We start from the raw sequence: 72,089 nt of genomic DNA, 5'->3' as shown, positions 1-72,089 counted from the left end.
TATGTCGGTTAATACACTTTGGTTGTAACTTTGGTTAACTATAATTGTCATTGGCTTATATGTCTTGAGGTTGGTGTAAGTGTATTATGTCGGTGACTTGAAGAGAAGAAATCATTTTGCCAAAGTCAAGTCAAAGAGATCGAGATATAGACAAGTCAAAGTCAAGGGGTCAAACCCGGGCCATGGTCAACCAATGTGAAGGAGGAGAGCGAGCCAAAGGTAAGACAAGGGAATAAGTGCAAAGTCAAGAGAAACAAGTAAAAGGAAGAATTGAAGCCTTGACATGCACAAACAAGAGCCAAAATGAAGAATTGAGAACTCGGTTTCACAAGGGTAAACTTCAAATGAGTATATCTCGAGTTATAGAGCTTGATGGTTTCAAATTTAACCTCGCAAGTGCATGGTTGTCGTCGCACAAGATTGAGGGTCGAATCCACAAGGAGCTAGGAAGATTACTAATCGCTTATAGTCTCGGGTTTAACTAAGTCCGTAAACAAGGTTGGATATGATTTTAACTAAGCAACTATACAAGATTTAATGAGATTAAATTAACTTAAGAAGAGGAGAAAAACAATTAGACTAATTAAATCAATTTCAAGTAAACTAATTATGAAAATTAAGCAAGCGAGAAATTAAGATGTAATTCAATACAATAAAAAGGCCTAGGACCCGGTTTCCCACCAACAAAATGTAATTCATCGTCATAATTCCCTTAGCTAGTTATTGAGGTGATATGTAAAGGGGAGATGATTCTAATTCGCCTAGAACCCCCCTCTCGGGTTCGCACTAGGAAACTAGACCACTCATCTTCCCTCCCTCTCGGGTTTGGAGTTGGAACCCTTAAAATTAGAGCCCGAATCTCCTAGAAGTGCGCGCTCTCCCAAGACCACCTAACGCCATTTAAGGTCATTAAGCTCTCACCAAGTTCCAAGTCATCCAACTCCTCATCTCGGAGGTCAAATTCAAACTCAAGCTTAGAGGTGCCCTCCCATGGTTCTCCCTTTCGATCTCAACCTACGTTAGCGATAGGACAACATTCCGGGTACCCGATTCCCGACCTAACCAACTTTCGTTGGTGGACAAGGGTTACAAACCAACATTACCCAAAATTAACCAATTCTCAAAATCAATCCTCTAGTCTACCCTTAGTAATCTTCCCCAACAACAAGCCTTTATGGGAATCAATCAAGCAAATTATTCATGTTGGGTGAAACCGAGTCCTAGTGAAGGGACTACTCACTAATCATGATTCTTAAGACAAAATAATTACTAAAGATGAATTCTTTAAGCATGAACATGATGTGAAATTGGATTCTACAATTAATCATGCAATAATTCAACAAAACAATTATGAAAGACAAATTAAACTAAAATGAAAAAGGATTAAGGCAAAAGATACAAACTTTGACACACAAAACCCAAAGACTCAATCTTTGAAGGAGAACAACAATGGTGAACAAGGAAAAGATGAACAAGAGAGAGAAAATAACAATCAAACAACCAAGGAAGAAATTAAGCATGAAGAACTAAATAAAACTTAAGGAAAAAGCATATGTAAACAAATGAAATTAAGAGAGGAAATTGTACCAATTCAATAGCAAGAAGGAAACTTGAATTGAAAATAAGGATGGAGAAATCTTCAACCTTGTTACAACCCAATTTATAGAACTAATAATCTAATAATTATTGGAGGATTTAATCTAATTAAGGAGAGATTAGCAAGGTAATTAGCAAAGTTCAAACTTGGGAATGGAAAATGTTGTAGATCTAGGGTTGTGTGTACAATTGAATAAGGGAGGGGTATTTATACTATCCCCTTGAATTAAACATAAAGAGAGAAGACAAAGCCCAATTTCTCGTCCTGCGTCCTGTGTCGGCACACCGGCTGCCGGCCTCCCTGCCAGCAGCGTCTTCTTCCAAATCTGGGAAAACTTGGACTGGGGTTTCTCTCTGCCGGTGGACCGGCTGCCGGCAGAGATTACTCCTTCATTGATTTTATTCTTCATTTCTTCAATATGCGTTGCGTGTGCTGGCTGACCAGCTGCCTGCTCCCCTGCCGGCAGCGAGTCCTTTTTTCTTTTGCTCCAAAATCTTCTTCAAAATTGGCTAAGTGTTGGCATGTGTTCCTTGCCGGTGGACCGGCTGCCGACCTGCCGACAGAGAACACTTCTTCACTAACTCCGTCATTCTCAGGGGTTGGGAGGGGTGTCCTTGCCGGTGGACCGGCTGCCGGCCTGCCGGCAGAGACAACTTTCTCAGCATTTCCCCATCCTTCTTCTCAATCTAGCACGATCTTTTAGCTCGTGCTTGCTCCTTCTTCCGTCTTGCTCCCTCTTAGTCCTATTCCCTGCAAATTGAGACGGGAATTCATAGTATACGACCAATGGAATAAAAGGGCAAAATGCAAGCGATTTGGGGTCAAAACCGCGCCAAATGGGGTCAAAAATCATGAGAATAAGGAGGGGAAATGGTCAAAAATAATCAATCATCAAACCTCCCCACACTTAAGCATTACTCGTCCCCGATTAAGTAAGTGAGCAAAGACACGACCCTTAATCAACTAAAAGCTAATCTAGACTAATAATTTACGATGTTAGGCAATTAACGGGCCTCCTCCGTCCCTTCAACTCACACTAAAACACCATGAGGTATGCATTTCGATGTAAGGCAAGTGGGGGCTTGCGGGAAAAATGCGATGCATCCAACATGAAAGCACAAAATCAAGTAATAGAACGCATCTAACAAAAATTAGTCCACTTTCCTCATCTAAGTGGCCGAGTTTTCAGCTCAAAAATACGGTCTTGGCCGGGAAATACCGTCTCAGAATCCCAACGGAGGTGTCAACCCCCTAAGCGTGGCCCAAGCAACCCTCACGTGACTACAAAAGCTCAAGAAACAAATACAAGAGCGGGGAAAGGAGAAGTGAAAGTAGTCCTACGAGATTTACAAGACCGACGCAAGATTCAACCTAAGACCCATGACTAAAAGGACCTAAGTCACGACATCCTCACGGTTTTCACTCGTCACTCATTGAAGAACGGGTGTTTTCATGTGACAAAAAGTAACCAAAAGCACTCACCTACTACGACTCGTGAGAACGTGCCCACAATCTAATGTGTAAGACCGTCTTATGACCAAGTGAGATGCAAAAATGGGGGCAATACACATAGTATGAAACAAGGGTTGTAACGGGGATAGGGAGTAGGGCGAAACGGGATTGTTGCAAGCAACGTTTGGATATGTGAGGTTCAAATCAAGAATGGTCAACACATCACTTCCCATTTCTTATTGCAACCCATAAGACACGTCTATGCCGTAACATAGAATTGATTACCAATGCTATGCAAAAATTGAAAACCCAACTTAAATTGGAAAAACTTGAAAATACTCCTCTTATTTCAACAAATGGTAACGTCTACACCCTAACAAGAGCCCGGTTTCCCGAGTTCAAGCAAAAATTGTGTAAACCCGACTCATTTTGGAAAAACATCAAATAGCCCTTTATTTTAGCAACGGCTTTTTCTACCCCTTTAAATGATGAGGAGTGGTGTTGCTTGCTCTTTTTCTTTTCTTGACACAAATTTATACAATCACAACTAGTTCTTTTTTGGATTTTTCAAAACTTTTTCACTTTTATATTTTGTTTCCATTTCAATATCAAGACCTTTTATTTATGTACATCACCAGATAAATTCCAAACTTCGACCCAAATGGACATGTATACTATCCACCACTATACCCCAAATCACCTCTTAACACACTACTACACAACCGACCAATTCTTGATCAAGGAAAGGTGTATATGGAATGTAGCCATTTTAGTGGGTTTGCCAAATGGAAAAGCTAAGGCTCAAAAGGGGTGCATCAAAAAGGGAAACAATGCAAGGGTCAAAAAAAGGCTATATTAGGCAATGTGAGGTTTAATTATGTGCAAACATGTTTGTTTCATAAAATGTGCATGAAAGGAAAGCAACTTCGTGATCTAAGAACGGAATGACACACTTATGCGTCTAGACATAGCACGTCTCGCAAGGAGGCCTACTCACAATCCTAAAAGGGGGTCGGGTATGAATGCATCGACCCTAGGAGGCTCTAATCCTCACGTATGAGTAGCTAAGCCGAGACCTAGGTCTAGCCTACGGTCAAAGGTCTCATCAGGTGGTCTAGACTTGTTGGTCAAACTTCCCTTCCCACGAATAACAACGTAGCCACGGGTGCGAGCCACGGGGAGGGGGAAGGCACAATCGGGACAAGTTCATCCTTGGGGTATTCAATTCCCTCCCTTGACCATATTTCGGGCAAAACATTATTGTAATACTACGGTTTTATGAGTCTATGGGTACTCTATCAAGTGAGGCTTACTTTGTCGAGTAAGTAGTTTTTGACGCAAAATAGTAGTCTGCCTGTAGGGTACTCGATCGAGTAAGTTGGGTACTCGATTGAGTAGGGGGCACTCGATCGAGTAAGTGTCTTACTCAATCGAGTAAGTGAGTTTTACGGGCTGAGTTTGACGGGTTTTGTTAATGATGCGAGATAAGTATAAAAGGTTGTCCGTCACTTTTCTTAATTTCTTTTATCTATTCTAAAACCTAAGTGAAGAGAAAAGGAGTTACGTAGTTTTTTTGTCATCGCATCATTAGCAAATCCCGGAGCTAGAGGTGTCAGTTTCCTTTGTTCTTTATACCGTTGTGATCCTTGCGTCAAGGGTAAGTTCTACATATCATTTTTATAGCAGTTGGTTAATGTTGGTTAAACCCTAATTTGGGGATTTGGGGGTTTTTATGTTTTGTGTTGTTAAGGTGGCAATTGTATGAATGTGTGTATAGGAGGAGGGTTCGTAGAAGAGAGGTTTTGAGATAGCTGCTAGATCGTCTGATTTTGTGATTGCTTTCCAGGTAGGGTTTCCCTACTCAGTATTAATTACATGATGTGTTTGGTGGTTTCATTGTGATTATTGTTAAAGTATATCGTTGGTGGTTGTGACAGTTGTTGGTTATATTGTTGATTATATTGTCGATCAATATCGTTGATTGTTGTTGTATCTGTCCGTGGTCTTCGGGGTGCGTCCCTAGTTGAGTGGAGTCACTTGCGGGAGTGGCTTCACGCACTTAATTCTCTTTTTGTGGAATTCGCCACAGGAGGGATGTGCACATTAATGAACATGGGTTTATCGCTCGATGGAGATGAGCGGGCTTAGATGGGAACGCCTGCGGTCCCCCACTGGCGGTGTGGAGTATCTGTTGCGATGGGTACTCTGGCAGGACTACACACTTTAGTGTGTAGTCAGTTGTGTGGAGATTGATGATGGAGACTGGGGTTTGATGTGTTGGTTGAGTTGTTTGGCATTTGTTTTGTATTGGTTTGTATTGTGTAATTAGTACTGACCCCGTTTAAATGTTTTAAAAACTGTGGTGATCTATTCGGGGGTGGTGAGCAGTTATTGAGCAGGTATGATATGACACATATGGGATAGCTGGGATGAGTCATCACGTGGCTGTTAGAAGAGTCTTCCGCTGTGTCAGACGATGTTTTATAGTTGTGACAATTTTGGCTAGTAGACATTTTTGAGTACTTTGTATTTCAGTTTAATAGTTTTGGTTTGGACATGTAATCACTTAAACCGTATTTACTTTTAAAGTATGTTTCTTTATTGTTTTTTGATTATCATTGCCTCGAAAAACCGAGATGGTGATGTTCTCATACCTTAAGTGGTCCTGGTAAGGCACTTGGAGTATGGGGGTTTCACAAAGTGGTATCAGAGAGACAATCTTGAAACCTGTAATCAATGAACCTAATGAATATAGGGAGTCAAACTAAAATGAACCCGGGTAGGAATTGTAGGAGCTACTGCAAAGACTTGGGAGACGTCCTAAAGTCGCGAATTCGCCCTACAATTTTGAACCTGTCACCATGGGATGTGAGTCGGGATCGCTATGTGTTTACCTTGTGTGCTATGTATTCATATAGTAGTGAGTTGTATGAATCGGTGGATGCATGTATGTGGAGGATAGGCGATGTGTAGTGAAGGAAGATGATGATATGATTATATATGTTATTGGTTGGATATATGAACGGCATAATGGATGATCTATGATCTGGCATAATAAGGACGATGTGAATAGGAATGTTGTGTCGTATACGTATATTGTGTTTGCGTAAAGTCATATAATGAAGTCATATATTTGTTTACTGTTGTTTCATATGCACTTGTTAGATGAAGAATGTGATTGAACTAGATGAATTGATTGGAAAGATGAGGTGGCAATTGCATGAGAATATGAATTTCGTGATTGTGAATATGTTTAGGTGATGAAGTGGATTTGTAATATTATTGTATAGTAACATGGAAATAGGATTTGTAATGTATGAGTATATTTTGTGTTACGAAAAGTTATAAAATTAAAGCATGCGGGTAGTACATGATTTAAGTTGAATGTTATATGAACATGATAGATGTTATTGTTTGGCTTTTGGTAGGTAGTAAAATGTGATTATGAGTACTGGTTTTATGAGTATGGAGTTGTTTCTGTTTACCTTGCTGTCGTTTAAGTTGTTTGGAAGTAGAAATCAAGTAGTTGTGTTTTTCCGATTATAGAGAGGTTGTCTTTAATCTGTTATAACTTGAGATGTATATATGATTTTAATTTGATTCTAATTGGAGGTGATAGCTTGTTCTTTTACGATTCTAACGATAGGTCACACGCCCAAAACGACCAAGAAACGAATGAGTTATGACCGTTTTACGAAAATTGGACAGTGTTAAGAAATGCGTAGGGTACTCGATCGAGTGGCCCTCACTTGATCGAGTGCACCTCTTGTTACTCGATCGAGTAACCTTTACTCGATCGAGTAGTCCTGGTAATTTGTTTTACGTGTCTCTGACCTTCACCTACTCGATCGAGTAAGTCACTCACTCGATCGAGTGACCTGTACTCGATCTAGTGACCCCTGTTTTGGGTCATGTGTTTATCTTTTGACTTCGTTGCCTATTATGTTTAATTCAAAGGTGTTCTTTTCCTTCCTTATGCATTGCTTTACATGTGTGTCGGTCTTGATGCGTAAGTTACTCAATCTTATGACGTAAGGAGTGACACGTGTGGTAAGTATGAGTTCGGTGGGGAGGACATGAGTTATATGCGGTTGTGATAGGTAGTGGAAAATAAAAGGAAGATTGGTAAGGCTTATTAAGGCATGGAGCATGTTTTGTGAGATAAGATGAGTGATATGATTGTTTGTTGAGTAATGAAAAAGTAAGTGAATGTGGGCAAGGGATTGTGTAAGGCTAAGGTACGTGAGAATGAATAGATTGAAAGGAAGGATGTGGATAGTAGCAACTTGAGATGCGTAAGGAAATATGGAGGTATTTGGTTAGGAATTGTGTTGGTTAAGAACATATGTAATTGATCCGAAAATAAATATCTCAAGTAAGGATGATGAAGTTGTGTTTAAGTCCAGCTCAGAAATAATTAAAGTCATCGTCTTAGGTTTATGTTATATTATTATTTAGAAATATTTCTATTTCCAAATAATTAGTTAGTTTATTTCAGCACTTTTATTTCCTAATTAGTAGAATAAGGTAAGTCGGGTTTAGGAAAGTGTGTTAGTTTAAGCGTGTGTTTTAGCTGGTTGTTTAGGGCTTTCTTAGTCGGTTTTATACTCCTATATAATGAGGTCTCCTATTTTATTTTTACATACGTTGAATATTGATATTAAAATTGAAGATTATTGCTGCGTGCAATTGTGCCTCCGGTTCGACGCGTTCGTTCCAAACCCGGTTTCTGTCTGACGCGTTTTCAGGCTTAAACTAGATCGACTAGTAATAGGTCTTGCAACATCGATCACCATTGGTTGGATTATAGGTCTAATCCAAGCAAATATCCGGTTACCTAATTTCTGGTTCGTGTTCTACTATTCTTGTTTAATTGTTCTCGTTTATCTCGTTATTGTGCTGTTCGTTATTGTTGCTGTTTTGGAGGTTGTGATTACTGGTTGTGCGGGTTTGAGGGTTGTCGTGTTGTCTCTGTTTTCATAAAGGTTCAAGCTTTACTTGTTATTCTGGAATTCGTGTTCATCTTAAGGCTTGTAAATTCCAATTGCTTCCGCTTCAACGAAAGTTCTTAACTTTCGTATCATTAGTGGTAATTAGAGCATCAGGTTACAGATTCTAATTAATTAAATGGCCGAGTTCGACGATGAAACCATACTCGCTCAAGTACGACATTACCTACGTACTAGGCCAACGAGACTGAGAACTGGTCCTAGACAGAGACCCGTGGATGAATTCAAAATCACGGAGTTGCCGTAATTTGTTGGTGGAACTGAGCCTGAAGACTATTTGGATTGGGAGCGTAAAATTGATCGTATGTTTGATTTCAAGGATCTTGACGATGAGAAACGCTGTAAGTATGCAATCTTGAGGTTGAATAAGAGTGCTTCCTTATGGTTCGAAAGTTTGAAGGTAAAGAGGACTAGGGCTGGAAAAAGAAAAATCACTTCCTGGGAGTCTTTGAAAGGCAAATTGCGAAAGAGGTATGTGCCTTCGACATATAAACTGTCTTTGTATCAGAAAATTTCTGATTTGATGCAAGGAAAACTGAATGTTAGCGAGTACATTGACGAATTTGAGAAATTATCGTTAATAGGTGAAGTAGAAGAGCCCGAGGAGCAGAAGATGGCTCGATTTTTGCGTGGCCTTAAGCGGGGTATTGCTGATATAGTTGAGCTACAACAATATTCTGATTTCGACACACTTTGTAGCTTATGTCTGAAAGTTGAAGCTCAGGGCAGGTCTAGATACGGGTCTACTGATTCGAATAAAGCCTCCACTTGGACTAAAACTGACGTGTGGGAAGCAGGTAGTTCGAGTGCTAATGCCAACACGATTTCTACTCCTATTTTAACGCCTAATGTAGCTCCTATGATGTCTAAAACCGCTGCAAGTTCTAAGGAGCAGAATGTGATGAAGCTTCGTTGTTTTAAATGCCAAGGGTTCGAGCATTATCAGAGTGCGTGCCCAAATAAACGAAATATTTCTTTAAGGACAGCAGTGGCTGTTCGTGATGAGCTGCTTGCCGAGGAAGACGAGACTTTGGGTGGTGTATTTACCATCAATGAAGACGTGGAGGAGAAGGGTGAGGCCGAAGTGGTTTTTGAGGCGCCAGTCTATGATACTTTGGTTATTCGGTCTTTACATGCTAGCCCAGTTCCAATCGATTTGGAACAACGAGATCAACTCTTTCACACTAAGTGTCAAGTGCAAGATAAATGGTGTAGCGTGATAATTGACAGTGGGAGTTGTACTAATGCAGCTTTAAAGGAGATGGTTTCCAAATTAGCCTTACCAACAATTGATCATCCAGGTCCATATGATTTGCATTGGTTGGGAGATGATAAGAAGGTTCAAGTCACGAAGCAAGTCCGAATCTGCTTTGCTATGGGTTATTATGAAGACGAGGTTGTATGTGACGTGGTTCCAATGGATGCTTGTCACATTCTCTTGGGTCTTCCTTGGCAATATGATAGGGAGGTGATACATAGAGGTCGTAGCAATGAATATGAGCTAGTTTCTAATGGTAAGAAGGTCATTCTTAAGCGCATGACTTCCAAGGCGGTTCAAGCTATGCGTTCTGGCTATAAGAAGAGATCGACTCTAACAATGGTAGGAAGGGATGACACGCTCAAATCCGAGGTAAGTAGGTCGACACATGAGTCCAGCCACATTGATTCCTTGGTGTTTGAAGGCGAGGTACTTGCTGTAATCGACTTTAATGCTTCAATAGACTTAAATCGACCTCCAATTTTTGATAAATATGATGAAATTGAAGTATATGAGGTTGTCCAGCAATCGTATTGTTCACTTGGCTATGCTACTGATTTCGAATTGCTTGCTAAGGCCAAGGAGAGTTACATTGATCCTAGTTTGTTCCAAGAGCAGCCCGGTGGTTACGTGATTGATTTTTGCAAGGAAAAGGATGCTGCAACTATGGATTCGACTTGGTTATCTTAGTTGTTCGATAATGGAGTTCGTGGTAATGAGTTATCTATGTTTGTGCACGGAGGGTGGAGGAGAGGAAAGCACAAGCAGCTGTGGAACAGTCAGAAATTGTGTGCAGCACACAAACTGCAGCTATGTGTCGAAGGTGGTTCGAGCTTTTTGGTTGGAATCATCATTATATTCGCTCTCTTGTTTGCGTTGTTCATTTTTGATCCAGGTGGGTTGAAGCTACAAGAATTGAGGTCAATTCTCTTCTAAGAGGGAGGGGATGATCCGAAATTAAATAGCTCAAGTAAGGATGATGAAGTTGTGTTTAAGTCCAGCTCGGAAATAATTAAAGTCATCGTCTTAGATTTATGTTATATTATTATTTATAAATATTTCTATTTCCAAATAATTAGTTAGTTTATTTCAGCACTTTTATTTCCTAATTAGTAGAATAAGGTAAGTCGGGTTTAGGAAAGTGTGTTAGTTTAAGCGTGTGTTTTAGCTGGTTGTTTAGGGCTTTCTTTGTCGGTTTTATACTCCTATATAAGGAGGTCTTCTATTTTATTTTTACATACGTTGAATATTGATATTAAAATTGAAGCTTATTGTTGTGTGCAATTGTGCCTCCGGTTCGACGCGTTCGTTCCAAACCCGGTTTCTGTCTTGACGCGTTTTCAGGCTTAAACTAGATCGACTAGCAATAGGTCTTGCAACATCGATCACCATTGGTTGGATTATAGGTCTAATCCAAGCAAATATCCGGTTACCTAATTTCTGGTTCGTGTTCTACTATTCTTGTTTAATTGTTCTCGTTTATCTCGTTATTATGCTGTTCGTTATTGTTGCTGTTTTGGAGGTTGTGATTACTGATTGTGCGGGTTTGAGGGTTGTTGTGTTGTCTCTGTTTTCATAAAGGTTCAAGATTTACTTGTTATTCTGGAATTCGTGTTCATCTTAGGCTTGTAAATTCCAATTGCTTCCGCTTCAACGAAAGTTCTTAACTTTCGTATCAGTAATGAAAGTTCGTTGTAGAGGGATGGAGAAGAGTGGTATATGGTACACTTAGTGGAGACATGTCGCAATGTGGATTTGCAGATAGTGAGTGAGTTTGGGAATTTGCGTTATCAACAGGTGAAACTAATGTGTGATTTCCTTGGGGCAAGTAACGGTATGAAATGAGTTTTGGGATTCAAAAAAAAAAAGAAAATAAAAAATACATAATGGGATTTGATAGCATGAGATGGTCTAGACTGATCGGTGATAAGTGTGAGTGATAGCATGAGATGGTCTGGACTGATTGGTGATAAGTGTGAGTGATAACATGATAAGAGAAGATCCATGGTAAGAAAGAGTGAGATGGTACTGATATGAAATAATGGGATTTGAGTTTTCGAGCAATAAAAAGGTAATTGGATTACTAGAAGGTTAGGTACAAGGAGTAAGGAGATGAATTGTTAATTGATTTTGTCGAGTGTAAAAAGAAAAGAATAAGGGGAGTAAAGTAGGAGATTGTTCACCGGAGTTATATGAAATAAAAGTAAGAAATCGTCGAGATGTGTGATATTATCATGAGGATGTTAGTTAATGGTTATATAGGAGCTTCAGGACAACATGATTAATCATGAGTTTCGAGGAATTAAGGGAGTAAGAAGTTGGTGGAGTATTTGCACGATACGAGATAATTGGTGGAGAGTTGGATGACAATACAAGTAAGATAGTATTGGGAAGAAGGTTGAGTTAAATTTTGTTGGTAGATTTGATGTCGTGATTTTGGATGTTAACCAAAGATAGGAAAGAAACCGTGATGTTTAGGGATGAGTGTAAGAGGTTTGTTATACGAGCATTGGTGGTATTGTGGCATTGTCACTAGTGGTTAAGGGTGATGATAGATAAGAAAGACGACAATTCTAAAGAGGTTGATTTTGTAGAGGCCGGATTGATATGTACGTTTGTGAGGAATTATAAGATGTGGTCTTAGGAGGCGGTTGCTAGTAGTTGAGTATTAGTTGTATGGTTACATTTGGCAGGGGGTGATGGTTATGCGAATGGGAAAATGTGTTATGAGGGGAATACGAGTTAAACTCGGGCGAGAGTAACCTTTACCAGGTGGTAACTTACGTGATCAGGATTGACTAGTTGGATGTGATTACGGGTCTATGATGTGTATAAATGTTTGTGTGAGGTTCTAATCTCGCGAGGAGTGGCATGGTGTGATAGTTATAAAGTTGTTATCTGAATGCTCTATATGTTGAGTATGGTAACCTAATTGAATGATATTCAAAAAGGTAATAATTTGATTGATTTGGCATGGCTAGTTATAATTGTATGTATATTGATAATACATATGTATTCCGTGAAATGGTAGGGATGATGTTCTTGAGATGCTTATCTGTTTATTCCATACAGTATGTTGTGTTGTGATCTAGTAAAGCGGTTTTGAGTAAGTTTTCTTGTCTGGGAAGTTGTCATGAGTCAGTGTGTATGAGAATAGTGTAAGTGGTGATATCTATCGATGTGGTTGTTGTGCCTCAGGTGGTGGTCCGGGCATGGTACTTCGTGTTGTGATGCGGGTATTTTCGCGCTGCGGTGCGACTGTTGGTGGCGGTGTTGCGATGCCGTCACCGGTTGTGGTGGAGTAAGCGGGATGAATACGATTCGAGTTTCGAAAGTACATACCAGTTATACATAGATTGTTGTTTTGTTTGATGTTGCTTCCTGTGAGTTTCGGGTTATACATATAGATGGTTGTTTTGTTTATTGATGTTTCTTACCAGTTTTAGTTTGGGAGTAAGGGTAGAGTGTGATATGGAAGAGAGTTGGGTATGTTTTCGTTGTTGTCATGGTATAGTGACATCCTGCTGATGGGACACAGTTGTGAGAGGTTGTTGGAGTACTTGTGATGTTCTTTTAGAGGAAGCATTGGTTGACTTAGTAATGGCAAGTGATTCGTGGAATATGTGTTGTATAGATCTGAAAGCTGCAGGTGGTCCATAATCTTTTGTTGAGACAATGAGTATAGGGTGTTGGACATTAGTATCATGGTAAGTTGTGGATGAGTTTGTGGAAAAATAAGGGAGAACTTAAGGACCTAATGTGAGTGTGTGTAATTGATGGGGCATATTCTGCACCGCTGACCAAGTCAACATATTGAGCAAGGTCAAAGATGTCCACAGCAAGTCAACGACTTAGACAGCCTAGCCGATGCGGCCCATCGGCCTGCCAACCTGGGTCCCGGCATGACAACCTGCCAGCCGGGATACATATCCGCGTACTCATATCCAAGACCCCTCGGCGCGCGTCACCAGGGCCCGCCGGCCAGCCACAGGTCCCTCGGCCGAGGGGTAGATCAGTCTTTCCACCTGCTAGCCACTTGGCCACTTGGCCACTACGTGACAAAAGGTGAAGTCTATAAATACTCCTCAACCTTCATTGAGGAAAGGATCCCATCCAATCCAGAAATACACAACTTGACCTAAGTACACTATTCATCTGGTATAATCTTCCTTATCTCTCTACAATATATTCCTAGCCAATTAGCATACAACTTATACATCTAAGTTTACTGACTTGGGCGTCGGAGTGGGTACGCTTGGCTCAAAGCCAAGCCCTCAGTTCGTTCATTGTTGCAGGAGAGGCCGAGAGGAACGATTAAGACCAAGGGAGAATCCAACTCAAGACATCATTCAACAAGCCACGGGTGGTAACTATACTTGCTCTGGAATTCCACCCGGAACAATTGGCGCCGTCTGTGGGGAACATACTAAAAGCTAATAAAATCCCTTAAAAACACAAAACAAAAACCCACCCAAAAAGCTGAGAAGATGTCGAAACAACAAGACGCAGTCGTGACCGACGAAACCGCGTTCCACCAAGATGATACCTTCAACAATTCTGGAGTCGTGCAGCCCTCCACGGGCGGGGTAATCCAACCGGAGTTCGGGATGCCGATAATACCAGGCACGCCGCTGCCAGCCAACCAGGTCACCATCATGGGGCATGTGGTTGACATAGCAAAGCTGAAAATGGTCCTGGACCTAATTAGTAATACGTCTGCTCACACGCCACGCCGACAAGAGCGGCGGAAACTGTCCCGAGAGACCGGGGCCCAAAATGTGACTCCGAGAAATTTGAGCGGAGCACTAGGAGAAGCCGACCCAAAAAGTCGCCGGGGAGCCCAAAGTGGGCGTGGTAGACCTAAGTCCTTCCCGTACTCGTGGGAGGACGGCGTCCCCGCAACACGAACGAGGCATACCCCAAAGGAGCCGAGGAGTCCGACTCGGCGAGTTGGAGAAGAAGTCCAAGTCGAAGAAGGAGCCCCTCCCGCTACGAGGAGAGGAGCCGGGTTAGGAATGCGAGGAGCCGATCGCCACGTGCCATCCGGCATGTGATCAGACAGCCCCTCAGCGCCTACGTCCTAGAAGTCCAGGTGCCAACTAAGCTCAAGTTGCCGCCCATATCATACAAAGGGGAAGGCGATCCGGCCACCACGCCGAGGCTTTCGAGTCTCACATGTCAGTATGGGAGCTGCCCGATGAAGTGTGGTGCCGAGTTTTCCCAACAACGTTGCATGGGATGGCTCAAAGTTGGTACAAGGGGCTTCCCGACGGCTCGGTGTACTACTACGCCGACCTAAGGGACGCCTTTCTAGCCCAGTACTCTTGCAACAAGAGAAGGGCCGTGGAGACATCGGACCTCCTAACTATCAAACAGGAGGGGGGCGAGTCTCTACGAAGCTACATGAAGAGGTTCGACGGAAAGGTCCAACAGATTCGAGAGATTAATCCCGAACTGGCGGCCTTCGCGCTGATGAAGGGCCTCCCAAGGGGAGATTTGAAAAATGAGCTCATCAAGTGCGGAGGCCTGGGCTTGGATGCCGCCAGGAAAATGGCCGACCAGGCCATCAAAGTAGAAGACTATCACAAGACGTGGTTAGGCCCCAACGAGGCCGAGCACTCGAAAAGAAGAGCGCCGGGAGGGCAACCCCGATGAAAGACGCCGTGACAATAATAGGTCACGGTCGACAAATCCGCCAGAGACGGGACTCGACGGGCGCCCGGGGGAGTTCGGGAGCGTACTACAAAAAACGGTACAACGATCACACCCCCTAGTCGTGTCGGCCGCCGAGGTATTCGCTCGAGAAGCAAGAGCGAAGGCCAGAAGTGGGAAAGGCCCCTAGGCCGAGGAGTGACGGTGACACGAGCCAATACGTGAGTACCACGGCCACACCGGACACTTAACCAACGACTGCCGACATCTGAAGGACGCCATTGAAGAGCTGATCCGGAAGGGGAGCCTCGGCAAGTATGTCGCCAAAGGCCAGAAACCGAATGCCGGCGGGTCAAACAGCAAATCCGTCTTTGAACGGATAGGAGTAATCCATGTTGTCGTCAGAGGCAACGGGAACGATGGGTCCGCTCATGGACACAAACGGAATCGAATGAGCCATGTCGGGCCGTCAACTTTGTGCCCAACACAGCCACCCCCGCTCCCAAAATCCCCGATATGACTATCGGACAGGCGGACTACGAGGGAGTCATTGCTCCTCACAGCGACCCACTCGCAGTCAAAGTTTTGAAAGGGAATAAAGACTTCAGCTGGGGGGAGGAGCAGAGCACGGCCTTCAAGCAGTTGAAAGCTCATCTTCAGACTCTCCCAACTCTGTCCCGTGCCGATCTTTGGGGAGACGCTATACCTATACATAGCGATTACCTCGGCCACGGTCGGTCGGTGATCATCGGGAAGAAGACAAACAAAGAACACCCAATCTACTTTGTCAGCCATACACTGTTGCCCGCCGAGAAAAATTACCCACTAATCGAAAAAGCAGCCTTCGCCGTCATCGTTGCCACGAGGAAGTTGAAACCCTATTTCGACGCGCACCCCGTGACGGTCCTAACCGACCAGCCGTTAGAGAAAGCTTTGGAAAAATTCGAGCAATCCGGCAGGCTCATCAAGTGGGCAGTGGAACTCTCTGGCTTCGGCATTCAGTACAAACCAAGACCTTAGATAAAGGGGCAAGCACTTGCAGATTTCCTGGCCGAATGCACGTATCAAGAAGAGCCAAACCCAGGCGTATGGGAGGTTTACACCGACGGCTCCTCCACGACGAACGGCTCGGGAGCCGGCATCCTCATCATCAGCCCAAACGGGGACGAGTTCGAGTACGCTTTGAAATTCACCTTCTCGGCCTCGAACAACGAATCCGAATACGAGGCGGTGATAACCGGGTCGAGCTAGCTAGGGCTGCGGAGCGAGAGCACATTGTGTTGAAGACAGACTCACTGTTGGTTACTAACCAAATCAGAGGGGAGTTTGAGGCTCGGGACGACGGAATGGTAAGGTACCTAGAAAGGGTAAAGGCCGACATAGCGAAATTGAAGTCTTTCCGAATCCAATGCGTTCCCAGATCCGAGAACAACCGGGCCGACGCTCTCTCCAAACTTGCCAGCTCAACCATCAAGAACGTCAGCCGAACCGTGCTGGTAGATATCCGGAATGCGAAGAGCATCACTGAGACCGACGACATGGTGGGCAACGTAGAGGCCGAGACAACGTGGATGACTCCGATAATGAAATACAAACTTACAGGTGAATTACCGGAGGGCCGCAATCCCTCGGCCAAAATGAAACGGATCGCCGCCAGGTACTTAGTGTTCGAAGGAGAACTGTACAGAAGGTCCGTAATAAGACCACTTTTGAAGTGTGTCGGTCCGTAAACGACGCAGAGCTAATCGACAGAGATTCACGAAGGCATCTCATGGACACCACATGGGGGCAAGAACGCTAGCCCACAAAGCTCTGCGAGCCGGCTACTTCTGGCCCACCATGCTTCAAGATTCCAGAACAAAGACCAAGAAGTGCACGAACTGTCAGATGCATGCCCCGGTAATACACGCTCCCTCCAGGGACCTACAACCGGTGCTCAGCCCTCTTCCCTTCGCACAGTGGGGGATGGACATGCTAGGACCATTCCCAACAGCCTCCGGAGGAAGGAAGTTCTTGATCGTCGCTGTTGATTACTTCACCAAATGGGTTGAAGCTGTAGCAAGATGCGGCGAAGACCACAATGCGGCCGTCGAAAGGTAATGCTGGGAAAATGTTATAACTCGTTTCGGATTACCCCAAGTTATAGTATTTGACCACGGCCGAGAGTTCGGGTGACCGATTATGAATTGGTTAGAAGAGCTTGGTATCAAGTTTGCATACTCCTCCGTCTGCCACCCACAGAGCAACGGACAGGCGGAGGCGGCCAACAAAACGATCCTCAACGGTTTGAAGAAGACAGTCGAAGACCTTAAGGGAAGGTGGGCCGATGAACTACCCGGCGTCCTATGGTCCCTTCGAACCACGGAGAAAGAAGCAACGGGGTACACCCCTTTCCACCTAGTCTACGGTTCCGAAGCAGTCCTACCGATTGAAGCAACGGTGCCAACATTCAGAACGGCTACCTTCAGCCCAGTTGAAAACGAGGATGGCCTGAAAGCTTCCTTAGACCTGGTCGAAGAAAGCCGAGATACAAAGACGCCTCAACTTGGCGATATCAAAGCCGGATGAAAAGAGCCTACAACAGAAGAGTCCACAAGAGGGATTTAAAAGTGGGAGACCTAGTCCTAAGGAAGTCGGCTGCCACCAACAAAGGAAATATTCATGGTAAACTGACGGCCAACTGGGAGGGTCCCTACAAGGTGATTGAAGAGATGAGACCGGCACATACCGGGCCGGTGACAGACATGGGAGGTGTGCCTTTGATGAGCCATTGGAACACCGACAACTTGAGGAAATACTTTGTATAGCGGCGGAGGTGTCCAAACCCATTGTGGACACCCCAACGCATGATCATAGCAAACGAATGAAACACCCAACTTTTCCGTCGAAGTGTTTGTCACTCAAAGAGAAGAATCGCTACCGAGCCATTAACCCCGATTACCTCGGCCTCAGCCGAGAGCGACGGGGACACAATGACCGGTACACTAGAAGAATCGCTATCGAGCCATAACCCCGATTACCTCGGCCCTAGCCGAGAGCGACGGGGACACAATGACCGATAAGCGCTATCGAGCCGTAACCCCGATTACCTCGGCCAAAGCCGAGAGCGACGGGGACACAACGACCGATATGCTAGAAGAAACGTATACTCAGTGCGGTTGAGACGCAAGTCCGGCGGTCAATATGCCTACGATTCACGAATGCTATCGAGCCATAACCCCGATTACCTCGGCCCTAGCCGAGAGCGACGGGGACACAATGATCGATAAGCGCTATCGAGCCGTAACCCCGATTACCTCGGCCAAAGCCGAGAGCGACGGGACACAACGACCGATATGCTAGAAGAAACGTATACTCGGTGCGGTTGAGACGCGAGTCCGCGGTCAATATGCCTACGATTCACGAATGCTATCGAGCCATAACCCCGGTTACCTCGGCCCTAGCCGAGAGCGACGGGGACACAATGACCGTACGCTAACAAGAAATGCTAAAGACGTTAACACGGTTGTGATACGCGTACTAACCCTCGCCATGCCGACGGTAAAAACAAAGGCACTCAATTAAAAAACGCAAAGAGACAAATGAAGGATGATGATCAAAGTCCCGGCCAAAGCCAAGGACCAAAAGATAAAATTGTTAAAAATGATTGCAAGGAGAGTACAGACGACGGCCGTCCCCATGAGGATAGCTTAAACTCTACCTACCAAAGCTTTACAAAAAGCAAGGAAACAAAGGAAAACAAAAGGTTACAGACTTAGGATTTGAAGCGCCAAAAGATGGCAGGGAGAGAAGGCTCAATAATTGGCCCCGAACAGCTAAAGCTATCCGAGACGCCGGGTGAGTCTGGTGACGACCGCCCGTCTCCCTATGCCTGCTGCTGTCCTCCATCAGCAGCAGCAGCTTCTCCGGTGGCCGGCTCGGAAGAGGGCTCTACATTTTCAAGTGCCTTTAGCACGTCACCCTCCCTCACCTCTGCATCACAGACGGCCTCCGTCTTCCCCGCCGCCGCTTCGTCCGCAGCCTCAGCCATCTCGTCCAAAAGCTTCTCAAATTTATCCCACGGGAAAGAGCCCTCGGGGACGAGCTTCCTTATTGCCTCCCTGGTCGCCTCCTCGGCCTGGTCCCGGAATTGGGCACACATTTTTGGGAGAAGTTCATCTTGGAGCATGGCAATATCCTTCTCCTTTTGAGCAATGACAGCCTGCGCGTCCCTAAGCGCCTCCGCCTGGTTGTGGAACTGATTCTTCCACTTTTCCCCCTCGGCAACCGCGACGTTATGAGCGTCCTTGTACCTATCCCGCTCCTCCATCATCTTGGCAGTAGCGCCATCAGCTTCCTCAACTTTGGCCCCCTCATCCTCATCAGCATCCTCACCCTCGTCCTCCCGTCCCTCCAGAATTGGTGGATCGACTACGGGAGAAGGAGACCTAGGGCCCCCAAACCTTATCGGAATGGCGTCTAGTATCTCCTCCCCATCAAGACGCAACGGGGAATCCTCCGGCGCAGAAGTACTAGTCCCGGCGCCGATGCGGACATAATAGCAACAATTATTTAACAAAATAAGAAGAAGAAGTTTGTTTGTTTACCTTGAAGAAAAACACTCGCCGGAATAACAACTCTGAATGTTAGAAGACAGAAGCCCTTGAAAGTTTAGAGAAGAAAAATTTTGGAGAATGAAATTGGTCACCAATTTCACGGAGCAACCGCCCTATTTATAGGGAAAAGCCCATGAAGCGGACCAATCGGAGAACAGACCCATGAAGCGTCAACCAATCAGCGTGTAGACACGTGTCGGACATGCAACCACGGATGTCAATCGTTGCAACGCCAGTTGTGTCAATCAATGCAACAAAGGACCAAACGTCTTCAACACGCCTATTCAAATCTCTCCGCCTATTCACCTTCCTCAACAAATTCCCATGCATCCGCTCTCCCGGCCACATGATCGACTAAGCCGTACACCGCCGGCGGGGGCAATCAAAAATAACCTAGCCTCAACCCCGGTCTCGGCCAGCGTCCCTTTCTTATCCACATCGGATGCCCAATACACATCCATGTGGAGGGGGATATGGTACGGCCTAAGAAAGACTAGGCGAGAAGCGAAAGAAGCCGCCGCAGAAGAAGCCGATGCAGGAAAATTTTCTACAAACTACTTGCGCAGAATATACGCTCAGACGTACATCGAAGCCCATACCACGGCATAGACTACGCTGGGGGCAAATTGATGGGGCATATTCTGCACCGTTGACCAAGTCAACATATTGAGCAAGGTCAAAGATGTCCACAGCAAGTCAACGACTTAAACAGCCTAGCCGATGCGGCCCATCGGCCTGCCAACCTGGGTCCCGGCATGACAACCTGCCAGCCGGGATACATATCCGCGTACTCATATCCAAGACCCCTCGGCGGCGGGTCACCAGGGCCCGCCGGCCAGCCACAGGTCCCTCGGCCGAGGGTAGATCGATCTTTCCACCGCTAGCCACTTGGCCACTTGGCCACTACGTGACAAAAGGTGAAGTCTATAAATACTCCTCAACCTTCATTGAGGAAAGGATCCCATCCAATCCAGAAATACACAACTTGACCTAAGTACACTATTCATCTGGTATAATCTTCCTTATCTCTCTACAATATATTCCTAGCCAATTAGCATACAACTTATACATCTAAGTTTACTGACTTGGGCGTCGGAGTGGGTACGCTTGGCTCAAAGCCAAGCCCTCAGTTCGTTCATTGTTGCAGGAGAGGCCGAGAGGAACGATTAAGACCAAGGGAGAATCCAACTCAAGACATCATTCAACAAGCCACGGGTGGTAACTATACTTGCTCTGGAATTCCACCCGGAACAGTAATAATTGTGGATCGTGAGTTCTGAGTATGGAGATAGGTGCATGTATAAAGGACTATGTCGTTTTGGCGGTAATAGGGAACAATTGAAGTTTTGGTTAAGCTAAAGATTTTGTGGTATAGGTTAGGTGGTGTGCCGAATGAATTGAGGTATGGAAAATGTTAGAGGAAGAGAGCCCTGGTTATGGGAATGGTTGTAGGTGTTGAGGTTATAGTCAGTTATCGTTGACATGCAGTGGTAATGAGGATTTTGGGATGTATAGCAAAGGATTTAGTATTAGTGAGTTACGAGGACGTAAGATTGTTCTTAAGAGGAGTAGGATGTGATAAAAGAGAGTTTCATGGTTGTGCATGTTGTAGTATAATTGGAAGTAGAGTGTTGGTGTAGCATAATGGATGGATATTTGTTGTGATTGATTTTATTAAAGGTCATGGCCGTGCTTGTAGTAGTGTGAAGTTTAGGAGTGTGAGAATATTTTGATAGGGTTAACACTTGGATGATGATGTTTATGAGTTTGATAGTGTTGACAGGTGTATGATGATGTTTATGAGTGTGATTAAACTTCGAGGACGAAGTTCCTTTTAAGGGTGGTAGAATGTAACATTCTGTTTGATGTTTATGAGTGTCTTGATATTGGATTTTCTAGTGGATAATATGTTAGTGAAACGGAGCTAGCAGCGTTTGTGGATGGTAGTTGGTAGTGTATGGAGTTAATGTCGAGAGAGACTATGATGTAGTTAATACGATATCGTGAGCCATGTTGTGGAAGTAGGAATAGTTGGTGGAGTTGGTGTTAAGAGTTCATGTTTTATAGGTTGGGGTTTTGTTTTGAGTTCTTAGTTGCGTTGTTGTGTCTTGATCGAGTAGTATGTTTGTTTTTATGTATGGGTTGAATTTTGGGGACGAAGTTCTTTTTAAGGAGGGAAGACTGTAATACTGCGGTTTTATGAGTCTATGGGTACTCTATCGAGTGGGGCTTACTCTGTCGAGTAAGTAGTTTTTGACGCAAAACAGTAGTCTGCCTGTAGGGTACTCGATCGAGTAAGTGTAATACCCAGGATATTTAAGGACTCTGATGACCGCCTCTCTAACCAAGAAAGACCTTAGGGAGGAATGAGTGAGAGATTAAGATGGGAACATGTACTATATAAGATTGGATACTCGACCTAGCAGAGGCTACTCGGCCGAGTATCATCTATACTCAACCGAGTAGAGCCTACTCGGCCGAGTACTCCAGTACTCGACCGAGTATGGCTGCTGTTGACGCGTTAATATAAAATGCAAGTTCGCGAGATTCATTTCATTTCTCGTTTCTCGACAGTTCCTCTTTCTCAAACCCTAACCTATATCTATCCCCTATCATCCCTACCTCCATACACTCTCATGTTCTAGCCTACACTCCACCATGGGAAGGATGGGATTGCTTAGGAAGGATGCGTGTGAGGTCGTCGTCCGTGTCATCGTCGATACGCATTATTAGGTAAGTTTATGCCTTGTGCCTCTTTTGGTAGGTTAATGAGGATAGTTGTATAATAGGGGATGGTTATCGTTGTACGATGCATGCCGGAGTCGTGCCTGGCTATATGTGGATGCTTGTTATGGTTGGCCATGAGGTAGGGTTTTCCCTACTCAGTTACTGTTGATTGATTAAGATTGTGTTTGTTTTGTAATTGTTGTTATCTGCTGATCATCGGAGTATGGGTGTTGTGGTGACGCTGGTGATGTGGTTGTGTTTTGAAGGTTGTGGTGTTGTGACAGCTGTGATGCTGGGGTGTGTGTGATTATGGTGGAGTCACTTGCGGGAGTGGTTTCACACCCTAGTTCGCCCTCCATTCCACCCGTCACGGGAGGGGATGTGCACATTAAGGGACAGGGATTGATAGTCGCTCGTTGATGAGCTGGACTTGGTGGGGATGGGCTGCGGTACCCCACCGGCGGAGTGGATTACCTGTTGCGATGGGTAATCCAGCAGGGCTACACACTTCGGTGTGTAGTCAGTTATTGTGGAGGATGATCAGCCGGTTATATTGTTTGTTTGACTTTATTGATTAGACAAGATCGACCCGTGTTCTTTGTTTTGTGGTATCTCTTTGTGATCCATTCGGGGATGGTGAGCGATTGGCTTAGCAGTCTTTGTTGGTTTGTGGCTGCTGGGCTTGGAGGGATCCAGTCATCACGCTACCGGTTTAGAAGTGCAGAATCACGAGTTATAGTAGTCTCTATCAGTACATGTAATTAGTTTTGTACCGAGTTGTAAAGAGTACGGTAATGTATTATAAATGTTCTTTCATTGTCTATTTGATCTACTACCTCGGGTAACCTAGATGGTAACACCTTCATATACTGGGACGGTCCTTGGTAAGGCATCCTGGTGTACGGGGGTGTTACAAAGTGGTATCAGAGCCGACAATTTTAGAACCTGAACCAATGAATTCAATGAATATAGGGTGTCAACTAAAATGAACCTGGTGTATGCACGTTGGGAGCCCCAGCCGATGCTTGATTTTGGGTGAGTAGGCGCCCTCACTTCAAAATCATGGCCCCATCGTACTTAAGCCAGTCATTGGAAAAGGGTAGCTAGTAAGAGTCGTTGCTTAACGGTGGTTGTTGCGTGCATCTGTGGATAGAATAATGTGTATCAATGTTCGTGGAAAAGCCTATAATTGGTGAATGAGTTTGCCGAAATGTGTGACAAGGTTAAGTCAAATGATTGTTTGATAATGGCTGCGTTATATGATGATTGCTGCCTTGCAAACGTTTTGTCTAAGGTGAGTATAACATGAACCGTGGAATGTGTAATGATGTGGTATATAGATTAAACTTTGCTGGTGAAGTATTTAATTGTTATACATGTCTACGGGTTGCGTTTAAGTTGTTCTAATGACAAAGTAAGGAATGTAGGTAGAAATGTTCATTGAATTGGTAATGGATATGCATAATTTGTGTTGATACGTGTTTATGTGGTAGTAGTAAGCTCTAACAGTGATGAGCCGATTGCACGGAACCCCGAACTATGCTACCTGTTTTGCAGGTGCATTAAAATTCGAGATTTCATCTCAGCTTTTTGAACACTCGACCGAGTAGAAACGCATACTCGACCGAGTAGGACACACTCGGCGAAGTATGATTGTGCTCGACCGAGTGCTCATTTTGTTAGAATTAAAATCGCTACTGTACCTGAAAACTCGACCGAGTATACAAAATACTCGACCGAGTATTCGACACTCGGCCGAGTAAACCTAATACTCGACCGAGTACTACTTTATCGGGATATATCTGGGTTATACAAAAACCCTATTTTGGCTCATTCTTTTCTTATTTCCGCCTCCCACCTCTTCTTCTCCCTCCCTCTAAAACTCCATACTTCTTATCTCTCAAGCTCCTGGGCAATTTCTTGGTGGTTAATTGTTCTTACTTGCCAAAAACTTCATCAAGGTAAGGTTTTAACTCAATTTCCTCCTTTATTATCAAAGTTATGGTATGATTTTACCTATATTTCGAATCCCCATTATGTGTAACTGAAATCGAACCTTCTTCTTGCGATTCTTTAGATTTAATTGCATATAAACATCGTTTATACCGTTACTAGAACAATTTCATGGTTTAAATTGGATTTTTTAAGTTTTAGGGTTTGCTAAAATCGAAATACTTCTTGGTGTTGGTAATGATGTTTGAGTAAAATACCTGGTGTTTTGATGAGAAAATTTGTCTTAAAAGTTCGTCTTAAAATGGTATACAATCGAAAAACATTCCATCTTTCGCAAAGTTGTTGGTGTGTCAAGTACCCTTGTTAAAACTTATCTTTTTGCAGTATGGTGAAAACCAGAGGTTTAACAAACAAGAGGACCCGTCGTAGTGCCCAATTCGAGACGGGTCAGTCTAGCCAAGAGCCCATGGTCCCACCGGTGGAGGCATATCCATCGGTAATCTTCTCTGATTTTAAGCAGCGCAAAGCATTCGTAGCCTTAATGAGTCGCCCTTTTAGACCCACCCGTTGTATAAACCCCGATATTTTAGAGACCTTGGGGATTAAGGGAGACATAACCCATATCTTTGAGATTTTGGGAATGGAGGGGTTGTACCATTTGAGGAAGAAGTCTTACCCTCATCTGACCTTGAAGTTTTTGAGCTCTTACGTTTATGAAGCAAAGGAGAAGACTGTCTCCTTTCACATCATGAATGAGGATCACGAGCTGACATTGGATGAGTTTGCGGGTCATCTGGGTTTAGAGGCTGAGGGGACGGGATACCTTAGTGACGTGGCTAAGAACAGTGGTGCACCTCTCTACCCTCCTTTCTTGACTGGTCGACCTGCCCCTAGTGCCAGTGCTATGCTGATCAATGATGTGCAGCATGTTTCCATTCGTATGTTCCTGAGGATGATGACCTGTTTGTTGTATGCGAGAGATGACGTGAGCAAGCTTAATTCTCATGTGGTCATGTTGCTTATGTCTTACCTTAACCTACACCGTAGGAAGCCGTTCTATTATAGTGCTCCGGGGGTGGTGTGCTCCAGTCTTGAGCGTATGGCATAGTCCCCGAACCGACACGTTGCTTGCGGGGCCATAGTGACCCGCTTAGCTCAGCGTCTGACTGATTTTGAGGCCCCACCTCCATCGGGGGATGAGTACGTTGAGACCATTCCTACCATGAACGCCAAGTATTGGTGTCAGAACAAGTGGTTGAGGAATATGACCGATGGGTCTTATACCTGGAGAGTGAGAGGATCTATGTGGATGGTACTTCCCGACCCTGCCCGTCTCCCTGTTGTTGACCACTTAGCTGAGTGGGAGCCTTGCGCTATACCTAGACCTAAGCCCCAGACATATCTGATTGAACCTATCATTCTCTTGGACTTACCTGAGCCTACCACAGTACCAGAGGGACAGCAGACACCTCCCCCACCTCGTGAGCGCCGTAGGGTCAGGTAGTCTAGAGCAGACCCGATTGAGCCTGAGCCCTCTTACTCCGCCCCCGACTTCTACCCTCACCAGTACTCGACCTATCCCACCGTGAATAACCCTAGGATGCAGGTGAGTGACTTGACTGAGCAGATCTTCACTACCTTGGTGCTCCGCAACATGCACGAGATGACCCTAAATCAGGGCATAGGGACTCAGTTGGCGCAGCCTGTTTGGTGGAGGGGACCAGGAGTGGACACGGGAGTCTTCCACAGCTACGGAGTTGATCCCGGTTTTTGGAGGCCTTCTGAGGAGACTGAGTTTGGCTGCCTCGCGGGACCGTGGGGAGCCAACTACGGCAGCCATCTAGGAAGGGATTACTCAGCAGCAGCGGGTTTTCAGGGAGCAGGTAGCTCGGGTGCAGGTACTTCTGGTGCAGGTGGTGATGAGAACATGGAGGAGGGTCCTGACTTTTGATCATTTTGTTGTATTTCCTGGATTTGTTTCATTTGTGTTGGATACTTATCCTCCGGATTTATCTTTTACTTTTGGATGACTGTACTTGGCCATAAGGCCGTTACTTACTTAGCATACTGTGTGGTGACTTATTTGACTTGGATATGCCTGGCAGCGTGGTAGTTAAGTTTGGTTGCAAGTGAATTCACGAATGCATTGTGTCGAATTGCCAGAGAAATCTCTCTGCCTGTAAAAACTCGATCGAGTATAGGTACTACTCGACCGAGTAGAGCTTACTTGGCCGATTATGCTACTATACTCGACCAAGTATCCACTCACACTCGGCCGACTCATATTGTTACAGGAACTTCTTGTGTTTAATATTTTCGAACCATCATATTTCTTTGAATATTTGTATGTCAAAGCTTGTGGGTATCTCATAGTGTTGTTTAGCGTAACCAATTGTCCTAGTATGAAGTGCGATCATGTTATATGTATGTATGTACTTGGATAACATGTCACAATATGAATGTTTCGTCACATTGCCATGGCTAACATGAATGCTCTTACATGGTTCAAAGTGTCTTTGCAATTCGGTGTGTATATATATATATATATATATATATATATATATATATATATATATATATATATATATATATATATATATATATATATAAGTGATGTGAGTATAATTATGTAATGACAAGAGTGTATTGTAGTCATCACGAGTCCTAAACATATATATGTTTGGTTATCTAACGCAATCTTCCGTGGTGTCAGTGATTGATTACAGTTATAACAGGTCAAATTGGATGAGTGAAACTCAATGGCTATAATTTTGTAACATGAATTACGTGACTAAATAACAGATAATTGATAAAGTTACTATTATTCAGTACTAACATTCCGAGAAATATATTACCTAATTTCCGTCAGATTCTGTTATTATGAGTTGTGGTTGTGTAATGTCATAGCTTAGGTTCCGTCAACAGGAATCAATATTGGTTGCAGTTTGCGAGTAATGTCAGTAGGCGGATTTAAGTGTCAATTTAGGATCGGGGAAGTGGTTTAGTGGTGAACTTCGAGGACGAAGTTCCTTTAAGAGGGGAAGAGTAATGTCGCAAATGCAAACGATTAAATTATGTCTATGTTATCGAATTTGTATTTATGTTACAGTGTTTTGGTACGTGGTGGCATTTTAAGTTATATGAACGAGCGTTTTAACAACTTTGTATGATCGTTAGTGGCTATAGTACAGTTTTATAAGACAACGGGATGTATATCTTGCCGGTGGTTTGAGTTGCTTTTAACAAGATGGTTTGGTACGGGCAATGGGAGTGTGTTTAATGAAATATATGTGGTATCGGATAGGAACATATTTTGCTGTGAATCTGTGATAGGATTATTTTATTGTATGTTTTGTAAGTGATAGTTGTCGGCCGGTAATACATGGAAGTGTAGTTTGTGGTCGTATGGACGTTTGTCTGAATAAGAGAGGGCCAAAGTTCATATGTCTTCATGTATGTGGATCATGTTCATAATGCGTGACCTCGCGGTTGGATTCGTGTGGGCTGAACTTCGGGGACGAAGTTCTTTTTAAGGGGGGAAGACTGTAATACCCAGGATATTTAAGGACTCTGATGAACGACTCTCTGACCAAGAAATACCTTAGGGAGGAATGAGTGAGAGATTAAGATGGGAACATGTACTATATAGGATTGGCTACTCGACCTAGCAGAGGCTACTCGGCCGAGTATCATCTATACTCGATCGAGTAGAGCCTACTCAGCCGAGTACTCCAGTACTCGACCGAGTATGGCTGTTGTTAACGCGTTAATATAAAACGCAAGTTCGCGAGATTCATTTCATTTCTCATTTCTCGACAGTTCCTCTTTCTCAAACCCTAACCTATCTCTCTCCCCTATCATCCATACCTCCATACACTCTCATGTTCTAGCCTAAACTCCACCATGGGAAGGATGGGATTGCTTAGGAAGGATGGGTGTGAGGTCGTCGTCCGTGTCATCGTCGATCCGCATTATTAGGTAAGTTTCTGCCTTGTGCCTCTTTTGGTAGGTTAATGAGGATAGTTGTATAATAGGGGATGGTTATCATTAGAGGATGCATGTCGGTGTCGTGCCTGGCTATATGTGGATGCTTGTTATGCTTGGCCATGAGGTAAGGTTTTCCCTACTCAGTTACTGTTGATTGATTAAGATTGTGTTTGTTTTGTAATTGTTGTTATCTGCTGATCATCGGAGTATGGGTGTTGTGGAGACGGTGGAGATGTGGTTGTGTTGTGACGGTTGTGGACTTGTGACAGCTGTGATGCTGTGGTGTGTGTGATTGTGGTGGAGTCACTTGCGGGAGTGGCTTCACACCCTAGTTCGCCCTCCGTGGAACCCGTCATGGGAGGGGATGTGCACAGTAAGGGACATGGATTGATAATCACTCGTTGATGAGCTGGACTTGGTGGGGATGGGCTACGGTCCCCCACCGGCGGAGTGGATTACCTGTTGCGATGGGTAATCCGGCAGGGCTACACACTTCGGTGTGTAGTCAGTTATTGTGGAGGATGATCAGCCGGTTACATTGTTTGTTTGACTTTATTAATTAGATAGTACTGACCCCGTGTTGCTGTTTTGTGGTATCTCCTGTGATCCATTGGGGGATGGAGAGCAGTTGGCTTAGCAGGTATTGTTGGTTTGTGGCTGCTGGGCTTGGAGGGATCGAGTCATCACGCTACCGGTTTAGAAGTGCAGAATCACGAGTTATAGTAGTCTCTATCAGTACATGTAATTAGTTTTGTATCGAGTTGTAAAGAGTACGGTAATGTATTATAAATGTTCTTTAATTGTCTATTTGATCTACTACCTCGGGTAACCGAGATGGTAACACCTTCATATACTGGGACGGTCCTTGGTAAGGCATCCTGGTATACGGGGGTGTTACAGTAAGTTGGGTAGTCGATCGAGTAGGGGGCACTCGATCGAGTAAGTGCCTTACTCGATCGAGTAAGTGCCTTACTCGATCGAGTAAGTGAGTTTTACGGGCTGAGTTTGACAGGGTTTGTTAATGATGCGAGATAAGTATAAAAGGTTGCCCGTCACTTTTCTTAGTGTCTTTTATCTATTCTAAAACCTAAGTGAGGAGAAAAGGAGTTACGTAGTTTGTTTGTCATCGAATCATTACCAAATCCCAGAGCTAGAGGTGTCAGTTTCCTTTGTTCTTTATACCGTTGTGATCCTTGCGTCAAGGGTAAGTTCTACATATCATTTTTAAAGCAGCTGGTTAATGTTGGTTAAACCCTAATTTGGGGATTTTGGGTTTTTTATGTTTTGTGTTGTTAAGGTGGTAATTGTATGAATGTGTGTATAGGAGGAGGGTTCGTAGAAGAGAGGTTTTGAGACAGCTGCTAGATCGTCTGATTCTGTGATTGCTTTCCAGGTAGGGTTTCGCTACTCAATATTAATTACATGATGTGTTTGGTGGTTTCATTGTGATAATTGTTAAAGTATATCGTTGGTGGTTGTGACGGTAGTTAGTTATATTGTTGATTGTATTATCGATTAATATCATCAATTGTTGTTGTATCTGTCTGTGGTCTTCGTGGTGCGTCCCTGGCTTAGTGGAGTTACTTGCGGGAGTGGCTTCAGGCCCTTGATTCGCTCTCTGTGGAACCCGCCACAGGAGGGATGTGCACATTAATGAACATGGGTTTATCGCTCGATGGAGATGAGCGGGGCTTAGGTGGGAACGGCTGCGGTCCCCCACTGGCGGTGTGGAGTATCTGTTGCGATGGGTACTCTGGCAGGGCTACACACTTTAGTGTGTAGTTAGTTGTGTGGAGATTGATGATGGAGACTGGGGTTTGATGTGTTGGTTGAGTTGTTTGGCATTTGTTTCGTATTGGTTTGTATTGTGTAATTAGTACTGACCCCGTTTAAATGTTTTAAAAACTGTGGTGATCCATTCGGGGGTGGTGAGCAGTTATTGAGCAGGTATGATACGAAGCATATGTGATAGCTGGGATGAGTCATCACGTGGCTGTTAGAAGAGTCTTCCGCTGTGTCAGACGATGTTTTATAGTTGTGACAGTTTTGGCTAGTAGACATTTTTGAGTACTTTGTAGTTCACTTTAACAGTTTTGGTTTGGACATGTAATCACTTAAACCGTATTTACTTTTAAAGTATGTTTCTTTATTGTCTTTTGGTTATCATTGCCTCGAAAAACCGAGATGGTGATGTTCTAATACCTTAAGTGACCCTGGTAAGGCAGTTGAAGTATGGGGGTGTCACAATTATATACAAACTGATGCAAATGATTCTAGACTAAGACAAACACATATGTACATGTTATAATGCATGCATAAATTGAAATGAACATAGGATAAACATGCAACGAGTTGACTAAACCTAGCAGCATATCAATACTAACACAGCAATCCAAAAGTTCCCAGAAGGAACATCCAAGGCACGAAAATTCCCATTCCATCCTCCTTCAAATATGCAAGATATATATAAAGAAAGAACGGTAAAGGAGTAAGAGATTAGAACGAGTTTACCAAGCGGTCTTATAGCTCCTTTTGGCCTCGAATGGTCAATGCCTACGCCAAAGGTTAGCCAACAAACAAATATATATATATATATATATATATATATATATATATATATATATATATATATATATATATATATATAGAGAGAGAGAGAGAGAGAGAGAGAGAGAGAGGCGGGATCTCGTGAGTTGGGGTCTTATGGTGAGTTGTGAGTTGGGGAAATCAAGGGCTGAGATTAAAAGAAATCAAGGGCTGAGATTAAAAGATAAATTAGAAAAAAAAAGGAAAAATCGAAAAATACAAAAGCGCCAAAACATTAAAACAGAAACCTCATTCTAACGATATTCTCTCTCTCTCTACATCTCTCTACAAATCAAAAACAGAGAAAACTCAAAAATCAGAACGCCGACTATAGAAAATTCATAAAAAACCTAATAAAATTACACAAAATCGTTGATTTTTAGCTGCAATCGAATTACAGGTAATGTAAATTCGTTGATTTTTAGTATATTCAATCGTATTTTCAAAATTAATGTAAAAAACCTAATTAATGTAAAAATCGTTGATTTTTAGTGTAAATTCGTTGATTTTAATTGAATTCAATACTTGATTTTACTTTTTTTCGGTATAAAAGATGGACAAATGAGATCAATAACAATGTTAGCGAAGAAATCAACTCGAAAAGGAATATGGAAACAGATTAATCTGCTATTCATTCTTATCTCTTCATCCGCCGTTGTTTATAAATAAATTATTGATTTCTACATGTTTCTCACCGTTGTTCGATATTATTGTATCTTTATCTGGCTTGTATTAGAGTAGAAAAAGAGAACTGTTATTCGATATTAATGTACTATTATTAGCTTTGAGTGTGTATAAATCAATTATTGATTTCTATGTGTTTCTCAAATTATTATTCGATATTATTGTATCGTCTGGCTTGTATTCGAGTACAAAAAGAGAACTGCTATTCGATATTAATGTACTATTATCACCGAGTGTTTATAAATCAATTATTGATTTCTATGTGTTTCTCAAATTGTTATTCTCGATACTATTATCTTGACCGGCTTGCATTACATAGAAAAAAGAGAATCATTATTCGATATTAATGTACTATTATTGTAACCGTACAAATGAAACATGATTATATTATTCGATTTATTATTGTGATATTATTGTAACATTATTGTGCTATTATTGTGCAAGAAACATGAAAATATATGCCTTGCAAAAGAGTTACATAATAAATACAAAGATTATCTCGTATGTAATAAAGTAGAATCGAAATCTTGTTATTCGATATTCTTTACTATTATTGTAAAAAAGTAGAGAAACATGTTGATATTATTGTACTCTTATTCGATATTATGCTCCTATTGTTGTGATATTATTGTGCGATAGCGTGAAAATATACGGGTGATAAGAGAGTAGCATAAGATAAACACATTTAGTGTTATTGTGATGTTATTGATTGTCGTCTGTTTTCACACCTTTGTTATCATACTTGTTATTGTCACATTACTTTGCAATGTTGATCTCTCCCCGTGCTCTTTTTTATTGTGATGTTATTGTGATTTTGTTGTCCAATGACCGTGCTCATTATATTAATTTCTCGTCGCAGATCTTTCTCTTGTGTCTATTGTTGAAGACAATGCGATCTTACCTATTTGGGATTCTTCTAATAACAATATATACACCAGCCAACCTGTTCGTTCGATTTAAGAAAACGATGAGTTTGTTTCAACTCTTCATTACAAAGAAGTACACCCGGGGACCGAGTGAGTAAGGACTGTTGAGAGTGATTTTACGCCTAAACGTGGCATGTTCTTTCTTACCTTGGAGGATGCAAAGATGCGGTTCTACAAAGATATATGCACTGGCTTGCGGATTTGATGTGAGAAGGTACACAAATGCGCAATATAAGGGGGCGTCGGCGTCAAATCACTGGTCCAGAATGATGGGGGTATAGGGATATGAAAAGAAAATCGTGACTTGAAGCAACAAATCATGAAGTCTGGTAATTTGAGTACGAGAGAGAACAAAGACCGACGAATTAGACAGCCAAAGAAGCATGCTCTGACAAGGTGTGGCTGCAAGGCGCACATGAGGTTGAGAACCTGTGAAAAAACAGACGACAGACCGGCTGGGTATATTGTGGATGTCTTTGTAGACGTTCACAATCACTCTCTTTACTCAAAAAACAGGGAGTTCCAGAAGCTCTTAAGGGACGTCCATGACTACATTAAGAGGACCATTATTGATCATACTAAGCTCAACATAGGTCCAACATTGAGCTTCAGAATTCTCAAGGAATACTCAAATGGTTATCAGAATATCGGTGCCTCTTTGCTAGACTTCAAAAACTTCAAACGAAATATCAAGTGTTACATTGGGGATAACGATGCTAAAATGTTCATTGGGCATTTCAAAATGCTGGCTGAAACAAAGGGGTTCTACTTTGCTTATGATCAGGATGAGAACAAATGCTTGACGAAGGTTATTTGGGCTGATAAGGAAGGGATAAACAACTACAAGTTATATGGAGACACGATCTCGTTTGACCCTACTTATGGGACAAACAAATATTTCATGGTGTTTACTCCCTTCACCGGAGTAGACCACAACAAGAAGACGGTGACTTTTGCAGCTGGGTTACTTGACTTCGAGAGTCAGCATTCATTTGAGTGGATTTTTAAAAAATTCCTCGAAGCAATGGGACAGCAGCAACCTCAATGTGTAATTACAGACCAGTGCCCGGAAATTAAAAAAGCCTGCCCAAATGTCTTCAACCATTCTCTCCACAAGTATTGCATGTGGTATATCATGCAGAAAATGCCTGAGAAAGTGGGAAGGGCAATCTGCAATGATACGGAATTTATGACCGACATAAATGCCTTTGTGTGGGATGTCGACCTTGAGCCACACGAATTTGAACAGAATCGAAGATCTGTTATTGAAGCCCATGGTATGGAAAGCAACCGGTGGTTGAAGTATGTCTTTGCAATCAGACAAAAGTGGATACCGGCATACTTTCGGGATCTGCCTCTAGGTTGTTTGTTGCGAACAACCCAGAGATCCGAAAGTTCAAACAGCTATTTCAAGCGGTTTGAAAGCCATTTTGGAACCCTCGTCGAGTTTTGGATGAGGTACAATTCCGCAATAGAGCAGCAAAGGCATACACAAAGGAGGATGGATAATGCCAATGAGCATAGTATGCTCGAGAAAGTAGGGCCGATGAAGGTATTCCACTGCTATTCTGCTATTAATGTTATTCCACTGCTATTCTACTGTTATTCCTCTATTATTCCCGTGTTACTCTGCTATTCTGCTGCTGTTGTGTTATTCTACGCTATTCTGCTGCTTTGTTGTTTATTCTCGCTATTAATGTTATTCCACTGCTATTCTTCTATTAATGTGTTGTTATTTTTGAATAAAAAACAGATATTCTTTGTGGAAATGGATAGTGTCTGCAATAACAGCTGATGCGTGTCTTTTATATAAGGTTTTCACCTCATTTTTACACGCATTTCTGTGCTTTTTATGTAGCATCTGGCTACAAATACCCCCGAACACTCTACTTTGGTCCGTTTATTGTAATTTGCAGGAAATGACCGAGGAGGAGCTAAATCGAGCCTTAATTGTCCCAATCGTATGCATTCATGGGAAATAAGGAGCCGGAGCTTAGGAATCTTACACTTGGAGGACGTATGAGCTGAGTCAAGGAAGGAATTCAAGTCCTGGTGCGCTTATATAGCTCGATCGTGTGCTTTAGTGCTCGATCGAATGCTTTCTACATTCAAGCCGGTCGATCGACTGGTTGGAGGAGTCGATCGAGGAAGTTCATACAGCAGTGCTCGATCGAGAGGTTGCCCTAGCTCGATCGAGTGACTTGGTGTTCGATCGAGTAATCTCTCTGCTCGATCGAGAGGATTTCGTGTGTTTTTGGTTCATTTCCGCCTAATCCTTTATGGGCTTTTGTAATCAGTCCATAGATTAGGTTTAAGGTGTTTTTACAGTATAAGACTGAGGAGAACATTACGTTACTCCCATCACTTTTACCACGTACATTTCTACTGTTACCTTTGACAGTTCTTCGGATCTTTGTTCACTACTTTGCTACTCGAATTCGGTATTATCAATCTATTTTATTCCTTAATCGTTTTTATTGCTTTAATCCCTTTTCTTTCTTTTCTTTTTACTTGTTCAATCAATTAGATCATTCACCATGTTTAGTTTGAATTGTTTGGTTATTGTAATTGTTAATCTGATAGTTATGGGTAGCTAATTCCCTATGCTAAGACTATAGGGGATCCATGGTTTGAAGGGAGAGTAATCGAATTACTGGATTAATGCTAGTATCGTCCATGTTGTTAAAATGCTACATATAATTGTAATTGTCTAATTGAGTCGACGCAATTAGACCCTTATTCTTGGTGGACCTTGACCTGGACCGAAAGGTTGGAAGGGGGAGACTAGTAGCGAACAATAGAGTATTGCAGCGAGGACGAAAGTTAAACTGTTTACACTTTAGGGTGAATTAAGGACCGAAAGGTGACGTTCGCTACCCCTTAGACTATACTGCATTGACCTGGGACCTAGATTACTCGACCGGACGATTGTGGTGAACCGCTTGTCTTAGCTATTCCCTTTTATCTGTTAAACCCTCTTCCTTTATTTCTCTTTCTCTTTTCTTTACTCTTTTAGTTTAGAAATCACAATTTTATAACCCCCAATTTTGGTTACTTGGACGAGCCTAGTTTTAGCAGCCAATTTCCTACCTCTCTGTGGATTCGACCCGACTTCCCTAGCTATATTAGTTAGTTGGCCAGTTGGTTATTTTTGACAGGTACGCGATAAACGTGTCAAATTTTGGCGCCGTTGCCGGGGAGGTGGTGCATATTTGTTGCTTTAATTAAGTTTGTCTCTCGTCTCAAGGAATTCATTCCTTGAGACTGATCTCATTTTCGCAAAGCTTTGATTAGTTTTGCAGGATAGCAGCCTATTTGCCAGGATGCCTACGATTACAGAGCATACAGAGCCATGTGGAAGATGCGGTGAAGAAGGACATGACCTTTACGAATGCACGGCAGTGTGAGAGCGTGCCCTTGCATATAAGAAGTTCAAGCGGGGAGTTCCTTTCTCCCGATTATATGAGGAGATAAAGAGCGTTTCCACTCCTTCCACGCCAATATCACAAATAGGGCTCTCCTTCTTCAAGAGAAGCAATTGCCGAACCGAAATCCATCATGTTGCAATCGGATCTTCAATATCGGAGTTGAGAGAGCAAGTCGCGCAGTTAACACTCGCGGCAGACCAAGCCAAGACTCCTCCAAATTGCGATTCCGTCAGTGGGATGAATTTCCAAAGTGACCTTATTCACGAAGAAAACGAGGTGTTGACAGCTGATGATGACTCAGATGACGATTTAGATGAGTTTCTGCGAGAAATGCTTGCTGCGTGTCGCGATAACCACTCGATCGAGCAACACATCCACTCGATCGAGCGTTCTAACCACCCGATCCACTCGATCGAGTGACAATGACGGTCGATCGAGAAGTGCGGGGCTCCAAGTTGGTCGATCGAGTGAATATCTTTGAAGAAGACACTCGATCGAGTGTCAAGATATGTCGATCGAATGAAATTGAGGAAGAAACTGGTCGATCGACCAGTAAGGGTGTTCGATCCAGCACTGTAAGTGGCGAGAATCCTAATTTAATATCTAATGCCGCCACCGTGTCATCTCCCCCTGCTGTGGAGACGTCACGAATTGATAAGAGGAAAGGAAAGGTTGCGGGACCACTCATCGCTACCAGGGTACCCTTCCCGAGCCGTCTGAAGGACGCAAGGATCGAGCAACAATGACGGTAAGTTCGTGGACATCGTGAAGAACCTTCGTAATCCCCTTTTTCTGAACTTGTCACTCAAGTTCCCACTTACGCTAAGTTTATGAAGGATATTGTGACGCGTAAGAGGAATTTGAGCGAATTTGAGACGATTTCATTTATGGAAGAGTCTAGTAACCTACTGTTAAATAAGGCCCCTCCAAAAATGAAAGACCCGGGCAGCTTTTCTATTACCTGTGTCATAGGTGATTTGATTATTGATAAGGCCCTTTGCGATTTAGGTGCCGGTGTTAGTGTCATGCCCCTTCCCGTCACATCGCAAGAAATTGAAACCGAGTCACTTCAAAGTGACTAACATTACCCTACGGATGGCCGATAGATCTCGTTAGGAGACCTTTAGGTGTCTTGGAGGATGTGCTGTGAAAATAGGCAAGCTTTACATCCCAAAGAGATTTCATTGTCTTGGATATAGCTGAGGACACCCGGACCCAAATTATTTTAGGAAGACTGTTCCTTTGTACGATCGGGCCGTTATTGACGTCGACAAGGGCGTCGACTCTTGCGATAGGGGATGACGCTATCACATTCGGTTTGCCAAGATTTCTAGCCCACCCAATGATAGAGGACACTTGCTATTCGGTCGATACCATTGATGAGTCTATTTATGACTTCTGGTCGGGTTCTTTTATGAAGGACCCACCGGAAGCTCTCATGCTTTTTGATGAGTGTACGAGATAGCCCGAGAGGACGATGACGCTGCGTTGGATTTGCTTGTCGATGATTTAGATGAGCATGAGGGAGAGCAAGTGGAACAAATGATCAGCACTCTTTGCTCCATTGAGGTAAAGGTACCAGAACGTAAGCCTCTCCCATCTCATCTTAAATATGCTTTTCTTGACGATACGAGAAAGATCCAGGTCATTGTTAGTGCCAAGCTTAGTGATGATCACCGACTTCTTTGTTAGTCAGTACTTAAGAAAAACAGAAAGCAATGGGCTATTCATTGGATGATATCACGGGGATTAGTCCCGATATTTGTATGCACAGGATAGAGTCGGAGGAGGATCACAAACCTTGCGGGCGGGTGTCGGCGTCGGTGAACCGAAGATGCGGGATGTTGTGATGGCCGAGGTAATGAAGCTGCTGGATGCAGGTATTATCTATTCGGTAGGTAATTCTAGATGGGTAAGCCCAGTACAGGTAGTCCCGAAGAAAGGAGGGACAACTGTAGTTAAAAATGAGAAAAACGAATTAATACCTACCCGAGTAGTGACTGGTTGGCGGATGTGCATAGATTACAGACAGCTGAATGCCGCCACTAAGAAAGACCACTTCCCCCTTCCTTTTATTGATCAAATGGTAGAAAGGTTAGCCTCTCATAAATTTTTCTGCTATTTAGATGGGTATTCAGGGTTCTTTCAGATCCCTATCCACCCAGACGATCAAGCCAAGACTACATTTACCTGTCCTAAGGATGTTTTTGCGTACCGCAGAATGCCTTTTGGTTTGTGCAATGCCCCTGCCACCTTCCAAAGGTGTATGATGGGGATATTTTCAGAGTATATTGAGTCGATCATGGAAGTTTTTATGGATGACTTTAGCGTATATGGAAGTGATTTTTCTGACTGTCTGTCTAACCTTGAGAAAGTGTTGCGTGCACATTTGTATTGAGGTTAATCTTGTGCTGAACTGGGAGAAGTGCCACTTTATGGTCAACGAGGGAGTTGTCCTAGGGCACCTAGTTTCTGATAGGGGAATAGAAGTTGACAAAGCAAAGGTGGAAGTGATTCAGCAATTACCACCTCCTGTTAATGTTAAGGGGGTGAGGAGCTTCCTTGGTCACGCTTTTTATCGCGGTTCATCAAGGATTTCTCCAAAATTGCTAAACCACTTACACAGCTGTTGCTTAAAGATGCCCCTTTTGTGTTTACTGACGCTTGTCTTTCTGCTTTTAACAGGTTAAAGCAGGCCTTAGTCTCCGCGCCGATCATACAGCCTCCCAACTGGGACTTGCCGTTCGAGATCATGTGCGACGCGAGTGACTATGCACTGGGAGCGGTGCTAGGCCAGAGGAAAGACAAAGCCTTGAATGTTATTTACTATGCGAGCCGAACTCTGGATGAGGCTCAAGTGAAGTACACTACCACTGAGAAGGAGTTATTAGTCGTAGTTTATGCCTTAGAGAAATTTCGTACTTATTTAGTTGGGTCGAAGTCACTTTTTTTTTACGACCATGCAGCTTTGAGGCACCTCCTTGCTAAGAAGGAGGCTAAACCGCGATTCTTGAGATGGATACTCCTTCTTCAGGAGTTTGACCTGCAGATTAAGGATAAGAAAGGAGCCGAGAACGTTGTAGGCGATCACTTGTCGCGATTGATGCGACAAGAAGGGGAAGATTCTCTACCTATTGATGATTCTTTTCCTGACGATAGTTTAATTCTTTATATCGTCTATTGTTGACCAGGAACCTTGGTATGCGAGATATAGCTAACTTCGTTGTCGGTGGCAAGTGCTACCGACCTTTCTTCTCGCCGGAAGAAGCGTTTTCTCTATAACGCTAAGCGGTATTTCCGGGATGATCCTTACTTGTTTAAGGAATGTGCCGACGGTCTCTACAGACGGTGTATTCCGCAGTGGGAGACCAAAATAGTCCTGGAAGGCTGTCACTCCTCTTCTTATGGTGGTCACCACGGTCCATCGCGCACCGTGGCTAAGGTACTTCATCCGGTTTTTCTGGCCTTCTTTGTTTCTTTGACGCCAAATCTTTTGTTTCAACTTGTGATGCATGCCAACGATCAGGGAACATTTCGAAGAGACATGAGATGCCACAAAACGGCATCCTAGAGGTCGAGGTTTTCGATGTCCGAGGCATTGATTTCCAAGGACCGTTCCGTCCCAATAAAGGTAACAGTACATTTTGGTAGTTTGTAGACTATGTGTCGAAATGGGTTGAGGCAATTGCTTCACCTCATTGTGATGGTAAGACCGTGATAAAGATGTTCAAAAAGATCATATTCCCCCGTTTTGGTGTCCCTAGGGTCGTCATTAGTGATGGGGGGATGCATTTTAAGGAAAAGAAACTCACTTCCATACTTGTCAGAGTTGGTGTCCAACACCGGCGTGGTTTGGGGTATCATCCCCAAACTAGTGGCCAGGTAGAGGTCTCTAATCGTGAACTGAAAGAGATCTTGTCTAAAGTAGTTTCTAAATCACGGAAAGACTGGAGTCTTAAGCTAGATGACACATTATGGGCTTATAGAACCGCCTTTAAGACACCAATTGGTGCATCTCCTTATAGGTTAGTTTATGGGAAATCGTGTCACTTACCCGTTGAGTGGAATGTAAGGCCTGGTGGGCAATTCGTGAGCTTAATTATGATCCTAAATTGTGTGGTCAGAATCGTCTTTTGCAGCTTGATGAATTAGAGGAGTTTAGGCTCAATGCCTATGACAGCTCACGCATTTACAAGGAGAAGACGAAGAGATGGCATGACAAGAGGATCCTACCTCGGGAGTTTCATGTGGGGCGAAAGGTGTTCTTTGTTTAATGCCCGGTTGAGACTATTTCTGGCAAGTCAAGTCCGTGGACCGGTCCATACACGGTGACAAATTACCAAATTTGGATCCGTAGAACTTGAAGATTCCGAGGGCCACAGATTCAAGGTGAATGGCCAATATGTGAAGCATTACCATGAGGCGAATGAAGCGGACAACGCGTTGAAGTCTTGCGCTTGACGAGCTCGATGCGCCGATTACTTGATACCGAGAAAGGTCGTGCGGGACCTATTAAACCAGCTCTCCGGGAGGCAGCCCGGACAGTTTTATTTATGCTTTTGTTGAACTATTTGTTTTAATTGTTTTATTTGTTTTCCTTAGCTTTACGTCGAACTCTAGACGCTGCTTCCCGAACAATTTTTGTGCCTTCCTTGCCTTTATGCGTCTTTTACAGGCAGAAGTCACTCGATCGAAGGGTTTTGGTGTTCGATCGAGCACTTTCTGACGCGGCTGCTACTCGATCGAGGGGTGATGTTCTCGATCGACCAGATCCCTACCCGTGCTGACTCGATCGAGTGATGCTGTGCTCGATCGAGTCCACTCATGCTGTGAAACATTCGATCGAGCTATTCCAGGTGCTCGATCGAAGGGTAATGACCTCCAGCCGCTGTTTTGCGTCTATAAAGCCACTGTTTGACTTTCTTTGACCTCCCATGTTCATGGTCGGTTTGGGGAGGTCCCGCTATATGACGTTTTGTAAGTTTTTCCAACTCCACTTCTCCTTTCCCTTTCAGTTTGCGTTTCTTCCCCTATTTTTGGTACAATGAGGGCATTGTACGGTTTGGTTTGGGGAGGTATGCATCCATATCTGTGTCTGCACGTTTATTTCTTGCATTTTTGCTTGCACGTTTATTTATTTCCGCATGCATTGTTGTTTTAATTAATAATTAATTCTAAAAATCAAAAAAAAAAAAAAAAAATCATAAAATTCAAAAATTTTCAAAATTTTCATGTTTAAATTGAGTCGGAACGTTTGAACATTGACGCTACATTGAATCCTTATTTTGAGACTTGCATTTTCTTGACATTTAGCTGGCATGTTTATGTGCATAATCTACGAGTTTTTATTTCTCTCTTATCTGAACGAATAGACTTGATTCTTTGTGTCGGCAAGCTACAATACATTCTGAGGTTAGAGCTCTATAAACTGGTGACATTCATGACCGGTTTCATTTAGGATGTGAGTAGTACTCTCTTTAAGACATGTAACATCAATTTGCATAAGCATGAGTCTAGTCTTCTTAATACCTGTATGCATTCGGTCTGTGGATGGTGACACGTGTTAAGAGAGGCAGTTCCCCTTGTTTCATTCTACCCATGAGCCTCACATAGCCAAATTGCCTTTTTGTCCTATCAACTACTTTCTATAATATTTCCTACCCTAGCTAAGCTAGTAACGAGTAGTTCTTGGAATGTGTTATTGCAATATGGTTATTTCATCTGATTTCAGAAGTTGGCGGAAGAATTGAGGGGAAAGAAAAGAAAAAAATGTGTTGAATTGAAAAAAAAATGGAACGAAAAAAGAAAAAAAAGAAGAAAGAAAAAGTGCGAAAAGAAAAGAAAAAAAAAAAAAGAAAAATTCAAATGAAAGAAAAATATGAGAATTACACAATGTTTCACACTCCCATGCCTTATTTATATTTTATGGGGAGTTGACGATTTTTGGTATTTTGTGAAGTTTAGTGCATAGTTTTGCACCGTTTCATCTTGTTGTAATGAGTACGAAGTTGGGATGCAGTCTATTTTTGGATCCGTTGTTGCTAGCCTAGCTATTAACCCCACATATCCAAACTCATTTTTTGCCCCTTCCTACCCATTACCTCACTAACCCAAATGTAAGTCCTCGGCACGTGTCTTGGTCATTAGTATGGTTGGAATGCGTATGTACGGTTGTAGAGACTCTATTCATGTTAGCTGCATGCATGTTCTTATAGGTCGAGTTAGGTGAGTGTCTTTCTTCTTCCTATCTTTCACATATATACTCACCCTGTACCTGATTTTGAGTGACGAGCGACCCGTGAGAGTCCGACACCTTTGAATCTTGCAAGGTCGACAGCTCAGTAAGCTTGAAATATTAATTTAACTCGTTTGCACTTTTTGGTTGCCGCTTTGTCATTTTGTTGCATTAAATTTGTTCTGATGGATGATTTGTAGCTGATGCGTTGGTCCCGTTCTATTGTTCACCCTTAGTTGCATTCATATTTGCTTGGGGACAAGCAAAGGTTTGGTTTGGGGAGATTTGATGCGTGTCTTTTATATAAGGTTTTCACCTCATTTTTACACGCATTTCTGTGCTTTTTATGTAGCATCTGGCTACAAATACCCCCGAACACTCTACTTTGGTCCGTTTATTGTAATTTGCAGGAAATGACCGAGGAGGAGCTAAATCGAGCCTTAATTGTCCCAATCGTATGCATTCATGGGAAATAAGGAGCCGGAGCTTAGGAATCTTACACTTGGAGGACGTATGAGCTGAGTCAAGGAAGGAATTCAAGTCCTGGTGCGCTTATATAGCTCGATCGTGTGCTTTAGTGCTCGATCGAATGCTTTCTACATTCAAGCCGGTCGATCGACTGGTTGGAGGAGTCGATCGAGGAAGTTCATACAGCAGTGCTCGATCGAGAGGTTGCCCTAGCTCGATCGAGTGACTTGGTGTTCGATCGAGTAATCTCTCTGCTCGATCGAGAGGATTTCGTGTGTTTTTGGTTCATTTCCGCCTAATCCTTTATGGGCTTTTGTAATCAGTCCATAGATTAGGTTTAAGGTGTTTTTACAGTATAAGACTGAGGAGAACATTACGTTACTCCCATCACTTTTACCACGTACATTTCTACTGTTACCTTTGACAGTTCTTCGGATCTTTGTTCACTACTTTGCTACTCGAATTCGGTATTATCAATCTATTTTATTCCTTAATCGTTTTTATTGCTTTAATCCCTTTTCTTTCTTTTCTTTTTACTTGTTCAATCAATTAGATCATTCACCATGTTTAGTTTGAATTGTTTGGTTATTGTAATTGTTAATCTGATAGTTATGGGTAGCTAATTCCCTATGCTAAGACTATAGGGGATCCATGGTTTGAAGGAGAGTAATCGAATTCTTTGGATTAATGCTAGTATCGTCCATGTTGTTAAAATGCTACATATAATTGTAATTGTCTAATTGAGTCGACGCAATTAGACCCTTATTCTTGGTGGACCTTGACCTGGACCGAAAGGTTGGAAGGGGGAGACTAGTAGCGAACAATAGAGTATTGCAGCGAGGACGAAAGTTAAACTGTTTACACTTTAGGGTGAATTAAGGACCGAAAGGTGACGTTCGCTACCCCTTAGACTATACTTGCATTGACACAGGACCTAGATTACTCGACCGGACGATTGTGGTGAACCGCTTGTCTTAGCTATTCCCTTTTATCTGTTAAACCCTCTTCCTTTATTTCTCTTTCTCTTTTCTTTACTCTTTTAGTTTAGAAATCACAATTTTATAACCCCCAATTTTGGTTACTTGGACGAGCCTAGTTTTAGCAGCCAATTTCCTACCTCTCTGTGGATTCGACCCGACTTCCCTAGCTATATTAGTTAGTTGGCCAGTTGGTTATTTTTGACAGGTACGCGATAAACGTGTCAACAGCAAAGTAGCTGCTAAATTTAGTCTACTGCTATTCTGCTATTAATGTGTTGTTATTCTACTGCTATTCTGCTATTAATGTGTTGTTATTCTACTGCTATTCTGCTATTAATGTGTTCTTATTCTACTGTTGTTGTGTTATTCTACTGCTATTCTTCTATTAATGTGTTGTTATTTTTGAATAAAAAACGGATATTCTTTGTAGAAATGGATAGTGTCTGCAATAACAGCAAAGTAGCTGCTAAATTTAGTCTACTGCTATTCTGCTATTAATGTGTTGTTATTCTACTGCTATTAATGTTATTCCTGAAGGAAATGTAGATTCATATACATAAAAACATACTCATATATGTCTAAACTAATTTGTCATAAAATTAAATACGGATTTTATGCATGCAAACAATATAATAAAATAGAGAAGAAATCACCCTTACATTGTAATTTCGGTTCTTATGGGCACAAGTGAGTCCTCCTACTCACTTGTTCTTGAGCTCTCCAAATGGAAGAACAAGGATTCAAGAGTAGAATCCCTCCCAAAAGCATATACCCAAGGAATACATCTTAAAGACTAAAATAATATGATCTAGTATTAAAATTAGTCTTACTTAAAAATGACACAAAATGTTTTTGTACTCTCACATATTTCGGTTGAGAGAAGAGGAATTATGTGATTTATTTCTCTAGAAATCTCATAAGATTGTAGAGAGCATTTTATGAATTTTCTTACACTAGAAAATTAGATGGGAAGATTGAATGAATAATGAAAGAGAAAAGCTCACTTCTCTTTTCATGTGGAGTGGCTAGAAATTTTCTTGGGTAGAATGCCCAATGCATTTCATTTTTGCTCTTCTCTAAAAGGTAGGTGTGCAAGGCTAGTAATTAGACTTTAATAATTATGTTTTCTCTTATTAAAATAATCAACATAATTATTCCACACACACTCCTTCTAATTTTCTAATACATACAAGATAAAATGGAAGGTCCATTTTATTTTGTCATTTGTCAATTGTGACATATGTGATATGTTACTTGACATGTGAATTTGTAATGTATTTTTAACATATTAAAAATCAACATACTCATAAAATATGTCATTTACAAAATCGACTAGTAATTCGTAATTACTTGTACCAAAAATGTTTCCAAATTATAAACTACAACATTCTGTATTTATAATAATTTATTCATTCCGATTCAATTGTTTCTGTAAACAATAATTTCATCCAAGTAATAAAATAATTCGATTACTTAGACCGTGTCTTATTTAATCACATTTACAATAAGATACGTAAATTATACTCACAAAATCATCCGTCAATTTTAAGCAATTTAATTAACTCGTATCAGTATACGATTAATTAAATAATCAATTAAGAGTATTTCCCTATAGGTATGACCTAAGGGGATCAACTGATCACCACCGTCGCACGACAGTAATGTCAAACTCTAGTCAGCCAATCATTACCGATATGTGTGGACCAATTGACTTGTAAAATATTACATCCCACATGTATTCTTAAAATGAGATTTAATAATGATATTTAAATCATGTGATCGCACTATTGTTGAGGACACATTTCCCAACAATCTCCCACTTGTCCTCGACAAGTGTGCGTCACCAATTCTCTTGTCCTATTACTATCTCCCACTCAATGCAAGGTGTCTTTCGGGTCGTACTTGCAAGTGATCATATCGAGAGTGGTTTCCTCGATCTGGAGAATAACTGATTGACCGGACTTATCTATCATAGATACTTTCCGAGCGTGGCCACGCATTTCCAGTTCATTACTCCTCGAGTGGCCCTGAGATATTGTTTTAACCCCGACAAGGGGTGGACAATTCCTATCGCACTCATTCCCTTCGACTAGCCACGACCATCATAACCCAAAATATGCCCATTTGACCCCATTTACGAAGGTCGTAGTAACACAAATCAAAGTTAATCCGAAACGAGCCATCTTAGGTGAATAGTCTTTAGTCAAAAGAATCGACTCATTTGAATACTATAGCAGCTCTCGCCACGACCAGGCTATATAAATTTGCCAGAACTCTATAAGCGGTCATTAGGCCCGACAAAAAGTTCCTAACAGTCTGCCTATGTGATCGACTAGTCATCTCACATGACTCTATGGCATTTGAACTTACCATCAATCGCATCACACTCTAGTCACTTCGAGACGTCACCTCATACAAGTGACTATGGGCGAATACAATGTTAATCCGTGTTCACTTTAACGGGGTTCAATTGTCACTACAACCCGTTTGGATGTAACAAAGTATAAAAGGAGTTTTTAAAGAAAAACTCGAACGACAAATGCGATTATCACATATGAATAGTCAATGCCTGATTACTATTTCATATCCTATAATCTAATTTGATCTTGCATGTAGTTGTTACTTTCAATTCAATTGAAATGACATGACTCATCATGTTTAGCCTTTGAGAAGGCTTTGGTTAGTAGGTTTTATCAATTTCTTGTACCTTACTCAACCTTACTACATACTCGTTTTCCTTTGTAATGTATACATTTGTATCACAAAACTTTCTGAGTACGTGTCAAGATCCAATCAAGACATAGGCCCTCTTAGCCTAAGAGTAGCTCCCACTTTGTTTTCACAAATGCGGGACTCATCCTCTTGCACATCTCATGATTGCAAGTGTACTCAATTTCCGTTATAAATATCTCTCATTGTTCTTTATTGCCTAGAACGATTCTAGAAAATCTACTTCTTAATTAATATTGCCACAATGGTATCTTAACCATCCTAATGTGTTTTGATTATGGTTTTGTCGGAAACCATGCGCAACCTCAATTGTCAATTGTCACTTGTGTAACACCCTTACACAAAATTGCATCATAAACACTTTGCTTTACTTCCTTAATGCTTCTGCATGCACTTAAGGGTAATCTTTATAGCTTACTTGGTAAAGATTACTTAAATTCGATTTTGAAAACAGTCCATCATACTCAAAGCATATGAAGTGTTATACATCATTTCTTTTTAATTGATTCGGCAAATGAAAGCAAATGAAATCAATCAAATATGTTCAATATAATTGAATTAGTCATGAATCTTATCAACATAAGACTTCTTATTGACACTAATATCATGTGGATTTATCTTCATAAATCCGGATATTCAAGATGTATTATAATACTCCAAAAGTCTTAAATCATTCTCAATGATCAATATGTCATCCACATATCGGACTAATTAAAAATTCCGTAACTCCCACTAAACTTCATGTATAAACACAACTTCTCGACTTATCGAGAAATGTTTTATCACATGATCAAAATGTTGATTCTAACTCATTGATGTCCTACTTAAGACCCTCTCTTAAGTTTCACATTATCTTAGGATTGCAAGAATCTATAAAACTTATTACATGTATTGAATACATTGCTTCTATTGAAGAAGTGGGTTTTAGATTCACTTGCTGTGTATTTCATAACCTTATAATGAAACACAATCCCTAAGAAGATCCAAATAGACTTAAGCATTTCAATTAGTGCAAAACCCTTTGCAACTAATCTTGCTATGAAATATCTCTTTATTAGTGCAAAATCCTTTGTCACTAATCAAGCCTTTTATTTCGGATTTTCATGGCTCTAAGCCTTGTATTGAGTTGTGACTTAAACACTCTTATGTAAGTCCTTTGTCGATTACTTTCCAGAAGTAATCAACTTGAATCAACCAATTTCTTTTGTAAGTTATAAGCTCTTTACTTTCTTAAAAGTAGCATGAATTCATCATTTTTAACAAGTGACGAATTTAACCTCCTAGGTTTTGAAGAAACAACGTCTTACACAAAACGTCTCATGTAGCCAAGAAAGACCAGTTTCTTGCGACATAACTTGCGACATAACATTTTTGTGGCATTCTTTGTGGCTCTTGAATAATTTCTCCCACTCTGTCTTCTAAAAATAAACTTGTATTTTAGAAAGACAGCTTCACGAGCCGCAAACCCGTCGTACTCGTGATAATGGAAAAGGAAAAATGAGCATTTGTTTCTTGTGAAAACTTACAAACATGGTACTTTTACCATTTCATATCTCATATGATTCGATTTAGTGGAAAAATAATTTAGACAAAAATGATAAAATCCCCAAAAGGATCAAGTAACTCAAGGTAACTTGATTGAAATCCAAACCATATCGAATAGCGTTTGATTTCTTATCTAATCACACATTATTCCATAATGCGTGTTAAGAGAGATTAACTTGTGATACTATATCACATTTCCTTTGGCTTATATCAAAGTCTTCACTTTGATAATCCCATCACGACTTAAATCGTGATTCCTTGAACTCTTTGAAATTCTTCAAAGATTTCTCTATTTACCTTATTAAGTGAACATATTAGTGTCAACTTAAATCGTTGGTAAAAGATAATGATCAACCTATTTTGGATAGATGATTTACAACCTCGATCTCCTTTTCAACCAAAAGGCATGAGACATCTTGCTTTGAATACAAGATACGCATATACCATTAACAATCTAATGGTTTCAAGAGTACTCGATAACTCTTTGCGTTCATCATTCCAAAATTTAAGGTTTAATCTTGGGTTACCAATTTGAATCTTACATCATCTTCATGATATATTATTCTAGTTTGGTTTAGAATATAATCACCTTGATAATGGGCTAGCCATACATCAAATCGTGGTGTATAGGGTCACAAAAGTGAAAACCTCTTTTGTATCTTAACAAGTTTATATTCTTATTTAGAGTTTATGCACTTAATAGTCATAATTAAGTACAACTTTAAATCCAAAAACTAGATTGAGTACACAATTACTCTATCTCTCGACATTATTATTGCTAGTCGTCATATTCTAATCATCCTATGTATCAAGTACAATGATGAAAACCTCCACCGGTTTCTAATATTGACGAAGTAATACTAGCAAAATTTATGTTTAATCAAATAAACATTTAACGAAGAAGGTCCCATTAGATGTCCCACAACTAACTTGTTGATTCTTCAATAATTTGGGGCAGTTTCCTTTCTCGTGTCTAACATTTAAGACAATGGGAACTTATCGGTCGGGATTGACAGCTTTAGTATCGTCATTCTCAACAACTTTACCTTTAACATTACCTTGTATCAATTCCATTATTATCTTTACTTCTTGAACCTCATTCTCATCTTAACGGTTTAAGAGAATGCTCCCACTCAATTCAATGAGTCTTTGCTTTGAGAAGCAAAATTGAATTCATGAAGATCACTCTTCATTTGTTCGTTTTAATCTTAAAACTTTCATTGAAGTGGTTGCGTTATTTTGGTCAATTACGAATTCTGAAAATCTAATCACCAAAACAATTTATCGCTTCAAGGTACTTAATTCATTTAAGTATATGAAAAACAATCCATTGTAAGTAGATGTGTTAGTCAAGAATCAAAAACCTGTTTGATAATGAATAACTTTAATCTATACTCTTTACAAGAGATCTTTAGCAATGGTTCATATGAGGTTTTAGAAGCAAATTCATATTTGTCTTTAGTTACGATGTTTTAACGGAGATTTGAATTAAAATCGAAATTATATGGTATATGAGTTGTGGTAAAGAAATAGAACAATATGATAACGGAATAATGGAAAACTTAACATTTATCGTTTTATTAATACTTGTAAATAACAAGTAAAGCATTTACATAGTGACCTCTACCCAACTATGATAAATGATTCCAAGATCCAAATTCATATTAACTTGGGCACGGTGGGGCCGATACATCCCTTATCAATATAACTCGGTGGATTAACTCTTTAATCGATTCTACTTTTAGAACTCTTGGTCGATAATATTACATTAACAATTATCTTTAGCCCAAAACACATCGACAAGGGCACGGTGGGGCCGATACATCCCTTATCAAATACTTTTGTTGAGTTCAATCCAAATTTCGAATAAATGTGTCCATGATCCAAACCCACGTTAACTTGGGCACGGTGGGGCCGATACATCCCTCATCAACATGAATTCGGTGGATTAACATTCATCACCCACTTCCCCTACGTAACAAGGTTTGTATCCCGGTGTGGCCGAGCGCACTCCCTCGCGAAATAGGTTTTCATGGTTTCTACTATTTGGTAAGGCTATGTCTCAATTGATAGTTTTAGCGAGAGGTCATGTCAATTTATTATCTATCACGTTTTAAGTGAACTAAAGCGGTGAACTACGATAATTTTAATTGACACGGTCGATAAACTCGATAAAAGACAATGCATGTTTAGTTATGGCGATTTAGCGATGCATGTGACATAAAATAAAATGCAAGCATAAAAGATAAATAAATCCTAGTATGGCCTTTCCTAAAATAGAAAAACTATTAATCTATTACATATTCGGAAACCAACTCCATTGGTCCCTTGAACTTCGGTTGTGGCACGCATCTCGAGGTAACACCGTCTTTATGTATCGCCATTCTTGAAGTAATCCGTCTTTGGGAACTCCGGAATGAATAAAATTACATAATAAATTACATAATTTCCTATTATACATTTGTAACTAAAATAAAATAAATCTATTAAATTACAAAACGGTGATACGAGATCACAATAAAAATTACAACCGAATCGATATTCCCATACATTTCGGGAAATACCAATTAAAAAACTAAGGCCATACTAAGTAAAATTACATAATTCAAAATTACATAAATTAAAATTATGACAATCATAAAGAAAATGCAGCATTATAATATGTATGAACATGCTTAATTTTAATGCTAAATCGCCTTTAATTAGCCAATATCGTATATTACTCGGTTTTTACGGATTTGCGTGATTTCAACATTTTACAATCACAAAAATACATAAACTCATATTTATGCATAAGTTAATTACCCTAACCTCTTAGGACTCAAAATATAGTCTTCACTAATAATTTGACCATAATTAACCTTTATGTACAAAATTGTTCATAAATGGACCAAAATTACAAAAATAAGCCATTAAACTTCAAATAAATCATAAAATTTCAAATAAATTCAAAATTTGAAATTTAAATTCATGAACATTCTGGAAAAATTCCATGACACTCATAATGTTCAAAATCTTAGGTTAAAAATTTCGAAATTTTTCCGGAAAAACAATGTTGCGGTTTATCGATTTATAATAAAATAATCATAAAAACATGGAAAAATTATTTTCACTAACTTTTCAATTTTAGATCTGAAAAAGATAATAAAATGCAACATTAGACGTTTTTCCTAAGTCATAGATTATGTTTTATTAATTTTTCACTAATAATGTCACTATTTATGCTATTTTTCTTCAAAAATCCATAAATCATGCAAAAAGACTTCTTTATAGCCAATTATTTTACACACATCTTGTAAAATTGCATGTGACAACATATTAATTTTCTATGACCAGATTCGAAATTTAACTCATATAAACCTATTTTTCACCTAAATCCGAATTTAATAATGAAAAATTCATTTTTCGAGCATAACAAGTCCAAAAATTATGAAAATTTACAGGTTATCTCATAATAATATATGTGACAACATATCCAAAAACCAAGTGAAAATTCGAAGTATAGCTATTTTTAGACCAAAAATGACATTTTTACTCATAAAATCACATTTAAATGCCATTATTGTAAATTATGAACAATAAAAATCCGAAAAATTAACCAAAATATCCTAAAACACTTTAGGACCAGAAATATTAACATGCATGTAATAATTTCGTGATATATCATAATAACACAAATTTTACAAGTTTTATTTGTTATTCATATAACTCGGAAAAACTTTTAACCAATTTGCATGCAAACAACCGTGGCTCTGATACCAATTGAAGGAAATGTAGATTCATATACATAAAAACATACTCATATATGTCTAAACTAATTTGTCATAAAATTAAATACGGATTTTATGCATGCAAACAATATAATAAAATAGAGAAGAAATCACCCTTACATTGTAATTTCGGTTCTTATGGGCACAAGTGAGTCCTCCTACTCACTTGTTCTTGAGCTCTCCAAATGGAAGAACAAGGATTCAAGAGTAGAATCCCTCCCAAAAGCATATACCCAAGGAATACATCTTAAAGACTAAAATAATATGATCTAGTATTAAAATTAGTCTTACTTAAAAATGACACAAAATGTTTTTGTACTCTCACATATTTCGGTTGAGAGAAGAGGAATTATGTGATTTATTTCTCTAGAAATCTCATAAGATTGTAGAGAGCATTTTATGAATTTTCTTACACTAGAAAATTAGATGGGAAGATTGAATGAATAATGAAAGAGAAAAGCTCACTTCTCTTTTCATGTGGAGTGGCCGAAATTTTCTTGGGTAGAATGCCCAATGCATTTCATTTTTGCTCTTCTCTAAAAGGTAGGTGTGCAAGGCTAGTAATTAGACTTTAATAATTATGTTTTCTCTTATTAAAATAATCAACATAATTATTCCACACACACTCCTTCTAATTTTCGGTACATACAAGATAAAATGGAAGGTCCATTTTATTTTGTCATTTGTCAATTGTGACATATGTGATATGTTACTTGACATGTGAATTTGTAATGTATTTTTAACATATTAAAAATCAACATACTCATAAAATATGTCATTTACAAAATCGACTAGTAATTCGTAATTACTTGTACCAAAAATGTTTCCAAATTATAAACTACAACATTCTGTATTTATAATAATTTATTCATTCCGATTCAATTGTTTCTGTAAACAATAATTTCATCCAAGTAATAAAATAATTCGATTACTTAGACCGTGTCTTATTTAATCACATTTACAATAAGATACGTAAATTATACTCACAAAATCATCCGTCAATTTTAAGCAATTTAATTAACTCGTATCAGTATACGATTAATTAAATAATCAATTAAGAGTATTTCCCTATAGGTATGACCTAAGGGGATCAACTGATCACCACCGTCGCACGACAGTAATGTCAAACTCTAGTCAGCCAATCATTACCGATATGTGTGGACCAGTTGACTGTAAAATATTACATCCCACATGTATTCTTAAAATGAGATTTAATAATGATATTTAAATCATGTGATCGCACTATTGTTGAGGACACATTTCCCAACAATTCCACTGCTATTCTGCTATTAAGGTGGAGATGCATGCCTCACTTGTCTACACCCATCCTATCTTTGGGGACTTTCAGAATGAAGTCAAACATGCCATATGCAGCATGGGGGTGGGGGTTTGACAACAAAGAGGGGCGGTGGAGTATCATGACGTTCGTGATGGACTGAAGCACAAGAGCTTCCGAGTTGAATTTAACACCAAAACTAACGAGAGCAAATGTGCATGTAAGTTGTTTGAGAGGCATGGCATTATTTGTCGCCATATACTATGGGTGTGGAATGGTAGGCGGTCCACAGGATACCCGACCCTTATGTCCTTGCTCGATGGACAAAGAAATCCTACAGCCGCTTGTCCGAGATGAAAATGGAAAGGTGATAGAAGAGATTGATGAGGTGACATCAAGAAAGCCGAGATGTCAAAGGTTTGGTCCGAGATTTATGCAAATCGTCGGGGTGATGGACAATTATGCTACTTTAAACACATGAAGCAACTGCGAAAATTCGACACGTTCAGGGAGAACATCACACGACCAACTGAACCGAAGACTAAAAACCAGGAAATCGAGGCTCTTCTAGGCATCACAGCTTCAAATGACATTGACCTTCGACCGCCAAACAAGGCCAAGAATAAGGGCAGTGGCAAAAGATTAAGGTCCTCCAAAGAAAAGACCAAAACCAAGCAACAAAAGAGGAAGCGAAGATGCGGTAATCGCAAGAAGTGGGTGAACCACAACAAGAGAACTTGTACTCTTCCATTTGCTTTGAAAGTCCCCCTTCGATGACGATGATGAAGAAGAATCGAAATCGAGAGGTATGAATCTGGACTAATACTCTCCTATTATTCTAATGTTATCCTCTTATTCTACTTTTTATTCCCCTATTATTCCCGTGTTACTCGCTATTCTCGCTGCTGTTGTGTTATTCTACTGCTATTCTTCTATTAATGTGTTGTTATTTTTGAATAGAAAACGGATATTCTTTGTGGAAATGGATAGTGTTCTGCAATAACAAAGAGAGTAGCGCTAAATTTAGTCTATCTTATTCTGCTATTAATGTGTTGTTATTCTTTTGCTATTAATGTTATTCCACTGCTATTCTGCTATTAATGTAGCTTCTAAAATACTAGGCAAAAATTGCAGCAATATAAATCAAATGCATGAACTAACAAAAATTGCAGGAATATGTTATCCTTTTATTCTACTGTTATTCCCCTATTATTCCTGTGTTACTCTGCTATTCTGCTGCTGTTGTGTTATTCTACTGCTATTGTGCTATTAATGTGTTGTTATTTTTGGATAGAAAATGGATATTCTTGGTGGAAATGGATAGTGTCTGCAATAACAGCAGAGTAGCTGCTAAATTTAGATTACTGCTATTCTGCTATTAATGTGTTGTTATTCTACTGCTATTAATGTTATTCTACTGCTATTCTGCTATTAATGTAGCTGCTAAATACTAAGCAAAAATTGCAGGAATATGAATCAGATGCATGAACTAACAAAGACAAAAGAGACGCAAAAGACAGCGGCTACGATGAAGACCTCGCCTAAAAATGTCAAAGACTTTTACTATTTGTCATTGTTCGAATTACATTTTAACCTAAAATGTATCTTCTAGATAATAAAGTGAGACCTACATTATATGAGAATTAATACTAGTTACTTTAATTTTTTTGTTAATATTATCTGACTGTTTTTTTCACAAACCACCCACAAAAATAAAACTGCAAATTACACACTACAATAATAGTTGAATAATAACAGATTAGTAATATTTATTAAAAGCAGTTCCACTTTTCAGTTTTTATTAAAAACAGTTACCTAACCTAATCTAATATAATTACAGGAAAACTGTTTGTATTCCCCAACCCCTATAAATACTTTGCTATTGCGTGGTTTTTGAAAAAAACACACACACACACTGAATAAGTACAGAAAACTGTTTGTATTCAAGAAAAAACTCTGCATCTCCTCTGCAAAAAGGTAATTTCTTATCTTTTTTTTTTGTTGGTAGACAGTTAATTACTTATCTTTCTATACTTTATTACAGAAAAATTGTTTCTATTCCCCAAGCCCCTATAAATTACTGCTACTTCGAGTAAAAAAAACAAACACACACACTGAAAAAGTCCATTCCAAAAAAAACTTTATCTCCTCTGCAAAAAGGTAATTTCTTATCTTTCTATTCTTTATTTTTCTTTCATGTTTATTTTTCATATCTCACAACACTCTACTCTATCTTTGCAAAAAAAGGTAATTCTCTTTCTTATGCTTTGGTTTGCTTTTAATTTGGTTCAAAAATTTTAAACATCTTTTTATAATGCAAAAAGTTTCATACTTCCAATGCTTTGCAGGATGAGTGACGAATCGACGATAGCCGAAGGTCCCCGACAAAGCAGAAATCGATGAAGCCAAACGGACGATAGAGTTGATCGACACAAGAACAAATTTAGAGGCAAAGAGAAACCCGTGAAGAGGCCTTAATAAGAGAGGTCGACAGTGTAAAGGCACAGATTGAAGGTTGCTTTGAACTTCAAAATGAACGTATGCGTAGACAGTTGAAGGAAAAGAAAAATAGGAACTACACGAAAGCCGACATGGACAATCAATTCATTCTTTGGTGTGAATGCTCAAAGAAGTATTACACTCGAAGCCGATATTTCAATCTCTCGGCCATTGGACACCGATTCAAAGCCATGGAACTTATGGAAGCATACAAAAACCCTTTTGAGGATGAGTCGGTGGAAGTTGGGAGCACTTGTCCAAGGACCGGCGCGGCGCGAGAATAGAATAAAAATATAAAAATCTAACGATGATGGTCCAGGGGTCAGCTTTGCTTTTAAATATGTTTTAAATATTATATTGCTTTAGAAATAATGGCTTTAATATTTTAGAACGTTAATGTTTATTATGTAAGTACTATCTTTAAGTGCTATTTAAAACTATTTCTAAGTAATGTTGGAATAACGAAGTCTTTGCCAGAATAATAGTGCAATAACAAAGATAATAACTAGCGCTAATTATGCGGAGTAATACTTTAATAACAAAGAGAATAATGGTAGAATAACGATCTGCAATAACAATAGAATCACAATTGAGAAAAAACGACCATTGGCATTTCAATAGAAAATGCATATTCTTCGTAGAAATTGGATAGTATTTGTAAAACTTAATTAAACTAGTGGAATAACAATGAGAATAAGTGTAGACTAATAGTACAATAACAAAGAGAGTAGTGCTTATTATGCGGAGTAATACTTTGCAATAATGTTATAGAATAATGGTAGAATAACACTGGCAAAAACGCAGTCTAAACCACTGCTTTTACACTTGACAAAATTTACACTTGAATAGAAATGGATAGTGTTTCTAGAAAACAAAGGTAATAGAAAGCTTAATTAGACTAAAAAATCAGTAGACTAATTGTGCAATAACAAAGACAACAAACCGCTCATTATCCCGAATAACAGTTAATAACAAAGTGGGATTAGAGTAAAAATGGATGGTGTTTTAAAAAAGTACAAGTAATATGAAAACTCAATTAAAATTAGAGTACACACTGGAATAACACTAGAGTAATACGGGAATAACAAAGACAATAAACTAGTAATTATACATAATAACAAAGGGCAATAACAAAGACACTAATAGTCTAACAACACAGTTTACACTAACTTAGTCCGACTTCCCGGATACACAACATTCAAAGGTACTTTGCATTCATGACGATGCCCGACTCTTCACTACCAAAGATGATTGGGGTTGCACTTCGGGGGCACTTCTCGCAACTTGTTCCTTGTTGCCGCCAAACCCAACGTCTTCGGCCTTCCAGTCTCACAAGCCTTCACTTTGTCAAGAACTACTTGCCTATGAAGATTAATATCCGCCAAGATCGTGGAAGCCGACATTTCAACACAAAGAGCTTCGACGAGCAATCTTGCTGTGAACATTGCACTCAAACACGCTTCCACCATATTCCGCCATCGTGTACAAAGAAGAAACACCCCGACTCCGAATTCAGCAGTTCCTTCTTTTTCCATTTAAAAGGCACATCAACGATTTCAAATTGCGGCAATCTTCGGACTTGAACATTATGACCCTCCATAAAAACACGCATATAGTTTGCCACAATCTCGGCCAATCTTCTGTAATCGGCTACTTGCTTGGAATCGTGAGTCATGTTGTCCAAAATATCAATCGATTCATTCAAAAGTTGATGCGAAACAAGAGTAGTGATCATTGTACAAATCGGCACAAACACAAGGTCGGAGTTCGACGACATCTTCCATTGCAGAATCGAGAAACACATTCCAGAATGCCAACAGCTTCTTACCCGGACCGTCAACAGGACTTGAGGAATCAAAGTTCTCTAAGAGTGAATAAAGAGGATCCTTCAAAAGAGAAAGCATAAACAACCAAAAATAGTGCACAAGTGTTAACTTTATATCAATACTTGTGAGTCAATCTGTAGGTAATAACGCAAAATAGCAAAGGAAAAAACAAAATACCATATGACGAACTCCGAAAAACATTGAGCTTGGTTCTGAGAGTTCCTCAAACTCCAACGAATTCAAAAGAACCGACCAAACATCAACGACTCTTGTTGACATCATAGTAGCTGCATCTACAATGGAAACAATATCCCCCTTGTCCAAAAACACGCCGACGTCGTCGCTGTACAACACTAATAGCTCCCTGCATTCACAAAAAATAACATATGATGAGAACAGTGGGATTACAGTGGTATAACAAAGAATAACGGTTCAATAACAACAATAACAAATAAATAATAGTGGTATAACAGAGAATAACAAAACGAGAAAGACAAAGTGGGATTACAAAGTGGACTAACAAATGGAATAATAGTGGTATAACAAAGACAATAACAAAGTCAATACCGAGAATAACAAAGGGGCCTAACAAAGAAATTAGACGACTCGCTAGGTTGACAAAAATAACAAAGATAATAACAAAGCAGATTAACAATGCAGACTAACAAAGGGGGAAACAAAGACTAACCAACAAAAACACCACAATCAAAGAAATGAAAATCGACACATACTCTTCATCAATCGAGCGTCTTCACGAAGAACAAAGTCAACCACTTGCTTCCGCACCTTCAAAGATCTTAGAGAACTGTTTTTTGTTCTTCCGAAACAAATCCGACACCGCAACAAACCTACTTGTCTTCGCCCGCAATCCATAGAGCAACCCAGACCCGTCGTCCGCCTTACCCCTTTACGACTACCCAAAGCCGACTTTGGACTCACGGGGCTATCCACACCCCCGCTTCCCACTTGACGGCCGGCGTAGGGGTCTTTCTAGAGAATTTAGTGTCACAATGACAAGAGGAGAAGCGACGGGCTCGACAACAGTCGCGACGTCTTAACCTTCTTACAAACATTTTTCACCTACGCCGGAACCACGACGTTTCTTACCGCTTTGGGAAGCCCTCTTTTCCGCATCCTCAATACGCCGTCTCTCTTCAAACACACTCAGGGTTTCCTTTCTTGTCTTGTTCAACTCCTCCAAACTTTTCAACACATCTCCCCGGACTCGTTCATATCGACAAAGACCAACAAGGCAACGATCTCGGTAGCGGTAGAGGTTTCTTGAATCAGAATTACCCAAGTCACAATCAAAAACAGTTCCACGGTAAAAGAGCATGTGCAACATCGTATATACACCGCAGTCAAATTTTCAATCGCAAAGTTTGCCGGTAAAAGGGACGTTGACAATTTTATAATCTTTAACCTCCCCACCTCGGGCAACTCCTTTGTGGACAAGGAAATCAGACATCAAGTTCACCTTTTTTTTAAAAACGGAAAAAGAAAACATAATTACTAACAATACTTAAACAGACTAGGGTAAACACCAAGAGAAAATTAAAACACAATAAATGACTTACAAAGAAGTTTGACAATACACCAAACGTACGACGCCTTTGTGATCATCGGCAAACATCGCCTCTTGAAATACATTATCAAGATATTCAACCCTCTTCGAAATGAAATTGATGCACAAACAACTAAAGTGCTCATGCAAAAGAATTGGGATGAAAATATGGGAAAATATTTGGCCAAAAAAATTGTTACTAATTATGTGGTTCTTTTAAAAAGCGAAAACACATCGAATAACAATAGAGTAATAGTAGACTAACGAAGAAGAATAGTAGTAGAAAACACACAAAGTACAGAAAACATACCATATCAGAAGTAAGATCACACTCTCTCTTGTTGTTATTGACAAACACAGTAAATGACAATTTGACTTCCGCACATAAATCACTCCTGGAAGCCTTATCATCTTTCGACGGCATACTAAGTTGCCGCAATGGATACTAAACAAGAAGTGGAGAACAAGAGTTGAAACGTGATGCAAAAATGAAAAATAAAGTAAAAGAAACGATATGATGGAATAACTAACCGTTGCACCCATCCCAAAGAAAAGTCGACTTGGGCTACCTCTTATACAAGTATCATTAAGAAAGAGGGACCACCAGTGCACAACACCAAGCATTATCATTGTATCTGGAACCATCGATTCCATATCCTCACGATTCAGGTAACTGGCCTCACCCCAAGTGACAAGATTATCCCTTCAAAACCGAATAAACAGGCAAAATAAGAGTCACATGAATATATTTTTGAAGAACAAAAAGCAGTATAATATATTAAACAGAAAGCCCAAATTTTTTACAAAAAAAAAACAAGCTCTTACCTTTGCGAAAAATTATGATCATTCAAGAAGCAGTAGTCTGCAACCTCTTTCCGCTTCAATAGCATTGGGTTGAAAACATGTCCCATCGTTATCATTGATTTTGACAGGACAACTAGCTCAGGAGCCACAGGACCAAAATCATAGCTGCATCCGAAATTCTGAGGCACAACAGACAACAATAGCTCCTCATGTGCAGCAGAGTGCAGCAAATAACTTGTAAAGATAGTAGGACCATTCAACCCAGCAACGCCATTGTCCTCTGGGTCAGCCTCACCAACAACAAGATGCCGACCTCCGACACAACCTCGGAATCTGTTTATCGATTTTTCTATCTCGACGCAGACCCAAGCAACAAGTCTGCATGACAAGACATCACCACATCCGCTACCTCCTCTTCTCGCGATCACGAATGCTTCACCGCCAATTTGACGAATGCTTTGAGTGTCATTACGCAATGGAATGTCGACTGCACCGTCACCTCCGTCTCGAGGCAAACAAGCATCGATCTTTGGAATTTCGATTGCTTGAACCTCTACCGGTGGACACTCAACAGTATTAGCCACCTCCTCTGGCGGATTATCAACAAGATAGTCTTCAACTTGAATGTTAACGTCCTCCACATCATTGTTAACATCCTCCACGTCAATGGTAATATCCTCAACATCAACTACTTTCTCACCGACATCAGCTGGCTCTCCATAACAAAACTGAATGTCAGCACAGATATCCGTCGTAATAGAATCTAAACCGAGTGGTGACAATTGTGGAGTCCCCACCTTTGCACTTTGTTGAATGACGGGACTATATTCAACACCCTTCTTTTTAGCTACACCCTTCTTTTCAGATATAGTCGGCTGCACATCCGACAGCCCGACACACTCCTCATAGAATTGAGAAAACAGGTTAAATGATGGGGGTTCAATGATGACATCTTCATGTCTAGCTTTTTTGGAAGCTGGTTCTTCAGGAACAGTTGATCGCGATTTATTGGCCGCTTGCATAGCCAATACATGCTTTACCCGTTCGTCCAGCTCACGGATAACTTGATCCGTGAAGAAAGATGGGGTGGCAACCAAATTCTCTGACCCTTCACAACCAACTTTTTCTGACTGTTTGTTTGTGCTTTCTTTAGCAGCTCGTCGGGTTACTTGGCTGGGCAACTTAGCAGAAGGTGCTTGACCCATAGCCTGCTGGGTCTTCTTCATCATCTTCGACTTTATAAGTTCCGCCCGTTCCAAGTATCGGCGGCATAAAATCTGAGAGTCCCTCTCATTAAGCAGTATAAGTTGATGAACATCCTGTCAACATAAAATCCCAAAATTTTACTTAAAACAGTACAATAATAGTAGAATAACAGAGGAATAATAGTACACCAACAGCAGAATACATAACAGTGGATTAATAGTAGAATGACAGTGCAATAATAAAATAACAAAGGAATAACAGTACACTAACAGCAGAATAAATAACAGTGAAGTAGTAGTAGAATAACAGTAGAATAACAGTGGAGTAACACTTGGAATGAAAATTAGAATAACAGTGGAATGACAGTAGGAAAACTGAGGAATAACAGTGGAATAATGGTAAAATAATAGCAGTATGACAACTAATGCTTGAGGACAATAACAGAATAACATTTTAGAATGATTCGTTTTAAAACAATCAAACAGGTGCTTACGTCGGCCGCTGCGGACTGTACTTGCTCATCCGAAAGAATATCATCAGGTAGATCCAGAACAAGACATAGACGTTGAGTACGTTGACCAGAGCCAACGATGTTTGGGCGCGACAATGGGAAAGCAACGTCTGAACGCTCCCCGTGCCCGAGCACCAAAGACTGACTCACGCTGCAACCTCTCATTGAAAGACTTAAAATCCCAATGTTTAATGAGCGGCAGCTCATTATTCACCTGATCACCGCTAAAGAAGTAACGGTGAAAATAGGTGATAGCCAACAGCACTACACTACAACGAATATTTTTCCTCCCGATAAGGGCTTCACGCACGAAGTCACCAAGTCCGAGAAGACAAACCGACACCAATTAAGTTCCTTGATCCTAGAAACATCTTCCACAGCGCTTAGAAGTCTAAGATCAAGCACATAACCCGACACGGGAGCAAGGAAACACGACATGGCAAGCAGAACAAAAGTCTTCTTAAACTCATCGTCCGCAACCTAAGACTCTAAGCAGGTCTCCCGAACTTTGTTAAGTGGTATCCCACTTTTGTTATTGGCGATACCATACTTCTCACGCCAAGCACGCTTCAAAGATTCTCCTTCAAATACGTCGCAGAACCAGAAAACCCAAAGAATAACCAAATCCACTTTCGCACCGTAATTTGGTAAACCAAACACATCGTGCACATCATCTCGAAATCAACTCGAACTTCTCTGTTTCAGATATTTCAAAATACTTCCCACTCCTAAAAGCATATATAAACTCCCGGAACATGGTATGGGGGAGGGAAGAAAGCTTCAACTCAAGTAAACCCCGAATCCCATTTCCCTAACAGACCTCCTTCCGCTCCTCGGTGAGGGCTTCAATAACTTTGTAAAGAAAAGCAGGCCGACAAAGCTAGTAAATGGATCGGCACTGTGCGAACAAAAGGGGAAAAAATATACAATGCATTAAAACATTTAAGATAACATGAGCAAAAGCAGCAGAATAATAGCAAAATAACAGGAGAGCATCAAAAAATAACACTCCTCATGCTTAACTTTGCCAGCCAACTTACTACTAGTCTTGGGTGGACTAGACGACAACTTCGCAAGTTGGGTCTCGGCCTTTCGTTTGGTTTTTTTCGTGGGTGGTTCGGTTGTACATATTTCTTGACTACGAGTACTCCTTCTCTGAGAAGCAGTGCTCTTTGATGGAGATGTGACACGGGATTTGGATGGAGACGGACCCGGAGAATTTGATGATGACGGTTGAGTAGACTTTGATGAAGCGGTGATTTGATTCTTAACTTCATTTTCTCGCTTTACTATCCGTAAAATAAAGATAAGGATCACTTTCAATGATAAATAGGTATTCAAATAGACTTTTTTAATAATGACGCTTGAGAATGAGAGTACCGTAAATGAGAATAACAATGAACACTAACAATTAGCAAAACAAATAACAAAGAAATAAAAACACAAAAGAACATGATGGATGTGTAAACAAAAACACGAAAGAGAATCAAAAGAAAAGCCTCTTTGAATAAAGAGTCAAACACGATTTCAAAATTACATACGGCCTACATAAGCCTTCATAAAAACAAAATAACGTACTAAATTACAGCCAGGGAAGGTTTCGAATTACATAAAACCCAAAATACATTCTAACCGAGGAAGAACCAAAATGTACTTCCAAAAATACAGATTATAACGTAAAAAGTCACCAACGTCAACAACATCGACCGACTTGTAATACAATTCGTGAGCAAGATCATAAGCGAAGGATAATCCCCGAGTGAGTCAAAGTACTCGTGAATTAGCCGATCCGTTCGAGATACGAGTCCATTAAGGATCTTGTCATAATCGTATATATACTTGGCAAGCATGCAACACCGCTTTTCCTTTCGGCTCACTTGCAAGCATATAACACTTGCATCGTTTGGAAACTACTGTCGAGCCCCTTGACAAAATCTTAAAACCTTGACTGTGACTTGTTGTTAGAACTTTCATATATTCGGCGTGAACACCGGGCGCACTTTTATGAAATAGGAACATTTGTGACCATTTCTTACAAACAAGAGACATATTGCTCTTGTCCAAATTAGTCTCTACAAAATCGAAAACTCTTTCCATTAGGTCCTGGCTATTTAAAACTGCCGACATTGATTGATTACGACGACGAACTCGTACATTAACTTCAAAGCACTTCTCACTCCCATCTTCCAAAGACCATCCCAATTTTTTTCTTTTTTCAGTGCGAACTCTCTAGCAAATAACAATTTATCTTCATTCACTATATTTATTGCCCATCCCTCACAAACTAAGTCCATTAGTGATGCTGAAACCTACAAACAAACAAAGACAAACAAACAAAACCACTAGAATAACAGAAGAATAACAGGAAAGGAATAACAGAAAAATTAAACACAGGAAAAACACTACAATGACAGCAAGAGTAGCGCTGCAATGACACCATAGGACCAGTATAACAGCGGAATAACAGAAGTACTGAAAAGCGAAGACAACACGAACAAACACAAAAACCCTAGAAAAACACATTAAACAATTAAACACATGACAAATAACTTGACATCAAACTAAGCGATAGAATAACAGCGGAGTAACACAAAAACTAAAGTCTCAGAGAACAATAGTAAAGTTCTCAACACAACGCGTCACATAGAACATGCGAATCACTTCAAAACTATAGAAAACTCGCAGAAACAACTAAGAACATGCAAATCGGTTCAGAAAAAATCGAAACTCAAAAATGCGGCATAATATTACAATGAAAAAAAAAGCATAAACGCAATAACGACATTAAAGTACTCGATTAAGTAAACCTAGCGATAATTACACTGAAAAACGAATAAAAAAGCATACAAAAGCATGAAATAAAACAAAATAACAAAATAAAAGAGGAAAATGACATGAAATTACCTTCAATAGAAAGGAAGATGATGAACGGCGAAGATAAAACAGAGAAAAACGCGAAGAAGACGAACAGGTTGAAGAAGAATAACACAATAGTAATAGCGAGATAGAGAACGCTTTGCGGTTGTGATGATTATATAAACGGTTTGCGATAATGTCGATAATTAATTAGAGAGAGAAATCGTTAGAGAGTAAATGAGGAAAGAAGAGAGAGAGAGAGAGAAAAAAAAAAAAAAAAAAAGAGAAAACAAACTAAATAACAATGCTTTTATATGACAACTAAGATTAATCTTGGCCACTCATCTCTAATTTAAACTAATGGCTGAGATTCACCCAACTCACAACTCACCATAAGAACCAAAAACACCAAATCCAATCTCTCTCTCTCTCTCTCTCTCTCTATATATATATATATATATATATATATATATATATATATATATATATATATATATATATATATATATATATATATATATATATATATATATATATATATATATATATATATATATAGAGCAAAGTTCTTCTAAGTCCCTTTTTTTTTTTGAGTCCATAAGTCCCTCTCACAACCCTTGGATCATGCATGGTGGAAGGTTGAGATTGAAAGCAACAAACACACTTAACACTAATTAATTCACTTCTCTCTCTAGTTTTAATAATACATTCACTAATTCATTATCATACACAATTAACACCATATTTTGTCTTATACTTCAAAGTTTATGAAAATTTTGTTAACATTTTTCCTGTTTCGGTTTTTTTCGTTTTTTTTTCGACTGTTTCGTTTTTTTCGTTTTTTTTTTTCGAGACATTTTTTCGACATTTTAGGATTTTACGAGTGTAATTCTAACAGCAAAAAGTGTAATTTTAAGAAATATTTTCGAGAATTTAGCGTTTTACAAGTTTAACTTCAATCTTTTCCGAGTGATTTTAACGAATAATATTTTGAGTTTTTGTCATTTTATCACAAGTTATTGTAATTTAGCATTTTACGAGTGTTATTTTAATGACAAAAAATGTTATTTTAGTCCAGGTAAGTGTAATTTCAGTCCAATGAGAATGTAATTTCAGTCCAATGAGAATGTAATTTCAGTCCAATGAGAATGTAATTTTAGTCCAGAAAAGTGTAATTTTAATCCAGAAAAGTATAATTTCAGTCCACTGAGAATATAATTTTAGTCCATTGAGAGTGTAACATTAGTCCAATGAGAATATGAGAATATGACCAAGTCCATGGAGAGTGTAACATTAGTCCAATAGAGGTAAGTGTAATTATAACCGAAAAAACTGTAATTCTAACAACAAAAAGTGTAATTTTTGCCGAAAAAAGTGTTATTCTAGCAAAAAAAAAGTGTAATTTTAACGAAAAAAAGTGTAATTCTAACAACAAAAAAGTGTAATTTTACCCGAACAAAGTGTTATTCTAGCAAAAAAAAAGTATAATTTTAACAAAAAAAAGTGTAATTCTAACAACAAAAAGTGTAATTTTAGCCGAAAAAAGTGTTATTCTAGCAGAAAAAAGTATAATTTTAACAGAAAAAAGTGTAATTTTAATGAAGAAAAGTGTAATTCTAACAGAAAAAAGTGTAATTCTAACGGAAAAAAGTGTAATTCTAACAACAAAAAATGTAATTTTTGCCGAAAAAAGTGTTATTCTAACAGAAAAAAGTATAATTTTAATGGAAAAAAGTGTAATCTTAACAGAAAAAAGTGTAATTCTAACAGAAAAAAGTGTAATTTTAACAAGAAAAAATATAATTTTAGCCGAAAAAAGTGTTATTCTAGCAGGAAAAAGTATAATTTTAACAGAAAAAAGTGTAATTTTAATGGAAAAAAGTGTAATTTTAACAGAAAAAAGTGTAATTCTAACAGAAAACAGTGTAATTCTAACAACAAAAAGTGTAATTTTAGCCGAAAAAAGTGTTATTCTAACAGAAAAAAGTATAATTTTAACAGAAAAAAGTGTAATTTTAATGGAGACAAGGGTAATTTATTAGATCTAAGACTAAAATAAAACGATCTAATATAACAACAATTAAAGATCTCACAAAATTAAACAACTTATGTGAGATCTTTTTTTTCGTTCTATTTCAAAAACCTAGATCTAAAATTTTAAAAATAATAAGAAGCCAACAATAAGGAAAAAAAAACCACTGAAAAACAAAACGAAACACAAATCTAAAAAATCGACTTTTACTAAAACAATACTAAACGAGATCTAAAACCTCCACTGCCCTCATCACAATTAAAAAAAAAAATACTAAATGTTAATCTAAAACGGGTAGAAAGGAAAACAAATAAAAAAAAAAATTAAAACAACTAAAGTAAACGAGATAGAGAAACAGTGGAAGAAGACAAAAATACAAAAAATCAAAAAGCAAATAGGAGGTTGGTATTGAGGCAGAGAAATGGACTCAAAAAAAAAAAATGGATAAAAGAACACATAAGCCCCTAAGATCTGAAACGAGCCGGAGAGTCGATGGAATACGGGTTCTCGTGATTTTCGTGGGATAGGGCGCAGCTGTTGGTGGTTGTGGGAGGGCGGGTCTTGTTGTTGTGCGGTGGTGTTGGTGCGGCTGAGTTGGTGTTGGTGCGGTGTTGTTGTTGTTGGTGCGGCTGAGTTGGTGTCGGGGAGGTGGTAAAGGGGGTGTCGTTGTGCGGTGGTGGTGTCGGGGTAAAGGTGCGGTGGTAAAGGTGTCGGTGGTAAAGTTGCGGTGGTGGTGTCGTTGTGCGGTGGTAAAGTTGGTGCGGTGGTGGTGTCGGGGAGGTGGCGAGAATGGTGTGTTGTGGTCGGTGGTAAAGGGGGTGTCGTTGTGCCATGGTGGGGTTGTGGTGATGGTGTGGGGCTGGGTGGTGGTCGTGGGAGTAGGCGGGGTTTTTTTTTTTTTTTTTGAATTTTAGGGTTTTTGAGAGGGAGAGGTTTTGAGAGAGAGTGTGAAAGGATATTGTGTGGAAGAGAGATAAGTAGGTGGGAGGAAATAGGTATATATATTAAATTAGTGAAATAATTAGGATTAATTAGTGTGGTAGTGAGAGAGTGGGATTTGTTAGCTTTAATCTCCTTTTTTTTGTGTAAATCTTAGCCTTTTATTTTCTTCATCCAAGGGCTATAAGGGGAACTTATGGACTCAAATGTAAGAGGTGGACTCTCTTGATCTTTACACTATATATATATATATATATATATATATATATATATATATATATATATATATATATATATATATATATATATATATAGTATTAGGATCATATGAGTCCACCTCTTACATGTGAGTCCATAAGTCTCATTTAGAGCCAATGGATGGGGAAGATGGAGGGTTGAGATTGAAAGCAAAAAATGAGGAATTAAGAAGCTAAATTAACCCAATCTCTCTCTTCCCATCTTAATTAATAACTATCCTCTAATTAACCACTAATCTAACATATATACCTTTTCATCCACCCATTTCTCTCTCATCTCACACAAATTCAATACTCCCCTTCTCTCTACAACTCAAATATCTCACAAAACCAAATAAATCAAAATATCAAAAAACCAAATAAATCAAATCTCAAAAAACACCACCACCGGCTCCACCTCCCATCACCGACAGCCTCCACCACTACCTCCGCACCACCACTACCTCCGCACCACCACAACCCACCACCCTCAACTAACCACATCCACTACCACCATCCACGGCCCATCTCCGCCGCGCGCCAACACCACCATACACCCACACCAACACCGTGTTAGAAATCTAGATCTCTTTACTCAACATATTCATATATGTTATAATTTAATTTAGTCATAAAATTAAAAGGTGATCTTATGCATGCAAACTATAAATAAAATAAGGAAGAAAACATCATTCTTACAATGCTATTTCGGATCTTAAGGGCACAAGAGAGTTCTCCTACTCTCTTGTTCTTGAGCTCTCCTTAATGGATGAACTAGGATTCAAGTGTAGAATCCCTCCCAAAGAAAAATACCCAAGGCAAACTCTTAATCAAATTAATATTATGATTACTAGAACAATATTAATTTAGTGTAAAATTGACCCAAAATAATATTTGCTCTCTCTATAATTCGGTCAAGAGAGAAGGAAGAGGAAGGAATTTTTTTATCTTTCTAAAACTTCTTATTTTAGATGTGTTGAATGAATAATGAATCACACCTTTGCATGTGGTGTATTAGATGATAAAATGAGCAAAAGACCCTTGGCCTTATGACTAGGAAAACCGGGTAGGAGGGCTTGGGTATGGCCAATGCATGGCATTTTCTCTTACCCATAAAAGTAGGCATGTAAGGCTATAAGTTAAGGCTCATGATTATGCCTTCCACTTAAACATTATTAACACAAAAATGCCTAATCTTCCCTCCTAATTTTCGGCACATATGAAGGTAAAATGGGTTCCATTTTATCTTTGTCAAATTGTCAATTTGTCATATGTCACATGTCACATGTCACATAAAATTGTTATGTATTTTTAACATATTAAAAATCAACGTATTAATAAAAATACGTCATATATAAAATTGACTTAGTAATTCATAATTACTTGTACCAAAATATTTTATCAATTATAAATCACAACATCTTGTATTTATAATAATTTATTCATTCAAATGTAATTGTTTCCTTAAACAATAATTTCATCTAAGCAATAAAACAATTCAATTACTCAGACCGTATCTTATTCAATCAAATTTCAATAAGACACGTAAATATTACTTCCAAAATCGTCCGTCAATTTTAAATATTTTAATTGACCCGTATCGTCATACGATCAATTAAATGATCAATTAAGAGTGTTACCCTTTAGGTATGACCTAAGGGGATCAACTGATCACCACCGTCGCACGACAGTAATGTCAAACTCTAGTCAGCCAATCATTACCGATATGTGTAGACCAGTTGACAGTTGTGATCGCATTATTGTCGGAGGACACATATTCCAACAATCTCCCACTTGTCCTCGACAAGTGTGCGTCACCAATTCTCTTGTCCTATTACTGTCTCCCACTCAATGCAAGGTGTCTTTCAGGTCGTACTTGCAAGTGATCATATCGAGAGTGGTTTCCTCGATTTGGAGAACAACTGATTGACCGGAGTTATCCACCATGGATACATTCCGAGCGTGGCCACGCTTTTCCAGTTCATTACTCCTCGAGTGGCCCTGAGATATTGTTATAACCCTGACTAGGGGTGGACAATTCCTATCGCACTGATTCCCTTCGACTAGCCACAACCATCATAACCCAAAATATGCCCATTTGACCCCATTTACGAAGGTCGTAGTAACACAAATCAAAGTTAATCTGAAACTGTGCCATCTTAGGCGAATAGTCTTTAGTCAAAAGAATCGACTCATTTGAATACTATAGTAGCTCTCGCCACGACCAGGCTATATAAATTTTCCAGAACTCTATAAGCGGTCATAAGGCCCGACAAAATGTTCCTAACAGTCTGCCTATGTGATCGACTAGTCATTCTCATATGACTCTATGGCACTTGAACTTGCCATCAATCGCATCACACTCTAGTCACTTCGAGACGTCACCTCATGTAAGTAACTATGGGCAAATACAATGCTAATCCGTGTTCACTTTAACGGGGTTCAATTGTCTCTACAACCCGTTTGGATGTAACAAAGTATAAGGTGAGTTAATAATAACTCAAACGACAAATGTCGACATCACATTCCAGTAGTCAATACCATATTACAACCTTGTGATGCATATCGTAAGTGTGTAAACACTTGTTTGATTGCAATAGAAGTTTAACATACCACGTGTCCATGAGTTTAAACTTCTTATAATCGCATTTTCCTTTACGTTCATGTTATCTTCTCATAGCATGAACCTTACCAAGGACACATGTAGGTTCCCAACCTTGGTTTTGGTTCTTTATCTTGAGAGAACTTCCTTGTCGATTATCACATAACAAACGAATTTGTGGTGAATGATATAACTTGTACTGATCAAGTACTCTACCCACACACAATGCACTAGGTATATGTTTTGTAGAATCTTGCAACAATTGTCAAGATGATTAGCCTAGCACTTCTCACAAGTCCTAGCATTATAGGAAAAATTAGTTTTGAGTAACTTCTTATTCAACTAAGTATCTTTCCAAACTTCCTATTTCTCCTTTTAGCTTAAGAGCTTAGGATTTTCATAAATCCTTACATGTGTTCGAATTGCAATATGTGCAACCTCTTGACACATAACAGAGTCTTCTTGTCAAACACTGAAATCGCTCATCAAATTCTCCTCGAGAATTCATGACGTTTCATGTATGGCTTGCCAACGATCCATCATGCTCTTATGCATATGATATATTTTGGACATGTGCATGATTATTCTAATGGCGGAAACATTAGTAACCTTTAATCATGTCATCAACTATTCTTAGGTTCAAGGAACGACCATGACTGCTAATGGCCTTTCCTTTTTCATTTACATGAATAACCTACGTTACTTGTTGATTCGATGTGTATGTCTCTATACTTATCCAACATCTCATGATGTGATTGGATTCATCATAGTCCATTTTCATCCAGAATTGAAAACTCAAATACTCCTTTGTGAAGGAAGGTATTAGCTCGTCATTCTTCAATGAGTGATGAGTTATAAATTTTACAAGATGATTGCTCCCACTAAATTCCATGTCTACACATGATAACTTCCAACTCCCACTTAATTCCACATAATTCGCAATTGACTCCTCAATTGAGACATTTCAAGAATTGAAATATATATTGCTATGTTTAAGTTATTTGAGATAAAACCATATATGTTCCCATCATATCCTTTCAAAATACTTATTTTGAAGTGGTCTCATCTTAACCTTATGGAAAGATATTTTAATCTCTAACTCTAACTCATTCATATCATAATGATGCGTAGCAATGTCATTGTTTAAATATAAATAATATCTAATACATGTCCTTCAAAATACCCTTTTCGGAAGGAGGTTTAACCAATTCATTTTCATAATGAGGTTAAGTAATGACATTAGCGTGGTTAATACTTAACTTAGCTATTTGAGGATATCGGTATATCAATCCTTGCAATTTTTAGTCATAAATCTCATTTATTTTCTAGGATGTAACTTTGATTCATTTAGGCTTTTAAGTAAATATCAATGTTGAAACTATTGGTCAAAAATTTATCATAAACTAGTCAAAACTCTCGTTAAGACTTTACATTAGTCATTTTTCTTCCAAAACTTTCTTTTGGTCTCCTCGTGTAGTTATCTTGAGAAAATATTCTCTTGATTACTTCACTTGGTCTCTTTTGTCATGTAGATCTATTCGAGACCATAGATCTCATCTATTGGGCATACTATATAAATAGATATACCTTTATTCAAATCATTCTCCCTTGCGTAGATCTCATTTACACAAGTACATAGATTTATCTTGGTGTTGTGTCCTCATTTTTCTCCCACTCTATCTTTAGAATAAATACACTAGAGATTCAAAGATAGCATATGAGACACAAATAATGATTTTTGAAGTATAAAGAGGACTATGTCATAGGTTGACTAATTGTTTTAGATTTTGTAAGTGTACTTGGTGATTAACTTTCCTTTAAGAGAGTTCATTAACTCAATCTCACTTTGTAAATGATCATACACAAGTCTTTAGCTTGTGGTCATATAATGAATCCCATCATTATAGTTGTTAATTAGATCACTTTAAGTGAATAATCATATGTTTCTATGAGCAAGCATGTATAGACGAATTTTAGAACAAAGATAAAAATGATAAAACGGGTGACTTGGGTTGCAAACCAAGCCACCATTATCCAAAATACAACCAATTATCCAAAATACATTTCCATGTCGAACACGGAAATCAAAAGGTTCTAAAATCCAAAACATAATTAAAATAAGACAATAAAAAGCGAAGCTTCATGAAAGCTATTCC

At 39.8% G+C, this 72,089-nt stretch overlaps 1 protein-coding gene across 1 annotated transcript; it reads left to right on the top strand.

Moving 5' to 3' along the window:
* Window positions 1-33,450: 33,450 nt before the first annotated feature.
* LOC141649115 (protein FAR1-RELATED SEQUENCE 5-like) lies at window positions 33,451-43,808 on the top strand. Its single transcript, XM_074457814.1, has 2 exons — window positions 33,451-33,978; window positions 43,743-43,808. The coding sequence occupies exons 1-2, from the start codon at window positions 33,451-33,453 to the stop codon at window positions 43,806-43,808; spliced, it is 594 nt and encodes a 197-aa protein (XP_074313915.1).
* The last annotated feature ends 28,281 nt before the right edge of the window (window positions 43,809-72,089 follow it).

Source organism: Silene latifolia, chromosome 3 (genome assembly GCF_048544455.1).
Source record: "Silene latifolia isolate original U9 population chromosome 3, ASM4854445v1, whole genome shotgun sequence".
In the NCBI taxonomy this organism is placed as follows: domain Eukaryota; kingdom Viridiplantae; phylum Streptophyta; class Magnoliopsida; order Caryophyllales; family Caryophyllaceae; genus Silene; species Silene latifolia.
Note: the sequence above shows the minus strand (reverse complement) of the source record. Positions and strands in the feature narration are given on the sequence as shown.

Coding starts and splice junctions, on each gene's coding strand:
- LOC141649115 (XM_074457814.1), top strand. CDS start 33,451: ATGGGACAGCAGCAACCTCAATGTGTAATTACAGACCAGTGCCCGGAA. Junction 33,979..43,742: donor AGAAAGTAGGGCCGATGAAG/GTATTCCACTGC, acceptor TATTTTTGACAG/GTACGCGATAAACGTGTCAA.